The 72,089-nt window shown below is 36.5% G+C and overlaps 4 protein-coding genes across 16 annotated transcripts; 3 read left to right on the top strand and 1 right to left on the bottom strand.

The window, feature by feature from the left end:
* Positions 1-17,290: 17,290 nt before the first annotated feature.
* On the bottom strand, positions 17,291-37,254 carry LOC107787237 (alpha,alpha-trehalose-phosphate synthase [UDP-forming] 1). 13 transcript variants are annotated; one of them, XR_012701467.1, is made up of 22 exons: positions 37,076-37,254; positions 36,841-36,988; positions 35,614-35,995; positions 35,323-35,420; positions 34,694-35,082; positions 33,741-33,855; positions 33,506-33,607; positions 32,949-33,099; positions 31,705-31,793; positions 27,630-27,678; positions 26,922-27,022; positions 25,906-26,093; positions 25,542-25,659; positions 24,131-24,307; positions 23,940-24,062; positions 23,772-23,859; positions 23,534-23,664; positions 23,360-23,458; positions 18,468-18,888; positions 18,324-18,376; positions 17,625-17,727; positions 17,291-17,500 (listed from the first exon to the last, which is right to left on the bottom strand). XR_012701467.1 is itself a non-coding variant. In XM_075235025.1 (20 exons), the coding sequence occupies exons 2-19, from the start codon at positions 36,880-36,882 to the stop codon at positions 18,484-18,486; spliced, it is 2,847 nt and encodes a 948-aa protein (XP_075091126.1). In that variant the 5' UTR covers positions 36,883-36,988; positions 37,076-37,254; the 3' UTR covers positions 17,291-17,500; positions 18,468-18,483. The 13 variants fall into 13 exon arrangements, 5 of the variants coding, with proteins under 5 accessions (XP_075091126.1, XP_075091127.1, XP_075091129.1 ...); XR_012701470.1 differs by having other exon boundaries at positions 37,115-37,236; XR_012701468.1 differs by lacking the exon at positions 17,625-17,727.
* A 10,733-nt stretch (positions 37,255-47,987) lies between these two features.
* On the top strand, positions 47,988-49,349 carry LOC107787238 (uncharacterized). Its single transcript, XM_016608783.2, has 2 exons — positions 47,988-48,554; positions 48,950-49,349. The coding sequence occupies exons 1-2, from the start codon at positions 48,072-48,074 to the stop codon at positions 49,115-49,117; spliced, it is 651 nt and encodes a 216-aa protein (XP_016464269.1). The 5' UTR covers positions 47,988-48,071; the 3' UTR covers positions 49,118-49,349.
* A 10,895-nt stretch (positions 49,350-60,244) lies between these two features.
* Positions 60,245-62,934, top strand: LOC107787239 (GDSL esterase/lipase At5g45670-like). Its single transcript, XM_016608784.2, has 5 exons — positions 60,245-60,579; positions 61,486-61,610; positions 61,717-61,962; positions 62,073-62,328; positions 62,588-62,934. The coding sequence occupies exons 1-5, from the start codon at positions 60,327-60,329 to the stop codon at positions 62,809-62,811; spliced, it is 1,104 nt and encodes a 367-aa protein (XP_016464270.1). The 5' UTR covers positions 60,245-60,326; the 3' UTR covers positions 62,812-62,934.
* A 3,234-nt stretch (positions 62,935-66,168) lies between these two features.
* On the top strand, positions 66,169-68,581 carry LOC107787241 (GDSL esterase/lipase At1g29670). Its single transcript, XM_016608785.2, has 5 exons — positions 66,169-66,503; positions 67,220-67,344; positions 67,445-67,690; positions 67,811-68,066; positions 68,198-68,581. Exons 1-5 carry the CDS (start codon positions 66,245-66,247, stop codon positions 68,419-68,421), a joined length of 1,110 nt encoding a protein of 369 aa, XP_016464271.2. The 5' UTR covers positions 66,169-66,244; the 3' UTR covers positions 68,422-68,581.
* Positions 68,582-72,089: the final 3,508 nt, after the last annotated feature.

Genomic DNA, 72,089 nt, shown 5'->3' with positions numbered 1-72,089 from the left:
ATTTGGTGAGAAACGGAGTTGATTTGACGTGATTCGGACGTCTAGTTGAGAAAATAGAAATTTTAAAGTGTTCTTAAGAATTTTATTTGATTTGGTACTAGACGTCATAGTTCTAGGTGTTATTTTGGCGATTTGATTGTGCGAACAAGTTCGTATGATGTTTATAGACTTGTGTGCATGTTTGGTTTGGAGCCCCAAGGGCTCGGGTGAGTTTCGGATAGGCTATGGAGTGAGATTTGGCTTGGAAAACACTGTTGGGCATCTGATATTAATCCAGGCCTCTGATCTCGCATTTGCGAGATCAGGCATCGCAATTACCACCTCTGAGTGGTTCGCATTTGCGAGCTTCTCATCGCAAATGCGAAGAGAAGTTGGGCCAATAGTTTTCGCATTTGCGAGTTTTCTTTCACATTTGCGAAGGGATTCGGGGAAGGGCAGTGATCGCAAATGCGATCATTTAGTCGCATTTGCGAAGATTCAAGGTTCGCATTTGCGAAGGCAGCTGAGGTGTGAAGGGCTTCACATTTGCAATGTTTCTTTTGCATTTGTGAAGCTCGGGTAGCAAATGCGACACCTGCAGCTAATCAAAATAACTTTTTGACGGGAATTTTCATTCATTTCCCAAATTTTCAAGAACTAAAACACAAGAGGCGATTTTTCCAAAGACCATTTCTTCCCCAAATCATAGGTAAGTGATTTTAAAATGGTTTCTTTCAATCTTTCACTACATTTTACAAGATTCCAACCTAAAATCTAAGGTTTTCATCATAGAATTAGGGGTTTTGGGTAGAAAATAGGTATTTCAGAAATTTGGGGATTTAGACCTCAATTTGAGGTCGGATTTCAAAACTAATTACATATTCGGGCTCGGGGATGAATGGGTAAATGAATTTTTGTCCGAACCTCAGGTTTTGACCAAGCGAGCCCGGTGTCGATTTTTTGACTTTTTGGAGGAAAATTTGGGAAATTTAATTTATGAAATATAATTGATTCCTTTAGCAATATTTGATGTTATTAAGTCATTTTTTAATAGATACGAGTGGTTTGGAGGTGAATTCCAAAGGAAAAGCTGTGATTGAGAATTAAGTGGCCTTCGAAGCAAGGTAAGTGTCGTGTCTAACTTTGGTTTGAGGGAATAGGTATTATGTGTTCATTTGCTACGTGTTTGGTTGTTAAATAAGATGTATAGGTGATGTGACCAGCATCTATGCGTCATTGTCGAGTCATAGCATGCGAGTGAAATTCTATTCTTGTCTATTTTGTAGCCTTAAGTTCTACTATCCATGCTTAGCGGGTTATTTGAAATATTGGGTGACTTATATCTGGTTTCACTGAGATTTGGTAACTCTTGAATATTGATTCAAGGTTGAGGTTACATTGTGCTATTGATTATGGGTAAAATACTGGTTTCTTTATGATACTCCTATCTATCCGTTGTTATTGATTCTGTGATTTGTGAGGAGGAGTGTAAAGCACGAAGGGTGATGCTGTGCATGCATTATTTATTTTGTGAGGAGGAGTGTAAAGCACGAAGGGTGATGCCGTGCATGCATTATTTATATTGTGAGGAAGAGTGTAAAGCACGAAGGGTGATGCCGTGTATATTATGAGAGGTTTAATGCACGAAGGGTGATGCCGTGCCGTTCTATTTATTTATTTGGTGAGGTTGAGAGTAAAAGCACGAAGGGTGATGCCGTGCAGTTTTCCTTGCTATTTTAATTGCTCAATTCGTTTAAGGATTTTTGGTTTAATTATGTCTTTTCATTATTCTCACTCTTTATGTTGTATTCCCCCACTGTATGTTCCCTTCCCATTATTTTCGCGTTATTTCTTTAATTATTGTTGTTGCCACTAGCGTGAATATACTATTCAGGTTATATGTGGGTGTCTTGTCCTAGCCTCGTCACTACTTCGCCGAGGTTAGGCTCGACACTTACCAGTACATGGGGCCGGTTGTACTGATGATGCACTCTGCACTTTCAGTGCAAACTTTGATACTAGCTCAGGTTGATCAAGATTTTGCTATTGGTCCGTTGTCTGGAGACTCAAGGTAGATCTGTCGACGTTCACAGACCTGGAAGTCCCCGTCTACATTTTATGTCACTGTTGTTTTCTTTCATTCAGACAGTTGTATTTCTTTCAGACTATTACTTGTAGTAAATTCTAGAATGCTCGTGAATCGTGACTTCAGATCCGGGTGGTAGTAATTAATACAGTTTTATAAAATTTCACACCTCTTATATTTCATCTTAGTTAATTATTGTTATTTACTGAATAAAAATAAGAAATTGGTTTAACGATTTTCTAACGTTGGCTTGCCTAGCAATTGAAATATTAGGCGCCATTACGGTCCAGTCAGTGGAAAATTTCGGGTCGGGATACCACAAAAGTGGTAGTGTCATCACAGAAGAGAAAGAACACTGGGCTTCGAGTCTTCGCAGATGCGGAGGAAAAGGCTCACCTGTGTGTGCGCAGGAGCGAAAGCAGTGATCGCAAAAGCAGGAATTAATTTGGTTACTGTGGAACGCGGATGCAGAAGGATTTCCGCAGGTGCGTACTCGCACCTGCGCGTGTGAGGTCGCAGAAGAGAAGGTAGTGGAGCCTTGGGCAAACCGTAGAAGCGGAGGTTTTCTCGCACCTGCGAGACCGCAGGCGCGACTAAAATGAGTCGCAAGTGCGAAAGTGTTGGGCAAAGTATTAAGTTCAAGGGTTTCATGATTTTCTTCATTTTGGACATTTCAAGCTCAGTCTTAGGCGATTTTTGAGAGGGATTGCGAAGGGTTTCTTGAGGTAAGTCACTTGTGATTAATTTTGTTCACTAATTATGTTTCCCCATCTAGTTTGTGTGTTTTTAGGTATAATTTTGGGAGTTTGAGGCTAGGGATTTGAAGAGTTTAATTTGGGGATTTGAGTGAGGATTTGGTGTTGGATTTTGGTAAATTCGATAACGTTGGACTCGTGATTGAATGGGATTCCATATTTTATAAATTTTACTAGATTCCGAGACGTGGGCTTAGAGGGGCCGGCTTTTGAGTTGGCTTTTGACCTTTTGATTAAAAACTTATTAATTTCATATAGAATTGATTCATTTAGCTTGTGTTGATTGTATCGAACTATTTGTTGCTAGTTTCAAGGCATTTGGAGGCCGTTTCGCGAGGCAGGGGCTTGTTGGAGTACAGTTTTGCACAGTTTGAGGAAGGGGTGGGCATAATACCGACCGAACTAAAAAAATCGGTCGAACCAAAAATTTTAGTTTATTCAATTTGGTTTTTCGGTTTATTCGGTCAGCTTGCGGTTTCTAGTTTTTAAAAGTTCGGTGATCGGTTTTAACGGTTCGGTTTTCGGTTAAACCAAAAAACTAAAGTTCTTTCACCAACTTTTGGACTCTTAGTCCCTTAGCCTGTTTCTCTTTCTTAGTCTTATAGACCAAAACTAATTCTCAACCTAAAGAAGCCCAATCCATTAGGTGTGTCAGACCTATAGCATGTTACCTTGTCCAAGTTCGACATATCTTTTACAAAAAATATGTACTATAGGAAATTTGAACCATCTCAATAATGGATTTGTATATACTTGTAACAAAGATAAATTAACTACCAGAAATCACATAAATACATAAAGCTAAAGGTCTATCACGTAATATCAATAAAAAGAGAAACACAAAATGACAACAAGTAACAATTCCAATCTCAAACTTATCAAATAAATCTTACTTGTTACTTTTCAAATGAGTGAAAAATTCGAATCATGCCAGATTAATGTATGTTAAGACAAAAATTTAAACTAGGAAGATTTTGACTTTTTATAGTTTAGCTTTAAATATTTTTGCACCAATGCAAGCTTAACGCAAGATACTGCTAATACTATTTTCTTTTCTGTTTTTGTAATGTAGAATGATTTTCTTGCATAAAGATTCTTATCTTTTTTGTATATTAGACGGGATTTCATATTTCTTTTGTCTTTTTCTGTCAACAAGAAATCTATTTTTGTTATTTCGTAATATTTTTGCCATGGCCTGAAATCGAAAAATCGAACCGATTAAACCGAACCGAACTTCTACAAAACCGAACCGGACCGACCGACGCACACCCCTAGTTTGAGGCAAGTAAAACTTCTAACCTTAGTTTTGAGAGTATAATTCCCTGAATTACGAGTTATATGATTGGTATGGAGGTGAAGCACATGCTAGATGACAGGCGTATGGACGTGCACCGTAGAAATTATGACTTAATTATTCCTATGGAGTTGCATAATCAAATAATCATGTCAATACCGACATACCCTATCATACTTAGGCTATGTGACGATATTTCTAGGACCTATAGAGGTCGTATACTGTTGAATTACTTTTTTAAAATTACAATTGTGAACTCAGTCACATCTATTATTTGCATATCATATCTAAGTCTCTATTGCCATCCATTGATACAACATATCATTATGACGGGCTAATTTTCATGACATTGTAAGCCCGAGAGACTAGAAAGATTAATGGCTGAGTGAGGTCGAGGTCCTGATTGTGAGTGATAATTAAGGGGTCGGGATGCACACCACAATATGTTTTTATTTATTTATGCCTGGACCTGGATTATTATAGCGCTTGGGCTAAAGGAGCCCCTTCGGAGTCCACATACCCTCAGTGAGCGCAGTGGATATTATATTTAGGATGGAGTTCCCTGGGCATGGAGTTGCCCTATATATTGACATTTGGGATGGAGTTTCCCTATATATTCACATTTGGGATGGAGTTCCCTGCTGTGAACTAGCTGAAAATTATATATCTGAGTTATTTCCTGTATCACATTTATTATATTGTTATGAGTTGTTATTGGCTATTGGTGTTGGACTCTGATCTTTTTCCCAGCTCATCACTACTTTTAACCTAAGGTTAGGTTTGTTACTTATTGAGTACATGGGATCGGTTGTACTCATACTACACTTCTGCACCTTGTGTGCAGATGTTAGATGCTGATGTAGCTGCGTACGGCGGGAGTTGGATCTTAAGATGTACCTGTGTTCCAGTCATAGCTGCCTCTTCATCGTGGTAGCTTTAGTATTTCAGATTTGTTCATGTTTATTTCAAATAAATGGTGTATTTTATTTTAAACCAGCCTTGTAAACCCAATATCTTAGAAGCTCATGATTTGTACTACCAGTCCTTGAGAAATTTTTCGTATAAAAGTAGTTGTATTATCATTTCTTCTCTTAATAAATCTCATTAAATTGTATAGTATTAATTGGCTTACCTAGTGGGTTAGGTTAGGTGTCATTACGGCTAGTTGGATTTTGGGTCGTGACAAGTTGGTATCAGAACCCTAGGTTCACAGGTTCTACAAGTCATGAGCAAGTGCCTAGTAGAGTCTTGCAGATCGGTAAGATGAAGTCCATACCTATCTTCGAGAGGCTACAAGGCAATTAGGATAAACTCTCCATCTTTTGTTCCGTATCGTGCGGCATTGATTCAGCTTGAAGTGTAACTCTTTTGAATTCCTTCCACACATTCGTGTGCGCATGTGAGTGCTCGGTATCAACTGTGGATCGACGGCTTGTGATTCTATGGATGATGTGCGAGATATGATTTTTGTGTGGTGATGATGGGCTAGTATGGAGGACTTGAGGCCAAGTTTTGACTATAGCTTAATCTTGGGGGTTTCGTTGTGTGAGCACGTGCTTTTGGACTTATATGTCTGGTAGTGTCCCTATGAGTGGAATTTATGGCTCGATGAGTGGATGGATGGCTGTGATGTGATGGTGGAATGTGTTCAGGTTGTTTGAATGTGACGATAAGGGTTTTCTTGAGATGTGAAAAGGACTATTGGGTGCTCGATTTCTGTCTTGATGCGACGTATAGCCTTGGGATATGAGAGTGTTGAAAGATTTTTCATGTTATTTAATTATGGAACGAAGTATATTTTCATGTATTGTTAATGAGTTCAGACTTGGGAAGATTAAGTAATTGCGTAGTAGTTGTGGTTGCGAAAGAGTATAGAGAGATGTCAGTTTAAGGCTAAGTAGGTGGGTTATAACTTGTGAGGTAATCTACGGGTGTGTGATCCTCATAATGTTGTGTGGAGAGTTTCTTTTCTACCAGTGGGGTATATGTGTTTAGATTTGAATTTGAATTTGGTTGAGAAAGTCAACTTGACCGTCACGTGGATGTACGCGAGCTTAGTAGATGATTTGAGGTACTATATTGTTTGTGTTATATGAGCTTATGAAGGATTTAGTTGAATCTCCCTGTGGCATTATGGTAGTAATAGAGTATGGGTATTGAAAGTTATAGAGTATTTTGATCTATGGCTTTGAGCCAAGTGGGGGAGTTTACTATCACCAATTTGATTGTGTGGTTATGTGTTGTACTAGTTTCGGTTTGAGGCATACTTATGAATCATATATGACTTGTAGAGGTGGAGATCAAGGATGACTCGAGTAAAAGAATTTTTAGATACGGGTTATGTTACACTTTATGGGTATATGGAAATCATGGAATGAGTTGAGTTATTATTCGTGACGGATGTAGTGTAACGACCCGGCCGGTCGTTTTGATAATTTAAGTCCCGTTTGGCGGCATAAGGGCCTGAGCAGCTTCGTATTATGTATATTGACTTGCATGCGTGGTTGAATTTAGTTACCGGATGATTCTGAGTGATTTGGGACACTTAGTCCCTAAAACGGAAGCTTAAACCTTAGGATTTTGACCGTAGTCGGAACTGTGTGAAGACGACTCCAGAATTGCGTTTCGTCGGTTCCGTTAGCTCCGTTGGACGATTTTGGACTTTGGGGCATGTCTATATTGTGTTTTGGAGGTCCGCAGGTGCGCACACGCCGGTGCAACCCTTTGATCGCATAAGCAGACTCTGAGTTTTTAAGTGGAATCCGCACCTGCGATGGGAATTCCGCATATGCGATTCTTGGCCCGCAAGTGCGAAATCGCTGGGCAGAAAAAGGGCTAAGTGCGAGGGTTTGATTTCATTCTCTATTTTTGGACCTAGTGAGCTCGGATTGAGGCAAAATTTTGAGGGATTTTCATAGAAAGCTTGTGGGTAACGATTCTTAACTCTTTTACCATTATATCTCATTAATCTATAGTTGATTCCACCCTTTAATTAAGGATTTGAGATGGAAATTGGGTAAAAATGGTAGAAACTTCCTAGACTAAGTTTTTGAGATTTGGAAGGCGATTTGAGGTCGGATTTGAGAAATTCTTGTATGGTTAGGCTCGTGAGTGAATGGGTGTTCGTATTTTGTGACTTTTACCCGATTCCGATACGTGGGCCCGGGGAGACTTTTTGGGGCGATTTTCTAAATTCTTGCTTTTGCTTTGATTTCATTAATTAGATTAGTTTCTTATAGTTGTATTTATGGTATATAATTGATTTTGGCTAGATTTGGGCCATTTGGAGTCAGATATTCGTGGAAAAGCATCGTTACCGATTGATTGAGCTTGGTTCGAGGTAAGTATCTTGCCTAACCTTGTGTGGGGAAACTACCCCTTAGGATTTGAGTCTTCTATGCTAATTGTAGTCCGTATACGCGAGGTGACGAGTACGTGCTCAGACTTATTTGTGGAAAATTGGCCTTTTAGGGTTCTTAGGCCCTTGTATTCACTGAAGATGCAGTTGTTCTTGTTATGATTACGCTTCTTAATTACTAGTTTCACCTCTACCTGCTTAATTAGAATTAATTGCTTCATGATTCACTCTTATTGCTTATTTGATTTATATGTGCCTTAACTGAAATTGTTACATTTCTATTGCCATGTTATCCTTTCCCTAACTACTTATCTTTATTTGAAATTATTGTTATCTCTTCTGTAATTGTTTAGCCTTAATTGAGGTTATGGTTGTCTTTCCGCTGCTTCTTCTTAGCTGAATTTGTTGTATCTCTTTCCTAATTTCCCAACCTTAAAAGAAGTTAGATATTCTATATTTTAGTTGACTTGTCCTTATTTGGAATTATTCGACTTGTGTTAGCTCCCTCGTTGTCGAACTGTATATTGTGGACCATTGTTACATATTATTTCCTTTCTTGTTAAGCTATTCTTATTATGACTAGTGTTCCCGATTGTGGCTACTCTTTATGAATTAGTTTCCTCCGTTTCTTTGAGTTCTAGAATGTCTGAGTTGACTTATTTGTCGTACCCTTATATTATTATCATTGTCGTTGTTGTAGTTGTTGTTGTGATGCACGAGGTTTCTGCCGTGCGGTTGTTGTTATTGTGATGCACAAGGTTTCTTCCGTGCGATTATTGTTATGGGGTTGCACGAGGTTTCTGACGTGCTATTATTACTATTGATATTTGCACATGCGGCGTGACAAGGCGGGATATATATACGTGGGTTGCGCATGTGGCGAGACATGGTGGGAATATTATTATGCACGTGTGGGGAGACAAGGCGGTTATTTATTTTACTATTGCACACGTGGCGAGACAAGGTGGGTTGTGTCAGGGATTGATTTGTGATGACTTGTGATGGCCTGGGGGCAATCTTGTTGTTGATACTTGTGTAGTGGTACACTTACCTGTGTGAGATTTATCTTGTGAAAAGTTGTGTGAAAACATTCTACGTGCTGTCCATTTCTTTTCCTGTATTTACTAGCTGGCATGAACTATGTTAGGACACCTGCACAAGCATGCATGTAGTTGAGCACTCTTATCGGTTAAGAAATTTTCTTGATATTGTTGGGTATAGATGAACACCCGTGTTTACTTGCCTTTTATGTGGGAATGGCTCTATTTGGCACGTGAGTCGTCAGTGCGGTTATGAGGTGTAAAGAGGGCACAGGATGCCAAGTGTTAGGGTTCAGGTATTGGAACCCGTGAGTTGTGAATAGTATGAGGTTCGGTACCTTGTGGATTTTATTGACTAAAACCCGGTGTGAAAGCTGTCGCATTGTTGAGTTGTTACTTGTCATTTCTTTATCTGTGATTATCAGACTTAGGCTGTGTTTCCATTCATTCTTCTATGTCATTATTATGGTGTTTCGCTGATAGTTGTTTTCCTTCCTTATTGCAATTACCGTATTAATTTCCACTTCGCGTAGTCTTTATGTAGATATCATGCTCTGTTGTTTCTATACTTATACTTGTTTAGGTTATTTAGTCCAGTAGGTGTCTTGACTGTTCCTCGTCACTACTCCACTAAGGTTAGTCTAGATACGTGTTGGGTACTGTCGTGGTGTACTCATACTACACTTCTGCACATTTTTGTGCAGATCCAGGTATTTTGAATTCAGTTGATCATTAGCTAGCTGTGCGGACTATTGTTGTGGGGATTCAAGGTAAACCTGTTGCTGCGTTTGCAGGCTTCGGAGTCACCTTCTAATTTGTATTTATACTGTTACTTTATTTCAAACAGTTGTATTTAAAAAATTATAGCAAACTCTGTAGAGTTTATGACTTGTACTACCGGTTTTGGGAATTGTAAGTTTTATAGAGATTTTCATAACAAAAATTGTTAGATGTAATTTAATTATTGTTGTTATTCAGTAAATGTTAAGCTTACCTAGTCCTTAAGACTAGGTGCCATCACGATAACCAACGGAGGGAAAATTGGATCGTGACAAGTTGGTATCAGAGCTCTACGTGCATAGGTGCTACGAGTCATAAGCAAGTTTAGTAGAGTCTTGCAGATCGGAACGGCACTACGGAACTATTAGGACAGTTTCACTTCCTCCATTCCTATCGTGCGAGTTCATTGGTCTCGAAGTTGAACTTTTATGATTTCATTCTCTCACAGATGGTGAGGACACGAGCTGCAGTTGCTGATAACGTTACCCCCGGAGCAGATGTCGCTAGGGGCAGAGGCAAAGGCCGACGAGGAGCACGTGTCACAGCTAGGGCACCTACCAGAGCAGCAGTTGAGGAGCCGCCAATAGTTTCAGTTGGGGGGCAGGTACCGAAGGCGCCTGCCGTTACCCCCGGACTTCAGGAGACCTTAGCACATTTCCTTAGCATGTTTGGTATATTGGTACAGGCGGGGTTGATTCTGGTTGTACCAGCTATTTCACAGACCGAGGGAGGAGCTCAGACTCCCACCGCCCACAGTCCAGAGCAACGAGTTCATGTTGGTCAGGTTCCAGGTGTCATGGCGACACAGCCTGTGGTCCCAGTTCAGCCCGTGGTTAGGGCAGCAGCATCTGAGGAAGAACAACTTATACATGAGAGGTATAAAAAGTACCATCCTCCTACCTTCAGTGGATTGGCGATAGATGATACCCAGGATTTTTTGGAAGAGTGTCACCGCATTCTTTGTACTATGGGTATTGTGGAGATGAGCGGGGTTGCTTTTACTACGTTCCAGCTAAAGGGAGCGGCTTATTAGTGGTGGCGGGCGTATGAGTTGGGTAGCCTTGCCGAGTCAACTTCACTTACATGGGTTCAGTTTTCAGAGATGTTCCTGAGAGAGTTTGTACCTCAGTCCCTTCGAGATGCATAGCGCGCGGAGTTTGAACAGTTGCGCCAGGGCATTATGTCAGTGTTAGAGTATGCCGTTAGATTCAGTGATTTGGCCAGACATGCACCTTCTTTGGTCACTACAGTTAGAGAGCGTGTCCGTAGATTCATTGAGGGGCTCAGGCATGATATTAGTTTTAGGATGGCTCGGGAGTTAGAGTCGAATATTTCTTTTCAGCAAGTAGTAGGGATCGCTCACCGAGTAGAGGGCATGTAGGATCAAGAGAGAGAAGACAGGCGGGGCCATGAGAGAGAGGACATACGAGGTCAGGAGAGAGATGACAGGGAGACGAGGAGGCCTCGTAGACCGGAGAGATCTGCTGCTCCTTATTTTGGAGGCAGGGTACGACATGGTAGAGGTTTTGTTGGTCAGCCAGTTCAGTTTTCACTTTAGGCTTCGCACAGTGTTTCAGGTGCTCATGGGTCTCAGAGTACCCGTACCACACAGTTCCCACAGCCATATCAGCAGAGAGGTTGCTTCGAGTGTGGAGATACCAGCCACAGGGTGAGAGATTGTCCTAGACTCTAGATAGGTGTGTCGCAACGGAGTATTCAGGCGAGTAGAGGGCGCCCAAGAGGGGAAGGCCCGGCCTGTTGATGTGTTTCATATAGTAGGCTTGAGACCATTGCACCAAATGATGTAATACAGGTATGCTTTTGATTTGTTACAGAGGGGCACCATTCGTATTTTGATTCGGTTCTGCTTATCGGGGCGAATTCCTCTATTTATTGTCCCCACCTATGGGGGAGTTCATGACCTAGTATTATATTTATGTGTTTGCCCCTGTTGGGAGATTCTATGAGTGATATCTATGTCTATCGTTGTTTTAATTCATTATTGAAAGTTACGAGACTAGAAGTGAATTCATGTTGTCTATTATGGCAGGTTTGATGTGATTCCTAGGTAATTTAGTTACAATTTGTGATTTGATACTCTACCGGGGTGAGAGTTTAGTAAGTGTTGTGATTTTATGGGTAGAATTGAGTTAGTGGAAGATTTCAATTGGTATGAAGTGTATTCGGCTTGTGATTCAGAGTTGAGGGTGAGACCCTCGGGATTCCATGTGATTTAATATGTTTGAGCTGGGCTACGTACCGCGGTGGAGGTTATATCAGGATGTGATCCTTGTGATTTGTTCATATACTTTGGTTTTTTCCTTTTAAATTGATTCGTAGGATGGTACTGATAGAGAGTTGTGCATGTCGGGCTTGTTTGATATTTCTCTTATGTTTTTTCTCTTTACATAATCAGTCATTTTTGTCTTGTGCTTATTTGAGTTTTAGCTTACGAGGTGTGTGTCCGGTGGCGTTAGATGTGACTTGTTGATCCGGGTGTATAGTTATGAGGTCTTCTTGCTTCTTGCATCATTGTCAGCGTTGTGGAGGTTTGAAATGGGTGTCTAATGGATATGAGGCTAATTGTCGGTGCTGATTTTGATTACGGGCAGCTATTGTGATCAAAAATATTATTATGGGCCTATGTGTGGTGTATCATATTGGGTGGTCGTACCTTGTAGGTGTAGGCATGAGTTGTTATAGCTGGTTGAAACTAATACTGTGTATGGATTTAGAAGCGAGTCTTTTGGAGATGAACGAAAGGTGAGAATTTCGACTCTAAGGCTTATCGGTGTTGGTAGAAAGGGTGAATTACAAGTGAGATGGTGTCGTCAGGTTTATGTGGATTGGGGTGACATGGGGTCACCCGCGGGTGTATGTTGGATATGTGCTTTCAGTGATTTGAAGACATCGAGATGATTATTGGCATGTTCGAGGACGAACATTTGTTTTAAGAGGGGAAGGATGTAACGACCCGGCCAGTCGTTTTGATAATTTAGGTCTCGTTTAGTGGCATAAGACCCTGAGCAGATTCGTATTATGTATATTGACTTGTGTGCGTGGTTGAATTCAGTTACCGGATAATTCGGAGTGATTTGGGACACTTTGTCCCTAAAACGGAAGCTTAAAACTTAGGATTTTGACCGTAGTCAGAATTATGTGAAGACGACTCCGGAATGGAGTTTCGTCGGTTCCGTTAGCTCCGTTGGATGATTTTGGGCTTAGGGGCATGTCCAGATTGTGTTTTGGAGGTCTGTAACTCATTTAGGCTTGAAATGACGAAAGTCGAATTTTGACCGGTAATGAACTTTTTTATATCGGGGTCGGAATCCGATTCCGGAAGTTGGAACATGTCCGTAATGTAACAGATATTTTGATTGATACACCAGCGGTAATACTTTTTCGACAAATACAACTTCAAAATCATATCAGTTCAAAGTTCATTTACATGTAAAAGAAAGGCCGCTAATCTATTTTTAATTTTAATTTTTTTATTAATTATTGGACGTTGATCTTTATTATTTCTTTTCATCTTCTTCCTTCGTATCATTGCTATTTTTTCTTAATTAAACTCCTACTTGAATTTTCACTATCATATCAATTTTGACAAGAAAAGTGAATTATTTCTCTTTACTCTATACCAACTTGAGATAGTATTCTTGCTACTGCAGCATAAAAAAATAGTCCATATGTTAGAAATATTTATTATAAAAAAACTTAATTGACTTGTCTTCTTTTGATTAAAGTATTCTCAACCTGTTAATATACTAAAATTTCTTTAAATAACATTTTGGCCTTCTGAGAGATAGATTGAATGTATTGACATGAAAACCTAGCAAAAATATTTTGTAGTATCAAAAAGTATATCATACATCGCCATCACAAACTTCAAGCCTTAAACAATATTTAAAACATTATAAATAAACAAATTAATATTTTTCCCGTGAAAAGGGCGAAGACTTTTTTATGCATCCGTCTCCCTTCGTGTAGCTTTTGTAAACTCTCGAAAACTTAGCAGCATTGGACCTAATCTTTGGACGACATTTGAACTTCCTTCTAAATTATCAGACTTCTTATGTTTCTGAAGATATTTTTCTTTGAAATTGATAATTGTCTAGTTTTTTTGTTCAGTAACAGTTTCCATCTTTCTTTCTTATGCTAAATGATTTGACAAAACCATATTTTTTACTATAATCAGATAAACCCATAAACTCGAGACTACATCTGCCTCTTGAGTATAATGAGAATGCGAGAAGAAAGAGCATAAATTGCTAGGCAACTTGCTTTGAATCATTACTAATAGAATAGACGGTGAAGTTATTTTCTTGGGAAAAAGATCTAACTAATGCACGATACATATATAAATGTTATGTGATGATATTTTTTCATCTTTGAATTAATATATTTTTCGGAATAACGAAAAATTAAGATGATGAGACGCTAATGTTATCAGTATAATTAAAAGTATAATTAAAAGAAGCAAGGGAGTACCGCTAATTGAGAAATGACTGTCGGGTTTGTAACTACATGCCAATCAGCCTTCTAAATTATCCCATGTAATTATTGCTGATGATGACCCAAAAGAGATAATTGTGCCTTATAATTTTTCATCCCATGATGACAAGAACTTTGAAATAGAACATCTCAAAGATTCAAACACACAGAGAACATAGAAACTGTTCGGAACAATAATAACCTATTATGAAGGTATGCGTCCCTTCAAACAAATTTGTTACTTTAATTTAATTTTCTTCTAAGTAGTTGTTGGCCAGCTTTTTAGGACAGAAAATTTTCGGGACATTAGTATTTGTTCCGAAGGATTACATCCCTTCAAATAAATTTGCTGCTTTTATTTAATTTTTTATAAGCGGAGTAATTAGATTTTTAAAAAGGATAAATATATTTGACTTTTAACTTTAAGGGTTTATGCTTTTAATATAATATATATATATATATTAGGTCTTGTAAATTGGAAAATGAAGGAAGACGATGGATTAAGCCGTAGAGGGGAAAGAGCGAAAAGGCTATCTTATCCTCTACTCAAGAAGGGGATAAGTTTCAAGTAGTGCATGCTAGTGTTATTTTTGCTTTAAGCATGGTGGGTTAATTATAGATTAGATGTGTACAAGTTGAACCGAATATCGATTATAAAAAAAACGACATCTTTGTTGGTCTACCTTTTTTCTTGTACTAAATGTAGAGGCCAGATTTTATCCATTTTCTAAACCTTGGCACTAGCTATAGGATCAAACTCAAAAGGAACTCATTTGTTAGCCAATAGCTTCTCCTGCTCAAAATCTTGGCATCTCAACTTCAATTTTTTTTTTTGGGGGGGGGAGGGGGCGGGGGGGTGCAATTACATGTGAGATCCCCTTGGATAACTAGAAAAGACATCATTAACAAATGGAGGGGTCTATTCTTGAACTTGGGCATGCTAGCTAGCGAGGTCACCTTGACACCAGTTTGCACCAGCATATGCAACTTTCCATCTAACTTGCCCTTATAACATTGACCTTAACTTGTTTTGTTTCTTCTAAGTACTTTATGAACTTGGAGTAACATTCCTTTTGACACGTTCATTCATTTGCGAAAAAAGAAGAAGCAATATACGCAGTATCCGAAAAGTTACTCCAAAATACCTAATTAAGAAAATGAACCCAAGAAATGTTAGGTAATTCCTTTCCAAGAATGTGACCTATTTTTTGTAATATTAATTTGACCTTATGGTAGTAGATACCTGATAGGTGCATGCGCACAACTTTAATTTGCTCGGATACGAGCGTCGATCGTTTAAAAAAATAAAAAAAGAGAAAGAAGAGGGAAACTTTTGTAGGTTCCCCACCCTAAAAGAAGCAAAGCTACGAAATTGGGCATGGGTAAGTGGTATATGAAGAAACTCGAATGGAACTCACAACTCTTCACTACTCCATATATGTAATTTACAAGGTGGAAGTAGCTTTAAAAAAGGACCACTAAACCAATTAGGCGTGCAGAACTGAATTTCAAACTCACATTCTAATTTTGTGTCTTCTTCTGCTTCAAAAGTTTTGCATAATTGGATCGAATTGCCCATATATATCCCCTTGACAATTCAACTTCAACGCCCTAAAGAATATCTCTATAACATCCATAGCTTTTGCTCTCGTTATTTTGGCGTTTTTTAGAAAGCAGAAAGTCCCATTTCTTTCTTCTTCTTTATTTCTTTTTTATTTTGAGCAAATTGTGTACGACTTTGACTTCAGACTAAATCTATCCCTCCTAAAAGAGAATATTTTCTGGGATAGATAGATTGTTTGAAAGTGATATAGTGCCTGTTTGCATTACACGGATAAATATGCCGATTTCAGAGAAGTAAGAGGTCTGATATAATGTGAATTTTGATTTCATATCTTTGTGGGAAAAGTAGAAACAATAATCTTTTTGATTTATAAAAAGATTATGCCATATTTACCAGATCCATTAGAGAAAAGCGTTAGCAATTTCAAGCTTTGTATCTTATCTTATTTAATTTGATGATGCATTTGTATCTTATCTTATTTAATTTGATGATGCATGCACATGGTGCAAGTAAAAAAAAATTATAATGGTAGTCTCAGGGTCAATTTGTGCTCGATTATTTTATAGGTATTATTTTTGTCATTGTTAGAATTTGAACTCTATTTTTTCTTTCTAATGGTTTTTACTAATTTGGTTGAAGTGGTGCAACCAATTATTATTATCCTCAAACATGTGTGCTTCATTACATTTACACGATGTTGGTTTTAAAGCTAAGCAGTGGATTTCCAGAACGGGAGGTTGAAATGCAAAATTGAGTGAATGGTTAGGAAGACATATAGATAGATACACAAATGATTAGTACTTGAGAGCAAGATGATATTATTGGTGTTTTACGTACATACAAATAATCGAGAAGTACTCTTCATGATTCTGATCCAGAGTATATTCATATCCATTGCGTAGGTAAATAACTATCAAGAACGATGATTTATGTATGCTTTCTTGAAAATAAGATAAAACATTTTATTTTGTAAAAATAATTTGTCTGGGGGAAATGGGAAGAAGGGCAGAAAGGAATCAAAATGAAGAATCACATACTGTTATGGACAAAATGTGTACTCTAAAAGGATGTATTTAAGAATTAGTCAGTGAAATGTCCTGACTCCTGAATTATCCTGAAATTAAGATTTTTAGTTTAAAATTTTAAGACAAAAATAAATCCCTAAATAACATCCCTGAGAATGGCTGTATGTGCACTTGTCCCATAACAAATCTTGATGATTCTGATTGAAGCTTGAAAAGTGGAAGGAAATAGAAATTTAAATCTAGAGAAAAAAAGGGTACATTCTCCAAATTTGTTAATCATGCCAAGGCAAATATTGAAACTCAATTTGAAGGGAAAAAACATTTATTTGTAAGATTGGCTTTTCGCGATTGGTTTCCAGATTAGGTGACTTTGAGGATATAATGATAATTGAGAAATGGTTCGACTATATATATCACACTAATTGAGGGGATTAGCAATTCCACAGGCAAAGTGAGATTGCTAATTCCCTTTTCATCCCTTTTAAATTTTGTACGCTACTGAATAGAATCTACTCCCTCCAATCGATATCATGTCTTTTAAATTTTGTACTCTTCTCACGAAACATTTAACAGCCTTAATCACAAGGTATTTGTTTAAACTTTTATACTCAAATTTCATCCGGGTCAATTGATTTTGTGGCTCTTTACAAACTTATTTTTAGTTTTATGACCCTACCTCTTTCTTTTCTTTTTTTTTACGTATGGGAGATTCACTTTTACACGTAAGAGATCTGTCATTTACAGATAAGAGATCTAAAAAGGTTATTTTTTTTATTTTAAAATTATAAAGAGGCATGATGTACAAATAGCCCATATAAATTTACAACGTATATATGTTATATAAACACAAATGTATATTATCTAAAGGAACTGAAAAGGCAATGAAAATTATGGATGAAGAAAACACATCTAAAGGAAATGAAAAGGCAAGGCATATGGTTCTATAAAATCCAACCAAAAGGATACCGTTTACAAGCCAATCCCAAGGGTCCTGTGGACATTATTTCTACTAAATTTTCTTTCAGGGGAATTTCTTCTATTTATATGCTTAACTCTTGGAAAGTACAAGCATGTTTCCTCAGCTGTGAATGAACGCGATCGTACTATCCCTCCCCGAGTGTCTGTCTGCATGTAAAAACAGTGCAGCATCAGCAGTCACACTTTCCACAGCTTGAAAGGAGGTTTAGCATATCCAATAAGCTAAGATCAAAAGACCGGATAAGTAAATAGTGCCAACATGTTCCATTACTTTTAACATGTAGACAACATAAGCTAAACTCAGCAAGAACGGTCTAGAAACACCGTGGTGCAGTATTATTTTGCCGTATCAGCAGATCTGATGTGGTCTGTACCTAAAAAAAGAAGATAGATACTCAAGTTTATGACTGACCTGTATCCTATTACATGATACAGAATATTTTTCTTTATTCAGATAACATTATCTCAAATTAGTCAACTTACTGTACCTACATGCAGGTTAGGAATAAGATCTTGACAGTACTGTCATATATCAATATGATAAATAAATAGTTTAAAACTAATTTTAAAATGTCAAAATATGAATGAATCAATCGACTGTACTTTAATCCCAAATTAGCTTGGTTCGGCTATATGAATCCTCTATATCTGTTCCACTACTAAAAGGATGTTACATCAAGATAATAATCAGTAGCTTTAGATTGTTAAACTTAATTGTTCTCCAAAAGTCCTCCAATTAGGGAAAGTGATGCACTAAGTCATGACAGACAAAAAAAGTAGGTCAACTAATATGGAAGGATCAACAATCTCACAGTTACATGAAGTAACATAACAACCAAAAAGAAAATGGGCATGTTTGCAGTTTCATTATCTGTCCTATCCCGCTTTATGCAAAGGTTGTGTTAGAAATTGTATTTCTTGAAGATAAGATTTGCTGCTGGAGTATAAAAACAGAGAAAGAAAGGCCAACCCTCGAGCTCAACTTGGTAAGGCTTGTAGTGGCTGTAGTCTTGGTAACTTTTCCTAATGGATAAGTTTAACAATATACTAAATTAGCCCAAGATGTTTGGTCACAAGGTACACATTACCTGAAATGAGTAAAATATGAATGTACCTCAAATAATAGACTTCTATTTGTACGAAGAAGCAGCTCTGTAAGATGAACAGTAGGCCAGCTCTTTCAGTAGGGACACAACATCAGCTGATGAACCAAGAAGGTATCTGGAAGTAGAGCACTTTCTACCAACTGCACAAGAGAAGTAGTTATCAGCCTTGAGGTCAAGAACCGATGACCCTTCATGAACTGTCATTCTATCACGCATCATGGACCACCAATTTCCATTTTCATTACTGCCAGCTTTCTTGTCTAAGGTTGAGGCTTGCTGGGAAACTTTGTAACTAACTGCCCAATGCCCACTTTTACCAGCTGAATGATTTGAAGTATTTCTATTGAGATGGTTAGCTATCTTGGTTCTTGTAGTTGCTGCTTGTCCAAGAGGAAGCTCTGGCTCAAAAAATGAATAAATATCTTCATCCTGAAAGAAGTTTATTCCAAGCTAAGTGTTCAAGGAAAAGAAATACACAAGAAAGAAAACAACGAGTTGTACCTAAATGAATGATTGATACATAACAATTTTTCATGAGCAATATTCAAAGATGGAGGCAAAATGAAGCTACTAGCAGTGAGGTTCTGTGAAGCTCTTCACAAAGCTGCTGGGCAGAGCGGGTGGGAATAGAGGGTCTTTCAAGCTCCTCGCCAATGAGCAGTTGAAAAAACTTAAAACCAAAAGTCGCCTAGATTCTAGAGTCCCTGGGAGAGGAACATCCAGGAGTATAAGAGCAATGTTATTAAAAGCCATCTCATTGTCTCTTGAATCGATGAAGAGATGTGAAGCAAGAGGTTATCGCTTCATGGGTGAGGCCATAGGCTTCATAGAAGTTTGTGCTTCAAACAATGACGCACAAATAGATTCCACCGAAAAGCAGACAGTTGTTTGAATCACAATTTCAGGGAATTGGATTAATATCAGCACTTTTTTTATCACGGTAGTGAGGGCGCCAACTTGAGCGCACCTCGACTATTCCACCAGAACCAGGTGCCTGCTATCTCCCACTAGCATTGATACCAGGCAACTCTCATATCGGCATTATTGTATGTTGGATATTGAATTAATTGCAATTTGAATTATAGTCGTTAATCAATATATGTTTAGTAAATTTTAATGTCATAAATTGTGCACTTCAAAGAAGCGCGCACTTCACTTCTGAAGGACTGAGAAACAGCAAACTACTACAGCAGACAGACAAACAGGTTGATGATGTAACTGAAGGCAAACGAGGCCCCCAAAAGGCCACAACAGGCTCGGAAAAATCTGCAGCCATTAGAGGGGTCCGGAGAGAAGTCTGTGGGGTACCATATGCTATCTTGCTCAAACTCGGGTGCGGGTATTTGATACAGGTGAGGATCTATAGGTCGGATTCTTCATCACATTAATTTAGGATTCGAGGGTATGGATTCAAGTGCAAATACGGGTACTAGAATACGGCCAATAAATGTAAATTACGACATATAAAGTATATATCTCGATTAATTAAACTTACTGAACTAAACTAAATTCAATTCTTTATAATCACTTAATATTTTATTCATAAGATATCTTTAATATTTTATTCATAAGATATCTTTAATATTTTATTCATAAGATATCTCGCGTAATAGCAAAGCATTCTCTTACTTTGTATAACTATATATATAACTACCATCTCTTCTCATGGAAGACTGAGTAGATATACCCAGACAACATGAGGGAAGGCAATGGAGAAAGTCAAAGAGGCATACAACAACAACCCAGTAAAATTCCACTAATGGGGTCTTTAGAAGGGTAGTGTGTACGAAGACCTTACCCCTACCCCGAAGGAGTAGAGAGACTATTTCCGAAAAACCCTCGGCTCAAGAAAACAAAAAGACAAAAGGACAAAAGGAGACAATATTAGTATCACCACAGCAATCATAGGAAAAATAAGAACACCATGAAATCCAGAAGAAAGATGCAAAGCAAAAGCGATAGCTAGTAAATAGGTCCTTCACCGAAAAGCGAAATAGTAAGACACAACATTGCCACTAGCTATCTTAAACAAAAACCCTACCTGGCTAGTCCCACAATGGTACGAAGTAAGGCAAGACTCAACTACCTTCTAACCTACAACCCTAATACTCGACTTCCACATCTTCCTATCAAGTGTCATGTCCTCGGAAATCTGGAACCTCGCCATATCCTGCCTGATCACCTCTCTCCAATATTTCTTAGGCCGCCCTCTACCTCTTCTCGTGCCCTCCACAACCAGTCGCTCACACCTACGTACCGGAGCATCTGGGCTTCTCCTCTGAACATGTCCGAACCATCTAAGTCTCGCTTACCGCATCTTGTCATCAATGGGAGCCACGTGCACCTTCTCCCCAATATCATCATTTCTAATCTTATCTATCCTAGTGTGCCCGCACATCCAACTCAACGTCCTCATTTCTGCTACTTTCATCTTCTGGATATGTGAGTTCTTAAAGGGCCAACACTTAGCCCCATACATCATGGCCGGTCTAACCACCGCTTTATAGAACTTACCTTTGAGTATCGGTGGCACTCTCTTGTCACACAGGACTCCAGATGCTAACCTCCACTTCATCCATCCTACCCCAATACGGTGTGCGACATCCTCGTCGATCTTCCCTCCCCCCTGAATAACTGAACCAAGGTACTTGAAGCTGCCTCTACTCGGGATGACCTGTGATTCAAGCCTCACATCCACGCCCACTTCCACCGGCTCAGCGCTGAACTTACACTCCAGGTATTCCGTCTTCATCCTGCTCAGCTTGAAACCCTTAGACTCAAGAGCATGTCTCCAAACCTCCAGCCTCTCGTTAACACCGGCTCGCGACTCATCAATCAGAACTATGTCATCGGCGAATAGCATGCACCATGGCACCTCCCCTTGAATATGGTGTGTCAACGCGTCCATCACCAGGGCGAATAAGAACGGACTGAGCGCAGAACCTTGGTGTAACCCCATTACAACCGGAAAATGCTCAGAGTCGCCTCCTACTATTCTAACTCGAGTCTTAGCCCCATCATGCATGTCCTTAATCGCCATAATGTAGGGGACCGACACACCTTTTGCCTCCAGGCATCTCCAGAGAACTTCTCTAGGTACCTTGTCATACGCTTTCTCTAGGTCAATAAACACCATGTGCAGATCCTTCTTCTTCCTCTCTGTACAGTTCCACCAACCTCCTAACAAGGTGTATAGCTTCTGTAGTCGAACGATCCGGCATGAACCCGAACTGGTTGTCGGATACAGACACTGTCATCCTCATCCTCGCTTCAACCACCCGCTCCCACACGTTCATGGTATGACTCAGTAATTTGATACCCCTATAATTGTTACAACTCTGGATATCACCTTTGTTCTTATATAATGGAACCACCGTACTCCACCTCCACTCATCCGGCATCCTCTTCGCCTTAAAAATAACATTAAACAACCTAGTCAACCACTCCAAACCTGCTCTCCCCATACACTTCCAAAATTCCACCGGAATCTCGTCTGGCTCGGTCGCTCTGCCCCTGCTCATCTTACGCATAGCTCCCACTACCTCCTCAACCTCGATACGCCTGCAGTACACAAAGTCACCGTGACTCTCGGAATGCTCCAATTCGCCTAGCACAATATCCCGATCCCCTTCTTCATTCAGAAGGTTATGAAAGTAAGTCTGTCATCTCCTCTTAATCTGGGCATCTTCCATCAATACTCTACCATCTTCGTCCTTGATGCATCTCACTTGGTCCAAATCCCGAGACTTTCTCTCAACTTGGCCAGCCGGAATAACTTCTTCTCTCCGCCTTTTTTCCCTAGTTCCTCGTACATACGACCATAAGCCGCAGTCTTAGCCTCCGTGACAGCCAGCTTAGCCTCCTTCCTAGCTACCTTATACCTCTCAATGCACGCTCTCCTCTCCTCCTCTCCTATGCTCCCCACTAACTTCAGGTACGCTGCCTTCTTCGCTTCCACTTTACCTTGGACCACTTCATTCCACCACCAGTCTCCTTTGTGCCCACCAGAGACGCCCGTCGAGACCACTAACACCTCTCTCGCAGCCTCCCTAATACAGTCTGATGTCGCTGACCACATAGTGCTCGCGTCACTACTGCTCCACCACGCTCCCATAGCCGACAACTGCCCCTCCAACTCTTGGGCTTTATCCTTAGTTAAGGATCCCCACCTGATTCTCGGTCTTCCTCGAGCAGACCTTTTCCTCCTCTTTAACATAATACCAACGTCCATCACCAAGAGCCTATGCTGCGTCGCGAGTATCTCACCCGGAATCACCTTGCAATCCTTGCACAACCCTCTATCACACCTCCTGAGGAGGAGATAGTCAATCTGAGTTTTCGCCACTACATTTTGAAAAGTAACCAAATGCCCCTCCCTCTTTGGAAAGCTAGAGTTCGCAATCACCAACCCAAAAGCCTTAGCGAAGTCCAACAGCGATGTACCTCCTCCGTTCCTCTCCCCAAAACCGAAGCCTCCATGCACCTCGCCATAACCACCTGCGGTCGACCCAATATGCCCATTGAAATCCCCTCCTATGAATAGCTTCTCAGCAGGCGGAACCTGGCGCACAATCTCATCTAACCCCTCCCAGAAGCGCCGTTTAACCTCTTCATCTAGGCCCACATGCGGCGCATAGGCATAGTGTGCACTAAATATCAGCAAGGACTCAACAATCTTTGTTAAGATGCAATCTGCCACAAAATCCAACCACAAAACCATGCCAAGTTATATGTTGCGCAGAGTTTTTAGGTCAAAAGGGAGTTCCTACACTGCAATTTAAAAGCTTAAGTGTTCAGACTGGTCAAGTATATATGCTGTTAGCCATAACTTTCATCCAAATAGAGCATTTAACAGTTAATTCAGCATTTTGTCAACCATAACATAAAAAAGATTACACACCTTTGGCAGAAAGTGCCCTATGCATAAAACATAATCGATTGGTGCCTTCACATCATTGTTATGCACTATTTCTCCCAAAATACGATCAATTGCTGCCCCCTGTACCAGAATAAGCTGCATAAGAAAATAATCAATTTAACACAAAATGAACATTCTAGGAATGCCAGCACAGACCTTAGTAACACCAACTGCTCGAACCTCAACAGATCGACTACCCTGGACTACATCTACAGAAGCATTTGAAATTGGGCCTGTCCACAAATGTTGCAAGAGATCTTTTGATTGAAGTCTTCCAAACTCGATATCTGCATGCTCAGAACCCAATAACAGAATGAGTAGTCCAAAACGACAAATAAACATAAGGGTATTTATTTGATTAAAGATGGACCTAAATTGGGCATAGACTAATGACCTGTATATTTATAGTTCCAAACAAGTGAGGTCTCACGAAGCTCAAAATGAGAACGAGGGGTCCTCTCAGTGAAATACTCAAATACATGCTGAAACAAATGAAGATAGACTATGATTTCAAAAACTTCACAAATTTGAGACAATTCAAGTTCAAAATACAGTGTTTCACCTTCACGCTGTCAGCCCAATCCATATTTAGATTTTCAGGCATCGTAGTCATCCAATTCCCCTCTGTTTGTCGCAAAAACATTCCATGTTCAGCAGCCAACCACATCCTATATTCTCCAAAATTCTGTAAATGAAGTCAGTCAACAAATATAAATGCTGATAGAAAGACGTTAACTTATGTAAGTAGGACACCTCATCAAGAACATTCCGGTCACTTCCACTGAGGACAACTACTGTCGTTTTTGGGTCATTACAGAGCTTTCTTAAAGGTTCTTTTAAATCTGGATGCAACTTAAGCTCCATTTCTTTTAGTTGATCAATCCTTCTTCCCTGGGCGTCCACTGGCTCTGTTAATGTGGCATTGAAACCCTGAATTACAGAGAATGATTGTCAAAACCAAGTATTCCATATTTAGGGAACTGCAAAGCAGCTTATCCCCTGTCTTCGTCATTCATATGTTCAAAACTTTTGGAACTATAATGAGAAGGAGCATTCAAAACACATACTAAATGAGACAAATAGCTTAGCGCAAGCAAAAATACACAGTAAATTGGACATTTAGTTTGACTAATGCTCTACGATACAGTCCCTCTCCACTTCCAACAGGCCCAATAGACTATCTATAAATTAACAAATGGAATAGTAGAGAATAAGTGGAGCAGTGAAGGAAAAATAACTATTTTACCAATAAATATCATGACTAAAGCTAGATAGAACTTTTCGTTCTCATTTGGGCAAGTTCCAAGGAAGCTTTTCTTGGAAGAAAAAAATGTGACTTTGAGAAAACGGCAACATCAGAACTACCTTGTCCTCAGCTAATAATATAAGTAGGTGAGACATCGTAACAGAGAAAAAAATATAAGTATCCTAGTGCAGAAACTCCTTAAATGTGCATAACCTTATGCAACAGCATCACATGTACCCTACAAGGATAGTTTCTTAAGACGACATCATCCCTTTGATATTACAAACATTTGTTCGACAAAAAACAGCAAAAGTTTATCATGAGACATATTTTGATAAAAGCCAGTTCAGCACTTTATGTTCAAATATGTCAGGCAGTAATGAGCAACACAACAGACTGCAGTCCCAGCATTGATTGGGATCCTATAGTAGTAAGGTGAGGTTAAGTAAACATGTGCAGCAGTAATGAAGAAATGACAGGATATAGATACATCAGTATCTGGTCAAAACAGCTATATGTTCAGTCTTTCCATATCCTTTATCAAATTCGTGAACCAAAAGTCAAATAAATGGTTTGAGAAGGCAAAGGAAATAACATCCTGAGCAAAGCAAGCCCTAGAAATCCGTATAGGAGCTACGACAATTGCTTCAGCCTGAGCTGTTTTAAATGCACGCTTTTAAAACATTATCTGCCTTTATGAACAACTAACTGTACAAACTTCATCTTTCAATAGAATGTAGAATTCACCAGCAGTGTCATACTGCACCGGTTTCCTGGATTTTGATCCTTTTGAGTTGACACCAAGTACTAAGACCATAATAATATATATAAAAATTATAATCAACGGGTGGAATTAGGATTTTACAAAAAAAAATGCATATAATATTTTTGCATTTTGGGGAAAGGAAAAAGGACTACCAATATAAGCAATCGATTATTTGATCGCAAGTAGCGCTCGATAGCCAATTTGGTTGGTAGCTGAGGTGGAATTTGTCTAGTCCTCAGTTGAGCTTCAACAACTGTATCATTGAGTTCGCTGCATAGAAGAAGAAAAAGTAGTAGCATCAGATTGCACTAGGATTGACATTGGGCAAAACTGATTAAAAGAGTGTCTGAGCAAACTGTTTGTCTTGTGACCGCTTAATTGATATTGTTATTGATTTAGACTTCAAAAAACGTGAAAAGTACATAATGTAGAGCATAAAGGGGGGTCCTTTATTATCAAAATACAAATGTGACAAGTTTAAACCATAAGAGCTACTCTGACACATTAAGGATATACCTTACAAATGTTTCAGCCCATTCCTGGGAAGTGTGAGTAGTGACATGCATGAAGTTATGGTGATGTCGTTTTTCTCTTTCATGGGCGGACATTGTTAGAGCATAAACAATAGAGGACGCAAGTTCAGTAACATTCCACGGGTTCACCAAAATAGCCCCAGCACCAAGAGACTGTGCTGCACCTGCAAACTGTAATTAAGGAAATATTATGCAAGAATACAACAATATGCCTCGGTCCCAAACAAGTTGAGTCAGCTATATGAATCCTCGCTGACCACGTTACTCCATTTAAGTCATCTCATGCCAATGTTATGCAAGAATATGCCACTCATATCATTTGTATAGCACGTCTACATGTGCAGTAGCAATCTGATGTTTAGTAAACAGTATTTATAGGGAGGAAGAGTTTATCTAAGGATATGATGCCACTTTCCATCCTGAATCACATTCCAAAGGGCTTCTGAATTCTAGAAGCCAATGTAAACTTGCATACAGAAGTTGAAGTAGAAATAAAAGCAACAAAATAGACACTATCATATATCCCTTTTTGCATGTTGAGGTATTCATTACCAACACCAGACAAGGCCTTTGCAATACTATATCTCTATCTTCTTAGGCAAAACATTAAGATTTCCATTGGAGCTTCTTTGCTACTAAGACCATGGTTGAGAAGGTGAACATAGTGAATAGCTCAATCCCAAAAACAAGCTCAATCATACAAAGAGACTACAATCATACTTAACCTATATGGGATGTTAACAACCCTCACCCCTTCCCCCCATGCTCAAGGCTGGCCGTCTGGAGCGTGGAGCAACATAATGTGTGTGACCCAACATTAGGTAGCCCAACATCGAGGATGAGCCTAGTTCTGATGCCATGTTGAGAAAATAACCTAGCTCCTATATCAACCCGAAAATCTAGCTCAAATGGTGAGAATAGGTCATATGCATACCGATCCAGGATTCCAAAAATGTTATTAGTGAAATCAAATCCATAGATAAAAAGAGAACTGCCTACCTCACTTAGAATTAGGACTCCTTTCTTGGATGCTTGGCAGGCCACAAACTCATAGCTGACAAGATTCATTCCATCCCTCAGGGATGTAACTAGAGCAACAACTAAACAAAATCCAAGAAACAGAAAAACAAGTGACAAAAGGAGCAAAAAGTGTATTCGGGAAAACTTTAGGCATTTTGAAACTTACGAGTGTTATCAGAATCATCATAAAATTGGTGGTATGAATTAAAAAAGAAATAAAATGTTAAAAAATAAATTATTATGTGCTGCAAACAAGAAAGATGCCACTTGTCCTTTCAAGTTTCTAAAGAGTAAGTTTTTTTGGCCGCCCATCTAGCATCTTTTTTGCCCTCAACATATACTATCATACATGGACATAGCCAAAAATCTAAAAACTAAATAAACAGTAGTATTAGTACATTCATATGTCAGTTCAGGACATCATCCTAGGACTGATAAGTAATTTGCACTCTTATAAAAGTTTTGGCACAGACGGCTGCAAGTTTTGCTTTCTTTTCTTCAGATATTGAGCAGGCAACCCCTTGGGAATGTGTTGCTGTTTTCCTTTTTTCCCTTCCCTATATCTGTCCCTCTCTATCAGAAGATTTCAACTATGTTTTCCACCTTCTAACCATATTAAAGTTATTTCCAGTATAATTTATAGGAAGATAAGAGGCAGTTTACTTGTAAGGGAACAAGAATGAGTACCAGTGACAGCATAAATTGCGCACAGTGCATTAAAATCAAGAGAGCGGTCCTGTAAATATAAAGAGAATATCATTAGAATCTTCACAGGGCTATGGCAATCGCTCATAAAGCAAAAAGGAACGATGAGAAGAAGTGGCAGAAAAAGCTGAAATGAGAATAAGAAATACCAAATGCCACCAGCCAGAATCATGAACTCGTTCTCAAACTCAAATATTCACCCTTCAGTTTATTTTAGTGTAAAGTGGAAGATCCGTGTTTTATATCTAGTTGGCTTGATTCTTGGGGACATAACATCACATGTAGTCAATGCTTCTGTAACCTAACACCATCTTGGTATATCTATAAACTTTAGTTGACTTACCCCCCACAAAAATATAAAATAAAAAAGCACCCTCTAGGAGTGAAAAAAATTCCAATAGGAACCATCCCTTTTCAAAAACATTTCCTCTTATTATCAGCCACTTCATTAAACACTGTTGTATTCAAGCAACAAAAGTTAAACTTGAAACTTAGTGCTGATACAATTGACTCAATTCCATGATGTTTAACTGACCATCAATCTCAGACTGTAGACCTATAATTAATGTTTTCTACTCTCAGAAAAAAGTAATTGACAAATCCCATCAATGAAATGAAAGCTTTCTTGGGAAAATGACACCACATGAAATCTATTCAGAGGATATGCAATTCCAGTAGAAAAGATAAAGAAAAAGATTTTCCCGGTTCAGAGGATTTGCAATTCAAGTAGAACAGATGAAGAAAGATAAAGATTTTCCCGGATCAAGAGCAATATATTTTCTAATTATATATGATTAAAACCAAAGAAAAAACACGGAAGAACCAGACCTTCAGTATAACGACGTGACCTTTTTGATTAAGATGTAAGTAAGTATTAAAAGCAAGCAAAAGAGAATGTCATTCAGAGAAGATAAGATTGATGGAACCCTTCACGCAGAAATGCTACACCAACAAAATAATTCGGCTTATTTTATGTTACTGGTTAGTGTTATAGACTTTGTCAAAGTATTGGGTTTTATCCCTTCCGATAAGTAGAGTGATGTCAAAGTGTTGGGCTTTCCTCTGCCACGAAGTAGTAAAATTAGAAGTGAAATGTTTTTTTTTCAATCCATTTCAGAAATTAGGTTTGCATTAATTGACCTGATGCCTCAAAGTAGTAGTATTTGAAGCACGGAAACTATACTTTAAGGATTTGACTATGCAGCATTACCTGATAGAGTTTGGATGAGTCTATTTATCCAGCAGAAAGCTGTAGCAATACAAGGTTTCCTGACATAAACTAGCTGCTTAATCTCTAACAACAGCCCAAACACTGTGTGTATTAAATTACCAAGAGTTAAGTGTTAAAGGTAAGTAATTCCTTAGTTTGTCCTTACTTTCCCATCCAGCCCAACTACAATTCGGAAGACGACAAATTGGTATACTCATAGCCATTCCTATATGCCAAGAAATTTTTATATAAGACTTTTTCGGGAATTACTTGAATGACATCTCAAGAGTTAATACAGTATCCTTTTGTATTTGTCGCAATATTTCTTTCACCTGTAGTACAATAAATATCTAAAACTGCCAAGTGCGTGTCCTCATGCTCAAGGTTCAACTGAGTTTCTGTATTGACATAAAAATCAGAAGAAGTCTGATCTACCATGAAGATGAGAAATTTTCAAGGAGTAATTACTCTCAGAATTGCTTTGAACATCCTAGTAGGTTATATCAAAAGGATACCTAGAATCATTAATTAAAAAATGACATCAGAAAAAATGAGCGCTCCAACTTTAAGAAGAATTCTGAAGTAATCTAGTATCTGTGCCCCACCTTTAATAGAAGCTGGGGAAAAAAGGCAGAGTCAGGAAACACCCATAAATGTCCAATCCAAAGAGGAAATGATAACAGAAGTCTTTCCATGAATAAAGAACATTTTATAACGGGATCCCTTTGGAAGAAATGTTTTTCGCATAAGGCACAAAGTAAAAGGACAAAGATTTTCTTGAGTATCTACAGATATGGACTACCCAAATTATAGCATAATATCAAGACACCATAGAACAAACAAAGAAACATAACTGATGAATCATCCACTGATCTGTTATTTGGGTACACTAATCGAGAAGATAAATAATATGCAAGTTTTTAATCATAATGAAAGGCCTTAACATTTTAGCAAAGATAGGATTCACATTGAGATTCCTTTATGTCGCATAACATTGAGTACTATTGAGAGTCGTTTGTGTTGTAGCATCAAAACTTTTTGATATTTGGTCCATTTCTTCTATAATTATGCATGTTATGAGTTACGAATGACGAAGATCTTCATTATGACTTTTATATTTCAGTTATGATAGTTTCCTTATAAGTAAAATTGCCATGGTGCGTACTACCTCACATTCCCAACTCCACTTTTATTTTATTAAAACAGTGGTGTTCGGGCCATCGTGTGCACTCCTCGAATATGGCATCGGCTACCTGCTACCTCCACATGCACAAGCACCAGTTAACTCTACCAACCGAGACTTAGGCAGACACGAAGAAATCACCTAACGTGTTTTGTCTGCTGGGATTTGAACTCTAGCCTTCCATTGTTTTCAACCCTCGGTGCTGTCCAACTCTACATTTTACCCTAAACAGATGTGAATATCCATGCTAAGCAGGTGTATTTATACCATAGTACCTTGAGAAATTCTTATCTGTGTCTGCAATCGTAAAGTTTTAAGGAGTGAACTTACAGGCCGAGATGAAGCATAAATAAGTTGAAGTGTGAATTTAGAGACTTAATGAAAATAAGAGTAAAGGAAAAACAATTTTAACCAAATGTTGAGTTTAATGCGCTTTTAATATATGCCCGTTTGGCACTTCACACCTTGTTTTTATCTTTTTATGATTTGGTACCTAACTTCATACTATTAAATGTATAAGATGCAAACTGCTGGCTCAAAATTAGATTCTGAGTCATGTGTCAATCCAGCAAACAAAAAGGAAATAATTATCATAATTAGACATGGGTAAGGAAAGGGGCAGGAGGGTTGGATTGACAAAAGAGAATAGAAGGAAAGTAAATGAGTTAGGGGTATGGCGAGGATCCAAATTCAGCACCAGGTTAAGAGGTGGCAAGGGGTGAAGGGGAGGAGATCCGCTGCAAGGAAACCAGTCTCCCCCTTTATACTTGTAAGAAAACACTCAACATTTTGGGCAAGAGATGAGTTTCTCAACTGTAACGTTTCAGCATCAAATTGTAAAATTAACAAATTTTGCTGCAAAGTAACAAATGTTGAATACTTCACCCTGTAAAATGCTTCTAACTCTACAATACTCCTTCAAAGACATAGGTATTAATGTCACCATTACATCAGAGGATTCAAAAAGGTACTCCTAAGACCTTTATTGTTATATCTTCTTTATTTATTTATTTTGATAGAGGGGAACCTTGGAGCAACGATAAACTTATCTTTCATGTGACCTATAGGTCACATGTTTGAGTCGTGGAATCCGCCACTGATTAGACTGCCCACATCACACACCCCTTGGCGTGCAGCCCTTCCGTGGACCCTGCGTGAACGCGGGATGCTTCGTGCATCGGGCTGTCATTTTTTCTGTTTTTTTCTTTTTGTAAGTCCTTATCGTTTGATCATTATGATCTAGTGTTAAAATGGGGAATGGGAGACAGTGAACATTTTTGTAAAGGAAAAATGACAAAAAACAACTTGGGGAATAACCAATAACCTGTTAATCTTACTTTAAAACTCAAGCAACTGAGAAGACCCACTTGAAACAGAATGAACAATATCATACCGATTCAACATTTTAAGAAACTGCACGACATCCAGAAATTACAGCATTCCTAAAATTTAAAAAACTTAAAATGGAAAAAAATAATTCTCAAAATACAGAAGAATCAATCATTGAAAATAAAAAACAAAACAAGTTGCACCAACTTAGGACTTTACAAAAGTATCAACAAAATCAAATTGCAAAGCATTAGAGCCTAGCATGATTAAAACAGTAATACATATCCATTAATATCAACAATTAAATTCATACTATAAAGTAACAAGAGACAGACCAAATGATGGATCGGGACAGCTGTTAGAGTTCCAAATCTTCCATTGATGCGTCCCACAATTTCATGTACTTGGCACGTAAGCTTTTGATCTGCTCAACAGGTTTAATAAGGAAATCCCATGATAATTATCAAAATGTTTAACAAATAACAAGGCTTTCTTGGCAATAATATACCTTACTACCCATATGCGGATTTTATTTTCAATTTTACAAAGTTAGTCTAAAAATCAGAAGTTTTGAGTCATCTTTCTCAATGATAATTTGACGATAGCATATATATAATGCACAATAATTTTAGAAATTACACTAACAATTAACGATTCAATACAAAAAAAATCTTGAAAGATCATTAATTACTGTGCTTTACTGCTTTATAGATATGAATTTTTCTACTTGGTGCAAAATCTTTTCTTCTTTTTTTTGAGGAGGATATAAACGAATCTTTTTTTTTAAAATCAGAATCCACTCTTTCCAACTTCGGAACTCAGAAAATGATAGGCCTACCCCTTGATCCTTCTGCAATTAAGTACCAAAATTGGTTCATTTGATTCGCCAGCAGGATTCAAACTCTTGATGTACCTCGCCCTCAACATTACTCCTGTTTACAGATCTTCTCTTCCATTCAGTCCACTCGAATTTGCACTGTCAGTCTTTGAACATTCGGAAGATTTCTCACAGGCAAAAAACAAGGGACTTTTCCATAGAAGATAAAAGTACTGACTTATATTTCTTAATGCCGTTAAACTAGGGTTAATTACTGCATAAGCAGTGTCTTTTTGCCCTATTCAAAAGATGTCAGATCAGAAGACAGAGTCACCTGAGATGAAAACAGAAAGTGAGTGAGCTAAGAAGAGGCTATTAGAAGCTGACAAGGTTCACGATCTCGAGCGAGGAGGAAAAGGGAGAATGGAGAAGATAAGAGAGACATCGGAGAGATACAAGCTTAGAGAAGAATACCAGAAAGATGCAATGTTGCAGATAGGATTATCGGAATTTTAGAGAGGAGGAGCTTTTATCTGTAGAAGTTTTTAAGGATCTTCTATTGCAGTTAACAAATTCGAATTCATTAAGTTCGCGTATCACAATCCAAGAACATCGTCATTTTTCCTTTCTTTTTCTTTCCAGATGTTCTTGACAACTAGCAGTATTTTTGTTCACAAAATCTACAAGACATGATTCAGTAGTAGATGCAGATTATATGCTGTAATTAAACAACAGAAATAAACTTGATGACAAGGAACATACACTCGGGGACATCTGTCCTGGTTGGCACTGCAATTTGTAGCAAAACTACCTTGTCGCGCCAGTCTGGGTTCTCTTCGAGGAATTTCTCAAATGCCAATATTTTTTGGGGAATTCCCTTAATCATATCCAGACGGTCTACGCCCAGCATTACCTGTAAATTAACAAATTGCCAATCAAAAATCAGTAAATAAAGTTTATTTAGGTTTCCATCTTTGCTTCTCTTCAATTTTCTTCCTTTATTCTCAGTCATCCCATCTATTATATAGATGGTCATCTCACTTTTTAAAAACAAGTTGTAATACTGTGTAATCAAGGTCTAAGGCAACTCTTCTTGTGATAATGACTGAGATGGGATAATATATCTGTTTTCACCTTTTTTTCTATATTCCAATTTTTTGGTGTTTTTACGAGGAAGCATACATCAAACTGTTGCACTGAGGATGACAGAAAATTTGAGGAGTGAAATAATTAAGGCATTCCATATTTCGAGCTATACTGATTGAATGCTGTAAAAAAATCTGCATCATGGTGATCTAAGATTTTATTCTGGAACGAACCTTTCTGCCAGCAAATCTTTCTTGCAGTTCTTTGATATGGTGCTTGACTGGAGAAAGCTCAAGAGCTCTAATGAACCGATCAGAATCTATCCCGATAGGGAACTGTTCATCCAAAGGATCCAGTCAATATATCATCCATAACCTTTTGCAAAAGTAGAAACTTGACTTAAGTTGCAAATGATGAAAAAAGAAAAAATATAAAACATTTAAAGCTATCAATAAATGCTTCATATACCGCAGCAACACGCGTCAGCTTTCCTTGGTCCTCCACTCCTTCAGGTGTGCCCTCAAGCCCAAGAATGCGAGTGCAAGCACTAACAAAATGCCTTGCATAATCGTAAGTGTGGAAGCTGTAGACAAAATCAAAAAATCCAAAACCGGAGTCAGCTGAAAGCTCTTAACATAAAGGACAATCTAAATCCTCTTGCTGCAAAATTATGAAGTACAGAAAATTTTCATAGTTCAGAAAATAGTCATGGATTCAAAATAAGCTGAACTTCGTGATGTTAATGAGGCACTTATCCCCTTACTAAATTTACTGATGGTATTTGAAAACACAAGCAGTTTGTTTCCCTGGTGGTATGCTTCTCAAACCCTAATTTATCCATCACCATCACAACAATAAGAATTTTCTCATTCTAAACCTCTTGAGGCAAGAAAAAGAAAAAAAAAGTAAAAAAGTAAAAGGGAGAGTTTGATTTTCTTTAAAAAGTCCTTCATTATCATTACCTTGTTGCTTCTTTAATTAACCAGAATTTGCTCACAATATGTTAAACACTCCTTCCCAATAATAGGCATCAACCAAATTGGACACAAATGGTATCAAACCTTTATTCCTTCTTCTGAATACTACTTTAAGATAGTCTTTAGGAGAAGGGTTGGTTAGTGCTTACACTAATCTAGACCGTCCACAGACGATCTTGTTACGCATTGCATCCTTAAGAGTTAAAACTGCTTTACATTCTTTTCCCCCAGATTCATTTAAGGTATAATATCTCGTGGTGAAACAGCACGAGAACATTAGTTGGTACAATCGGTAAGCGTCTCTTATGCTCTTTCTAGGTAGCCTTGTCCACTCCGTTACACCGATCTTGAACAATACCATAATTCAAAAGTGATAGTTGTTTGCAATACCTAAGCAATTTGTGACAATATTTGAATTATTGAAAATAGAGATAAGTGACTGACCCAACTAAATCAGCAGCAAGAACTGCTCTTAACAGCTCTGATCGAGATGGCAATGTCCTATGAATTTCGGATGAAGGAAAAGGTGTGTGAAGAAACCAACCAACTTTCATTTTACTATTATACTCTTTAAGGCATTTTGGTAGAAACATCAGGTGGTAATCATGGCACCAGACGACATCACCCTCTTGATAATGCTCATTGATGACATCAGCAAACATCTGGTTTGCCTTCTTGTATGCAGCAAACTGGGACTGGAAGCTACGGGTGGTTGCAAGACGGTCTTCTTGCGGAAGTGGGAGATAATGGAAAAGAGGCCATAGAATGTTATTACAATAGCCGTTGTAATATTGGTGAACAGTTTCTTGATCAAGAAAAACTGGAATGCACCTCTGCAGTCATGTAAACAATAAAGCACATAAAAATCCAACCTTTTTATGGTAGTTGTTATACAGATATTAAATTTGATAGCATGCATCAAGGTAAAATCTTTTAGATGAAGTTCAGTATTTTATGACATGTTGATGTGGCAACAACATATAATAGGCGGTATACAGAAGTAGAGGCTCTACACATATCACTTTGTTGACAAGTATATATCAAGAATTTAAATTGGGACCTATTTTACAAACCTTTTCAGCTAGAGCTTCAGTAAGTGATCTCTGACCAATTTCATCAGATACATTCACCCCAGCCCACCCGATCCAATTTGCTTCAAACTCATTGACACCTTTAACAAAATAAGAAGACATCAGTTAGCACACATACAAGATGATAAGAACCTCACTGAAGCTCAAATGTAGTAGATAATTTAAGAAGATAAGGAAATGAACAATGCCTGCAGAGAAAAAGAAAGAAAGGTATCAAGAGCAAAATGTGCTAGTCATTTTTCGTGTATATAGAGCATTATTTTTTTGGCTTACCCAGCAGCGCTCGAACTAAACCCCCTACACTAACTTCTAGAGCCCATGAATCTTCGCCTTTCCTAACAGCAGAAACAGGCAACCGATTTGCCACAACCAACAATCTTTGCTTTTGTGGTCGTCCATCTAGCCTCTCAGAGCCATCAGAAAGGGTTTTTGCTGCTACAAGTCCTTCAATAAGCTCTTCATCTCGGGTTCTCTTATCGCCATCTGATAGACAGAGTTCAATTCCATTTACAGAAACATCTGAGTCTCTGTAGCCATCTCTTATGCCTTCATTTGCATATAGAGACCTGCTGGATTTTCGTAGTTCCCTTTCTCTTAAAAGCCTTTCCAATCTAGATGGAACACCATTATACTTGATTCCAGGCGTTTGTAGGATCTGTGTTTGAATTGAATTAGTATAAGTCATGAATCATATGATGCATTTATTTATTCACAAAGCAGATTATCTTCGCAAAAATTTAAAAATCATAACACTTCAGTCAAATGATACAATTATGAAAACATAACTTTTCCTGTCAGTTAAAAGAATGGACAAATTTCATATTCACCAAAAAGGACAATGTGAACAGTTATAGCGTCTGCGTCTCTTCCTTAAAAGTGACAATCTGAAACACATCCAATTAACTGTGAGGAAACTAATACTATAAGTTATGAGCTTTTTGGTTAATTTACCATTGCCCTGATGGAATACAAAGGTAGACCAAAAATGGGAAAAGGAGTTTTCACACAAGAACCAATCTTTAACAAACATTGAAGTTAATAATAAAGGGAAAAAATAAAAAAAACATCAACCAGAAAGACGGGGATGAAGAAGTAAAGCAGAAACTTTTAACTGAATTTCATGAGAGGAACATTTTACCTAGAATTAGCTGTTCCAAGGAAAAAAACATAGAACTACTCTATACATTAATTTGTTGCATTTAGTAGTGAAATAGTGAATGCATGTTCCCGCAATATTAACTCATAACGTGGCCTTAGATAACGAACAACAACATATCTATCACAGTTTCCCAAAACCCAATTCCTATTTTAAGTATATAATAAGAGAGAAACCAAAAAAGGAACAACAAAATCAATATCCATTTTACACAAAGAAATAGCACAAAAAGTAAAATTCAAGAACCAGCAACCAAGAGCACCCCCAATAAAACTCAATGCACAACCAAAAGATCTCAGCAAGTGTTAAAAAAAAAAAGGAATTTTTTTCAAGAATTAAAGTACCAAATTGTTCTGAGGAATGCGGGTATCTTCAATCGACTCCATCTTCAGCACCGACAATTACAACAACAAGAAAGACCCAAATGAGGAATTGGGATATTGAATTTGAAGTGGAAAGACAGTCCATATAGAGACATACCAAAGCTGCAAGCTGTCACAATTTTTGTATGTATTATGTAGAGAAGAGAGAAAAAAATCTGTAATCTGTAAATAGAGAAAGGAAAATGGAGAAACGAACAAGTCTAAGGGATTTTTGCAAATTTCATAAAATCCAAACCCTTTTGAGGAGAGAGTGTAATAGAGAAAGTTTTGCAGGAACACGGGTTTGGTTTTCTCGCCATGCAGATTGCAGCAGCTGTTCAAGGTTTCCCTTATGGCCCCTTTTGGCACCAAGCCAACACATGTTTCTTTTTTTTCAAATTATTGTTTTTTTAATGAGTAAATAAATAAATTACTACTCTCCAACTCTCAACTAACCTTTTTTTGCCCCCTAAAGTTCCAAAATTGAGCATTAATGACTCAGCAGCTGTATCGAAATTCTTTCTTTCTTTTTTTTTGTCTGTTGAGATTTCCAAGTCCTTTTTGTGACTTGGTGGTATTTCACTTCGGTTTTAAATTATACTCCCTCGATTCCAGTTTAGATGCGTTCCGAAAAGAATGGTCTTTTTTTAAATTTGAAAATAATTTAATTTAAATTTTTAATTTTATCTTCAATGACAAGTTTTTATATCCACATAAATACTCTGGCATATTTAACACTCACACAAATATTATGACTTGTTTAGGATCACATGTTCTAAAAGTTTTCGTTTCTTTCTTAAATTTCGTGACCATTTAAATAAGTTCACATAAATTGAAAGGGAAAGATTATGCTCCGTAAAAGGCTTTTCTTTATTAACAATATTATTTATTTGATTATATAAATATTTTTTACACCTCTAGACATAGATTATAAACTCGTATATTTCACTAGCATCCTATCAAAGCTCACTGTCTTAATAAAATTACATATTGCATTGGATTATTTGGTGCTAATTTATTTTAACCATTTGTCTGGGAAAAGAAAGAGAAAATAGAGGTAAAAATACGAAATGTCTTTTGCTTGTCTTGTCACTTGTGTAGTTATTACGGGAAAGAACAAGAAAAGGTGAATAAAATTATGTGGAGGAAGAAGTTCGTAGCATCCAACAAAAAGAATTCGAATACCAAAAAAATTAATCAATATTTCTCACAAAGCAAAAAAAAAAAGGAAAGGAATATTCTCCTTTTATTTAGTTTCTTTTCTCAATAAAAGGGTTAGAGTTTGTGGCTTAGTGAATTTTACTTGGCCATGCTTGTTTCTTGTTTTGTTATTGGATAAGTCTCCAATGAATATATACTTTGAATGGGCTCATTTTTCTTATCTTTTTCCTTAAATATCTGCTGCTACTATTTTTGGACTATTACATAGGATAGTAAAACTAACCCAAACTCATTTGACTTGCCCAATCCGTCCAAATTTTAATGGGTTTGGGCTAGAACGATTTTGAAAATGGATTTTTTTAGGATAGCTTAAGTTAACCCATTAAAACTCATCAGCCCAAATAGACCGATGATGATGCCCAACCTTGACCCATGAAAATGTTCAATCTTAGGAGTCGTTTGGTAGGGTGTATACAAATATTGTTGAATAAGGTGTATTAGTAATGAAAAGATTAATAATGCATGGGTTAGTAATGCAAACATTAGTTATGCAGAAATTATTTCTTATCCAGTGTGGTGTATTAAAAATTAAAATGCAATGCATAATTTTTAAGAAAATTAGTTGTTTACAAAAATGCCCTTCATATTCTTTAGCTTTAAAGAACTTTAAGGATAATTTTATCTTTACCCATGCTAATGCATGCATTAATAGCATTGGTATTGCTAATACCATAGTTTGCTATGTATTAGTTATACATAGGATAATACCAAATAGGTTGTATAACTAATACTTGCATTAGTAATACATAGGTTGAAAATGTGTACAACCCAAGGGATTAGTAGCACCAAAAGCTAATGCATGCATTATTTTCTCTATGGAAAAGGTTCAAACATGCCCCTGAACTATTGAAAATAGAGCAACTATGCCCTCCGTTTGTATTTGGGTACAAAATTGCCCTTGCCGTTAATAAAGTGGTTCACTTTTGCCCCTCCTCACTAACATACTCCACACCAAGGACAATTTTATACCCAAATACAAACAGAGGGCATAATTGCTCTAGTTTCAATAGTTCAGTGGCATATTTGACCTTTTTTGTATAAAATAATATTTTTTTGCTGAGTTGAAAATCCATGTTGGAGAAAAAGTCTTCTTTGTAAAAAAAAAAAAAAAAAAAAAAAAGGAAAAGGAATGTCTTGCCATATCCTTTACGTAGTAATTACTACAATGACGAGAAATCTCACCGGAAAATCCCTCCGGCCAGCTAAGGGAAAGGAATGTCTTGCCATATCTCTGATGTGGGTATTTGGGGACAAAATTGTGCCCTCCTTTTGTACCCAAATGCAAACAGATGGCATAATTACTCTATTTTTAATAGTTTAGGGGCATATTTTGACCTTTTCAACTTAGCAAAAAAGTATTATTTTATACGAAAAAGGGTTAAATATGCCCCTGAACTATTGAAAATAGAGCAATTATGCCCTCCATTTGTATTTGGGTGCAAAATTGTCCTTGATGTGGAGTTTGTTAGTGGGGAGGGGCAAAAGTGAACCACTTTATTAACGGCAAGGACAATTTTGTACCCAATACAAACGGAGGGTATAATTGCTCTATTTTCAATAGTTTAGGGGCATATTTGACCATTTTCCGCTTTCTCTAATACATCGTACCAAACAACCCCTTGGAGTTATTTTTTTAAAAAAAATCCATATTTAGTTGGATTAAATATTTGAACAAATATTTTATTTATGAATTCGTTTTTCTCCAATTGGAGGAAAATATTTTCTCTATCAAGAAAAGAAAAAATATTGTTTAAAACTCTTTTTCAACTTTACCTATTACCCCACCTAACCATCACTCCCACCTACCCACCACCCGACCCCACGAAAATATTATTTAGACTACTTTCTTTTCATGATGCAGAAAAGATTTTTTTTTTTTCATTTCAACAAAATTAGTTTTTCTTTCGTGAAGTAGAAAAAATATTTTCTTTTATTTTAATAAAATGAGTACTTTATTGTAATAATAGTATTACAAGAGTAAAATGAAGAATTAGAAAGAACGGAATAAAAATATAAGACAAAATCAACTTTGTTTTACTGGTAAGTGTTGCTGTGTTGGGGATAGTTATAACTTATAAGCTCAGAAGGCATTTGAAATTGTTTTAGATTTGGGAAACAAAATGGCATGTTTAGATTTTATTTTCTTGGATTTTGTTGTTTTCTAAAACCCGTAAAATAATTATTTTTTAAAAATTAATAAGTTTAAGCTTATCTCGCACATAGAATGGTTGTGCATGGATAAGAATAAATATGTTTTGCACCCGATAATTATGAGATTACTTGAGTAAATAATAATATATTACTATCTCTAAAAATTATGAAAAACTTCTTGGTACTAAAACACTATATCTTATATACATATACATATACATATACATATACATATACATATACATATACATATATATATATATATATATATATATATATATATATATATATATATATATATATATATATATATATATATATCAACAAAAATTAGTACGAAAATACTGGAATGATTTTGAAGCATTTATCTAGAATCTAGATGCTTCAAGAAATATTGATATTTGATTGTTTTATTTAAATAAATTTAATTCCCAACTAATTGGTTATGTAAACATAGAATATTTGTGTGATGCACATAAAGTTCGATTCTCAAATATATTATTTATTTACATGTGGGGGAATACTTATTATTTGGTCAACAAAATAAATCATAACTGCTATTTTTTAAATCATGCAAAGTTAATAACAACTTATGAAGCAAGCCAAGAGTACGTTTCATAAGATCAACGAAAAAGGTCCAAATATATTTTTGTACTATACGAAATTGAGCACATTTGCCTTTCGTTAATACTTTAGTTCAAATATGCCCTTACCATCACATAGTTGGTCCATATATGCCCTTAGAGTTATACAGTTGGCTCATATATGCCCTTTTCGAAACGGAATCCACTCAAACTAATTAGCTCTTTCGTTAATTGTATTAAAGTGTATTACAAACACTATTTTCTTTTTATTAGTATTTTTTTTCTCTACCTTTCTCTTTTCTTTCTTCTTTTTCTTTTCTTCTCTTTTCTTTTCCTTTTTCTTTCTCCCTTATCCGTTTCCTCCATTACTGATGTCTTCTCCATTTTCGTCACCAATTTCACTTGACAAAACTCATGAATTCCAATTACTAAGAAAATTTTCCCATAAGGTAATCAAGTTCCAATTTCACTGGCCCTCTAAATAAACGAAATTAAATTGTTCCAAAAATTATGGTTTAAACTTTAAAATAATAAAAACATCTCAACCTTTAACAATACTCAAAAGACCAAAATATTTAAATTATTTTCAGAAAGATAATTTAATGACTAAAAGCCTAGAGTTCAAGTTGTAGTGTTATAAATTTGAGTTGTTAGTCTTTTTTCATCTTTTTTCAACTGGACGTTTTTTTTTTTTATTAACTATGTAAATTAGGGGTGTACATGAAATGGGTTGGTTCGGTTTTATGGGAGAATTTTCTTAGTAATTAGAATTCATGAGTTTTGTCAAGTGAAATTGGTGACGAAAATGGAGAAGACATCAATAATGGAAGAAACGGATAAGGGAGAAAGAAAAAGGGGAAAAAAAAAGAGAAGAAAAGAAAAAAGAAGAAAGAAAAGAAAAAGGCAAAGAAAAAAAAATACTTATAAAAAAGAAATAGTGTTTCTAATACATTTTAATACAATTAAAGAAAGAGTTAATTAGTTTGGGTGAATTCCGTTTCGAAAAGGGCATATACGAGCCAATTGTGTAACTCTAAGGGCATATATGGACCAACTATGTGACGGTAAGGACATATTTGAGCTAAAGTATTAACGAAAGGCAAATGTGCTCAATTTCGTATAGTACAAGGGCATATTTGGACATTTGCCCTAAGATCAATCACGTCTTAATGTATAAAAAAGAAGTATGATCTTTTTTAAAAAGGAAACTACAACCAATTATATAAAGATAATGGCGTTTGCATAACTCAATTGCAATAATATCTTATCAATTTGTCAATAATTAAAAATAGAGTAATTACTAATGTATATCTTTCAATTTTTTTAAATGTATTAACGTGACATTGAAATTAATGATATATATTCAATAGAAAGTATCAAAAAAATATCTATTAATTTATATTATACTTAGTATGTGTCATTTTGAATGTAATAAGTCAAGCATTTGTCAATAAATTAAAACTATGTTTAACATAAATCTTTTTTGAATATTGAAAATAATTTTGATGTGTTATGAAAATAATTATATTGTAAATGCTCATTTATTACTCCGCTATAGATAATCTTCCTGAAAAAGATTATCCATTTAGTACTCTGTTGAAGTTTATCTACAAGCAGCTGATGCAGACAGGTTGCAAGCAGCTCAATGAAATGATTTGCAACAGCTTCTTGTTAAACAGGCAGGTTGCAAGCAGCTCATGCAGACAACTTACAAGCAGCTAAAGAAAAGCCTTGCAGCTGCTTCCTGAAAAGCCTCGCAACTGCTTCCTTTCTTCTATAAATAGAGGAGTTTTCAGTTCATTATGTACATAAGTTTGAAGTTTGAATAATATATCAGTTTCTCTCTATACTTGTCTTTACTTTACAGTTTTTATTTTATAACACGTTATCAGCACGAGACTCTGCCATCTCGAGAAAATACTTTGAAAGTATCAGAGGTACGAACTTTCTTTTTCTAAATAATGTCAAATCTTTCTAAACTTGAGTTTGTAGCCCTGGATATATCGGGCAAAAGCTACATGTCTTGGGTGCTTGATACTGAAATTCATCTTGATGCGATGGGTCTGGCAGACACCATCAAAGATAAAAATTAGGTATCAAACCAAGACCGTGCCAAAGCAATGATATTCCTACGCCATCACCTTGATGAGGGCCTGAAAATGGAATATCTTACTGTTAAAGATCCAGTCATACTGTGGAATAATTTGAAAGATAGATATGACCACCTGAAGATGGTCGTTCTTCAAAAGGCACGTTATGATTGGACTCATCTAAGGCTACAAGATTTTAAATCTATCAGTGAGTATAATTCAGCTATGTTCAGAATTATTTCCCAATTGAAACTATGTGGTGATAATATTAATGATCATGATATATTGGAGAAAACTTTCACCACTTTTCATGTCTCGAATATGCTCCTGCAGCAGTAATATCGAGAGATGGGATTTAAAAAGTATTCTGAACTTATTTCACATCTTCTTGTAGCCGAGCAACATAATGGGTTATTAATGAAAAACCATGAAAGTCGACCTACTGGTTCTTGTCCATTCCCTGAAGTGAATAAGACGAACTTCCACCAAGCTAAGCATAGAAGAGGACGTGGCCCCAGTAGTGGTCATGGCCGTGGTCGGGGAGGAAACTCTAATCGTGGTAATAACAATGCACCAAAGAACCATCCTCACCACCAACAGTGGAAAAGTAAGGAACAAAAGCATGAAGCGGTGCAAGCAACAAAGCCAAAAAATGCATGTTATATATGTGGAGGAAAAGGGCATTGGTCACGTACATGTTGTACACCAAAGCACCTGGTTGAGCTGTATCAAGCCTCCCTGAAGAAGACAGAGAAAAATGCTGAAGCAAATTTTATTTCTGAAGATAATTTAGACTTCATGCATTTGGATGTAGCTGATTATTTTGCACTCCCAGAAGGAGAAACAAGTCATGTGATCGGTAGTGAATCTGTAGAAATATAAATATTTTAATTTTTATTATTTGTAGTAAATACTGTGGTTATGTAATTATTGTACACAAATAAAAGTTATGCTTTGAAAATGATGTTTACTATCATATTTATTTTGTTTATGTCATTTTGAAGAATATGGATAATCTTCAAATTATGTTTGGATCAAAGACCAATCATGAAGATATTTGTGTAATTGATAGTAGAACAACTCATACCATATTCAAAGATCAGAAATACTTTTCTTATTTGCATAAGGAAAAAGCAAATGTTTCTACAATTTCTGGTAATATAAGTTTGATTGAAGCCTCCGGAATAGCTATTGTATTTTTGTCTAAGAGAAAAAAACTTATTTTAGACAATGCATTATTCTCCTCCAAGTCCCGAAGAAACTTGTTGAGTTTTATAGATATCCGCCATAATGGGTATCATGTTGAGACAATAGATTAAATGAACGTGAAATATCTTTCTGGCGATGCACACTGCTGTAGCCAAAATCTGCAGTACTAGCTTCAGTCAATCGATCATAAAATTTTGTATAAATATCTGAATGATAAATGATTTATTATTCTGGAAACTAGAATCAAAGGGCTACAACTTTCATGTTTTGAAAATATTCAGATTCCTTATAAATTTCAAGATATAAGCTTCCAAAGTCAGCTTTGCGATTGCACCGGTTGTTGTCCAAAAATAGCTTCTGCAGCAGAAATATTCCAGCAGTTCCTTTTTGTCCGAAATCCATTCCGTTAACCTTCCGAAATCCACCCGAAGCCCTGGGGACCTTAACCAAATATACCAACATGTCCCAAAATACAATATGAACTTAGTTGAGGCTTCAAACCATGCCAAACAACGCCGAAATTACGAATCGCGCATCGAATCGAATTATGAGTTTTCAAATCTTTCAACTTCTATATTGTGCGCCGAAACATATCAAATCAATTCCGATTGACCTCAAATTTTGCACACAAGTCATAAATGACATAATGGATTTATGAAAATTTTCAGAATCGGATTTCGACCCCGATATCAAAAAGTCAACCCATCGGTCAAACTTCTCAAAAATTCAACTTTCGGCATTTCAAGCCTAATTCCACTACGGGCTTCCAAATAAAATTCCGATCACGCTCCTAAGTCCAAAATCACCATACGGAGCTTTTGGAATCATCAAAATTCTATTTCGGGGTCATTTACACATAATTCGATATCCGGTCACTATTTGAACTTAAACTTTAAATGTTTTATCAAAATTCCATATCTCGGGCTAAGGACCTCGGAATTTGATTTCGGGCATACGGCTAAGTCCTAAATAACGATACGGACCTACCAGAACTGTCAAAACACTTATCCGAGTCCGTTTGCTCAAAATATTGACCAAAGTCAACTCAGTTGAGTTTTAAAGCTCTAATTCATATTTTAATCCATTTTTCACCTGAAAACTTTTCCGAAATTTTTTTACAAACTGCACACTCAAGTCGAGTAATGGTAAATAGTGCTTAGATCACATAATTAATCATTAAATTTAAAGATGACATTTTGGGTCATCACACTGGATCAATAATGATGAGGCGAATTACTGAAAATTCGAGTGGGCATCCATTAAAGAATCTGAAGATTCTTACAAATGATGAATTTTCTTGTGAGGCTTGTTATCAAGGAAAAATGATCACTAGATCATCACCAACGAAGGTTGGCATTGAATCCCCTGCCTTTTTAGAACGTATACATGGGGATATATGTGGACCTATTCACTCACCAAGTGGGTTGTTTAGATATTTTATGGTCTTAATAGATGCATCTTCAAGATGGTCTCATGTTTGCCTACTATCATCTCGCAACCCGGCGTTTGCAAAATTATTAGCCCAAATAATTCGATTAAGGGCACAATTCTCAAATTATCCTATAAAGGCTATTCGCCTTGATAATGCTGGAGAATTCTCATCTCAAGCTTTTGATAATTACTGTCTATCAGTTGAAATAAAAGTTGAACATCCTGTAGCTTATGTTCATACTCAAAATAGCCTTGCAGAGTCATTTATTAAACGACTGCAATTGATAGCAAGACCACTACTTATGAAAATAATATTGCCCACTACTGGTGATGGGCCTTGCGAAATGTCATGGCATCCATAATTGTTATGGCCTTGCGAAATGTTATGGCATCCATAACTGGTGAATATGTTTCTTCATAATCGACTCCAGGTCGTTGTGAGAATCCTTGTGTGACAAGGCGAGCCTTATATCTTTCAACTTCATTTTGGTCATTCCTTTTTCGCACAAAAACCCATTTATAACCAACTGGTTTTACACCAGCAGGTGTTTGGACTACTGGTCCAAAGACCTCTCTTTTAGCAAGTGCGTTCAATTGCGATTGAATTGATTCGAAATCTCGGAAAATGTATTCAATCAGATTACAAAGATCTTTGTACGGTTTAAAGTAATCTGGGCGCATGCGGTATAATCGTCTTAGTGAATATTTACTGAAAGAGGGTTACATAAATGATGTTATTTGTCCATGTATTTTTATAAAGAAAATGACATCAGAATTTGTTATACTTGTTGTTTATGTTGATGACATAAATTTTGTTGGAACTCCAGAAGAGCTCCAAAAGGCAATTGAATATCTTAAGAAAGAATTTGAGATGAAAGATCTTGGAAAAACAAAACTTTGTCTTGTATTACAAATTGAACATTTAGCAAACGAGATCTTTATGCATCAATCTGCCTATACAGAAAGGGTCTTAAAACGTTTTTACATGGACAAAGCGCACCCATTGAGTACACCAATGGTTGTTCGATCACTTGAAGTGAATAAGGACCCGTTCCAACCTCCAGAAGAGGATGAGGAACTTCTTGGTCCTGAAACACCCTATCTCAGTGCAATTGGTGCACTTATGTATCTTGCTATTGCTACAAGGCCTGACATAGCATTTTCTGTTAATTTACTAGCAAGATATAGGTCTTCTCCTACTCGGAGACATTGGAATGAGATTAAGCATATTTTGCGATTTTTAAAGGGAACTCTTGATATGAGTTTGTTTTATGCTAACAAAGGTAGTGCGGATCTTGTTGGTTATGCAGATGCATGTTATTTATCTAATCTCCATAAAGCTCAATCTCAAACTGGGTACGTGTTTACATGTTGAGGTACTATCATATCATGGCGCTCCACAAAGTAGTCAATTGTTGCTACTTCTTCAAATCATGCTAAGATAATAGCTATTCATGAAGCAAGTAGGGAATGCGTATGGTTGAGATCGGTGATTCATTTTATTCAAGAAAAAATTGGTTTGGAGTGTGATAAAAGATCCACAATTTTATACGAAGACAATGCTGCATGCATAGCCCAATTGAAGGGAGGATTTATAAAAGGAGATAGAACGAAGCACATTTCATCAAAATTATTCTACACACACGATCTTCAGAAAAATGGTGACATTGATGTGCAGCAAATCCGTTCAAGTGACAATCCGGCAGATTTATTCACTAAATCTTTGCCAACTTTAACTTTTGAGAAGATAGTATATAAGATTGGAATGCAGAGACTCAAATATATGAAACAAGGTTTTCATCAGGGGGAGTAAAATTCGCGATGTACTCTTTTTTCCTTACTAAGATTTTTTCCCACAGGGTTTTCCTTATAAGGTTTTTAATGAGGCAGCTAGAAATGCGTATTACTAAATATATGTACTCTTTTTCCTTCACTAAGATTTTTCCCACTGGATTTTTTCTAGTAAGGTTTTAACGAGGCACAATACCTTTTAATGAACATCCAAGGGGGAGTGTTATGAAAATAATTATATTGTGGATGTTCATTTATTACTCCGCTATAGATAATCTTCCTGAAGAAGATTATCCATTTAGTACTCTGTTGAAGTTTATCTACAAGAAGCTGATGCAGACAGGTTACAAGCACCTCAATGAAATGATTTGCATCAGTTTCTTGTTAAATAGGCAGGTTGCAAGCAGCTCATGCAGACAACTTACAAGCAGCTAAAGAAAAGCCTTGTAGCTACTTCCTGAAAAGCCTCGCAACTACTTCCTTTCTTCTATATAAATAGATTAGTTTTCAGTTCATTATATACATAAGTTTGAAGTTTGAATAATATATCAGTTTCTCTCTATACTTGTCTTTACTTTACGGTTTTTATTTTATAACATGATTGTTTAATTTTATATTATCATATTCACCTTATATAAAAGAAAATGTCCATGTACTCCTTTTAAAACCCTCCTAAAACCTCAATTGTTTTCTTCACTGTCCGGCAAGTTAGCCACCGCCATTCCCGGTGGTTCCAATGCGCAGAACCGGCGTAACTCCCCCAATCTCTCTCCTCTTACTCTTCTTCCTCCTTCTCTCTAACCCACTCCCTGGTTCCTCCTTTTCTTTCCCCTTTTCTAACTACCGCACCCTCTTCTCTGTCTCTCATTCCCTTTTCTCCCGCGTCGCCAACCTCCGGGAATCCCGCGGAGACTCCGCTGGCGCTGCCCGAGCTCGATCCATTGCCATAAAACTGGAGAATGGTTTGGGTATTGGGTTCTGGAAAGTCATCTGGAACGTGGGTTGGGACTATGCGAGAAATTATGCTTGGAGAGATACGACGTCGTTTGATATGTTCGGTGCTTTGTCGGAGTTGAATGAAATTCTGCGTGGTCTTAGTGATTTTTCGAGTGTCAGTTCAGATAGGGAAAGGGTTAACTGGATGAATCGGAATTATGAGAATCTTTTTAGAGTTTCCAAATCCCTTTTCGGTAGATTTCGGAAGATGTTTCGACAATCCGTAAGTTTTATTTTAATATTTTGTGGCAAATTTGATGCTTATGCTATAACTTCAGTTTAGGATTGTATTACCCCCGTCCCAATATATGTGATGTGTTTGACTTGATATGAAGTTTAAGGAAAAAAGAACGACTTTCCAAATTTGTGGATTAAACTTTAAATCAACTCATAGATATTTGTGTGACACAACATTTTGAAGTATAAAGTCAATTTATTTCTTAATATAGAAATGTGTCATTTATTTTTTGGATAAAGAAAAAAAAGGAAAGAACGTCACATAAATTGGGATAGAGGGAGTACTAGATATTGAATTGCCAATGCTATTGATTAAACTAAAAATGAAGTGACGGTCCATTGTACTTGGTCTAAGTTTGTCTCTTTTTATTTTGAATTCAGGGTCCGTTGAAGGAAGTCATGGAGACACTTCAGAAGGAAGTAGTAGATGGCGATTTGCTTAAGGACTGCCTTGAATTGGGCGCTAATGATTTGAAGGGCCTGATCATGGTTTTCAAGGATATTTCTTCGAAATATACCTCTACTTCCTCTACCAGGACAGACCTGTGACTTAGTGAAGTTTGGAACCAAGGTATTATGGTTAACTCTGTAACTAGTTTTGTCGCTTTCCAGTGCAGTACCAACATGGCAACATAAGCGTTAAAGATCAATGTAGAAGAAGCTCAACGTTCTTTTTCAAGCTGTATTTATGTGACTTGTTAAGAACCAAAACTATCTTCTGCATATTTTTGTTAGTGTAAAAGTGGCTGATTTGTGTTCAATGAAAAGAGAGTTTCTGAAAGGAACTCAAAGAAAAATGCTATTAGTGTGGTGGGACTCCTCAAGTAGAAGCTGCGTGACATGGGCTGTCGCTATAGCCATTACTACTTACTAGTAGTATATTTGGTTCTGTAGATTTTGATTTCATTTTTTTGGGTGTGGGGTGTGGGGATGGGGGTGGACATCATGTCGATCTTATTGAGAGTTGATCTGAAGCCACTTCTCCAAAGTTGGAAACAGTGTACAATCAGAACTGTCTGGCTTTAATATTGGTAATCACATTGAATTTTGTTTTATTACGATATTATCTTCCTTTTCCTCTTTGTCCCTTGTGCAGTCCTCTCTGACCTTAATGACAATTAGCTAGTAAATGTTAAGTCATTCGTAACCAAAAGTGCTATTTCCCTTGCATTTGTCCAAATTGAAGTATCAGTTGGTGATTGACACAGGAGCTTCTGTAAGTGTTTCGGCCGGGGGGAGCAACTCTGGGACAAACTTTTAACATGCTCGGGGAGCCTGTTGTAATTTAGGGCCTGTAGTTTTCTTTCCAGGCAGGGCAATCTGAGTTTTCCTTGCCTTAGACTCGGCGGAAGGTTCTTGTGTTGGATAATGCAGCGGTGTGCATGTCCACATGGTGTTCATCATGACCTACTTTCTAAAGGCTTTTATATTGTGAAAGAAAATGCAAATTATGGTTGTTTTGCCTTAGTGTTATTCTATCAAACGTTAATCTATTCTACTAGCATTTGCTGCATGTCTCACCATAGAGCAAGATATACTGGCATGGAATTCGTGATAGATGATCATCCTCACTTCCTCAGGACAAGGGAAGGCAAAAGAGAATGTTGTTTTTAGCTTAATGTTATTCTATCAAGTGTTAACCTGCTCTACTAGCATTTGCTGCATGCCTAGCAAGTATTAGGCAAGATTACATAGTTTACTTAACTATTGCATACATCTGACTTCTGAGTAGCTTGAATTTAAATTCTGGAGTTGCCCAAGCATCTCATCAGATGGTCAGCCACATTGATGCATTTAGTTTCATTCTTGTTATCTGATTGGAAAACTAAAGCTCGTGGACTAGTAGAGCCCTATAATGGAAAAGGGACTTTGAACTACTGAAGGAATTTGCAAAAGAATCTATGTGAAGTATTGAGAACTGATGGTCCTGTACATTTAATGCCAAGTTTCCTTTTTGGATATTTGATTGTTTGCAGAGGGTCTGAAGTTTAAGGATTTAAACTTGATTAATCCAGATCCTAATGAAGGTTGAAAGATTAAAAAAGAAGTTTGATGACGGCTAGAAAAATTCAAGAACAAAAAGTGGTAAAAATTAAGTCCATTGAGTTTATGAGGCTATTAGCTGAAGATGCAACACGAAGAAAAGGACCTAAGAACTCAAGAAAAAGGTATCTTAAACGAAGGGGGAATTTGCATCTATACCCAGTTTTTGGGTCACATTTTAACCTATACCCGTTTTGCAAAAAAAATTACAAGCGTACCCACTTTTCGGGTAACTTCAGGTATACGGGCCTGAAGTAGCAAAAATTTATGTCTGAAGTTTGAACTTCAGAATGTTTTGCCTGAAGTGTAGCCTTATCAAAGCAAAACTTCAGATATTTTTGCTGACTTCCAAAGGCAATCGCGCAAATTTCAGTTCATAGTACAATGGAAAACTTCAGTTTAATAATTGCTGAACTTGAGCAATTTTGGCTGAAGTTTTTGTTTTGTAATTGCTGAACTTCAGCATTCTAGGAGCTGAAGTTTGTTTAGTATCTGCTGAACTTCAGTATTTTAGGAGCTGAAGTTTGTTTAGTATTTGCTGAACTTCAGCTCCTAGAGGATGCACTTCAGTGCTTGGGTCCTTTTGGGTAATATTCCAAGCAGTCAACTTGAGCTTCACGTCGTCCATCCTCAGGAAGGAAGGCATCAGTGGGTTCATCAAAACTTTGCCATAGTGGCTTCCCTGACAAATCATCAATTAAACCATGTTTCCTGAATCCAAGAGCTTCGCTTTATGTGAAGAATAATAATATGAATAATAATATTATCTAGAGGAAAGAATAATATCATCCGAAGAAGAAGGATGAGGAGAAAAAGGCTTGAATTTGTTTAAAAAGTGGGTATAGGTTAAATTGGGGCGACCAAATAGACCCCGTGCAATTTTTACTATTTTTACTAAACGAAGAGAACTAAGAAAAAGGCCCAGAAGACATGTCCACTCAGGGGAGATTTGCACAAATAGAATCGTCTAAGTACGTTTTGCCAAGTAGGTTAATAGAGCATATCTTATTCAAAGTTCTTATGTTGGGGGGTGGGGGGATTATGCGGGGCGGGCATAACTTTGAACAAGCGCGGGGAACAAGCTATGTCCCAACCGCTTATTCTTATATCTGTAAAAACATTATAAAACTGGGGACAAAATTTAAACACCAGCCCTTAATGTATCCTATTTCTGCAAAAGTTTGACCTAGTTATGGGGCTCACTGAAATTTTTTGAAGCTTTGAGATCTTAAAGCTAGCAATTTGTAAAGGTACCTGATATAACTGAAATGGATTGAAGAACTAAAACTAGTGTGTTTATCTGAAGGTCCAATATCTTAAAATTAGTGAATACGGGAACTCAATCCTAAAATCAACTACATTCTTGTGAATTTTAAGTGTGGAGGACAAGGGATTTACTAGCTCATCCTTTTACTGCACTTTTGTTAAGAGTTAATTTAGAAATCTAAAGATCCATTCTGGATTAAATTGTGGAGAATTTTTCAAGTATAAAGGAAGTAACTTCACTTTTAAAGTAGAAGTAAAAAAATTCTATAAAATAAATTTGATAAGCTATTCACGTAAGAAAATGTACCACATACCTTTTTTTTTTTTTCACTTTTCAGCTGTGCCAAAAACTATTTATATTCGGTAGCCGAAAAAGTATATAAAATTTGAATAATTTTTATATATAACATACTAAATATATAAATATACAAAAAGTATACAAAATATATATATATATTTTCGGCTATTATTTTAAGAGCGGCTATTACTCGTATTCTATCTTGGTGTAAGTCCGTTGAGCTTATGAGAATTTCTTGGTATAAGAAAATTTGATAAGTTTGTACTTGTCAAGTTAAGGTAACTGAATTCTACTGTGATAAAAGAAAAATGAACCACTTCTTTCCCAATTCAATCCCAGATGAAGATGTCTGTTATTATCTCAATTACATTTTCCATGTTAAAACAAGAAAATAAAGTAAAATGTTTTAAGACCCAGAAAACGAATTCCATTGCTTCTTGTTGTTTAAAAAGTCGTTAAATTTGTCTCTGGCTTCTCTCTAACATCTCTGATGTTGTCTATTGAAGAACAACCACCCTGAACTTTACCGGTACACCATAGACGGGAGCTCAAGTTTTTGTGAAAATGATAAATAAAAAATTTACTGAGATATTCCAGCAAATAATCTTGCTAAATGCAGTAAAGGTGAAATTACAAACGTTTTCAGTAGATAGGATTCATTCAAAGAGATTATTCCAGTGAAATTATTTTCTGAATATAAAGATGGCTATGAATACGTTACGACGAGCTAATAGCTAATTGAAGTAGGTGCTTGCTTTAAGCAAAACGTTTATTCTTATCATCATCGGTTTAATAATGGACAAGTCTATTACTCCATTAGTTTGACTTTGGAAGGTCGTACAGATGTATACCATGTGCATTATCATAAATGACTTCTTTAAAATCAGAACTACCTAGCTTGTGACATGACTTCAACCCCTGATTATCATATACTTAGAGTGCCATTTTCAGCAAAGAATCAACGCTTTACCTCCCTAATGTATCACTAGTACTGTATTTACTTGCATTAATCAACATTAGTCGACAAATGAGTTTCAGATATCGAATAATTAAATTTTAAAGAAAGTGTGGCGCACTTCCGTTGAATGGTTCATTTCCCTCCCTTATTCAAGTTCCACTAGCACACAAATCCATTTAAAGAAGAAAAAACAAAATTAAAAGGAAGATATGCAAAGAATTTCAAGAAATTAAGAAATTAACTTGAGCAGTATTTATCTAATCTAACATGCTGTGCTAGTTCTTTGCTGCATGGAACTTGTATCTCGAATCCTAAAGATCCATTTCCCATTCAACCTATCGTAGCGCTGAAGAACCATTGCCTAACCCGTTTTGATCGATCCGAAGTTTGCTATAATACCAAGAATTATCACATTCCCTCACCGATCATGCGTGTTAGGAATAAACCCCCTACAGAAATAATATTCACAGTAATAAAAGCGGAATAATAACGTAGCATCGAGATACGGTAATTTACAAGAATAAAAGAGTGACAACGACACCAAATTTTTTACGTGAAAAACCCTTTTGAATAAGGAAAAAACCACGGCCCCAAGACGAGCAACTAATATCACTATAGCAAAGAATTTTACACTTTGTAGGTCCGAGTAAAATACTCCAAAGACCACTACAACACTCAAAATAAATAATCCTCTTTTGATATTCCCACCTCACTACAATATCGCTAACTCTCTATTTTTCTCACAAACTATTTTCTTATACCTTGTCTGTGAAACCTCTTTCTTTCTTTCTTTCTTTCTTTCTTTCTTTGTTGGTGTGTAGAAATGAGAGCCGAAGCTCTCCTTATATAGCGTAAGCCTCACTCTCTAAAGCCTACTATATTTAACAATTTGCACATACTTTTTCTTCTTTTTCTTCAATGTTGACAATTCAACAAAGTTGGCTACCAAACCAAAGAAATTCAACAAAGTTGGCTACCAAACCAAAGAAATTCTCAGCCAAATATTTTCCTTAGGCACATGCCTATTACTTTGGCCTTTGAATGAGATGGACCTCATCAATCTCCCCCTCCAGTCTCATTCATCTAGAGGAGGTAACACTGTCTTCTAGTTTGAGTGCATCCCGACAAGTTCTTTGCATAGCTCGAACTTGTCTCTTGATACCACCTTGGTCAACATATCAGTAGGATTTTCACTCGTGTGAATCTTTTTTACCTGTAAAGATTCGTTCTCCACCTGCTCATGAATCCAATGATATCTCACTTCTATATGCTTTGTTCTTGCATGATACATGGAGTTCTTGCTCAAGTGTATTGCACTTTGACTGTCACAATAGACGACATACTCCTTTTGATACAATTCCAGCTCTTAAAAAAACCGCTTGGGCCATACCATCTCCTTGCCAGCTTCTGTAGCGGCAATAATACTCTGCTTCAGTTGTTGAAAGTACAACACACTTCTACAATTTAGACTGCCATGATATAGATCCCCCTAAAAAAGTAAATAGATATCCAGTAGTGAATTTTCTATTATCAATAGCACCGACCATATCAACATCTGCGTATCCCTTCAAGATTGGATCGGATCCTCCAAAACACAAGCAATCTCCTACAATACCTCTTAGATACACGAGTATCCACCTGACTGCTTCCCAATGTTCCTTTCCAGGACTTTCAAGGAATCTGCTAACAAAACCAACTGCATGAGCAATATCAGGTATGGTGCATACCATTGCATACATCAAGTTTCCGACTGCTGAAGAATAAGGAACTCTAGCCATGTTCCCTTTTGCCTCCACTATTGTAGGACATATCTTCTTGCTCGACTTCAAATGGCCAGCAAGAGGTGTGATGACTAGCTTAGCATTCTTCATGTTGAAGCATTCCAGTACACGTTCAATGTACTTCTCCTGATACAACCACAACTTTCTACTTGTTCGCTCTCGAACTATCTTCATACCCATAATTTGTTGTACTGGGCCCAAGTCCTTCATATCAAATGACTTGGACAAATCTCCCTTCAACTTTGCGATCAACCTCTTGTCTTTTCCTACAATTAATATGTCGTCCACATACAACAACAATATAATAAAGTTATTCTCAGAAAATCTTTTGAAGTATACACATGGATCAGAATAGGTCTTTATGTATGTTTGACTTTTCATGAATGAGTCAAACTTTATGTACCATTTCCTTGGTACCTGCTTCAATCCATAAAGACTCTTATTCAATTTGCACACCATGCGTTTCTTTCCAGCTACTTCAAATCCTTCTGGATGCTCCATATAAATCTCCTCTTCCAAATTTCCATGAAGAAATACAGTTTTCACATCCAACTACTCCACTTCAAGATCTAGGCTAGCTGCTAAACTCAAAATTGTTCGAATAGAAGTCATTTTGACAACATGTGAGAAAATTTGTCAAAATCAATACCTTTCTTCTGTTCGAAGCCTTTTACTACCAATCGAGCTTTGTATATGACCAACTTGCCATTTTCATCTTTCTTGAGTTTAAAGACCCATTTTCAATTTAGTGGTCTTTTTTCCTTTGGAAGTTCAACCAGCTTGTACGTGCCATTTTTCTGTAGAGATTTCATCTCCTCTTACATGACTTTCATCACTAGTTCTTTTCTGGATGAGACAATACCTCCTTAAGACTTTCTGGCTCCCCTTCATCATTGATGAGGACATACTCTGTGGAAGGGTACTTGCATGACTCTACCCCTAGCCTCTCTGATCTCCTCAGAGGTTGAGGTTGTTCTTCTTCCTGAGTGGGGCACTCCACTTGCTCGACATCATCATCAAGTTGCTCCCCCTGCTTAATAACCTCACTAGGTTGCTCCCCCTACTCGGCAACCTCGTCGATCCTACTTTCTGCACTTGTAGGATGGTTAGAAGTAGAATGAATAGTAACAAGGTTAGGAATTATACCATTCTTGGCCTTCTCTAGTATATCATCAGTAGTTCCAACTTCACTTTCTCGGAAGACTACATCTCTGCTTCTGATGACCTTCTTCTTTACAGGATCCCACAATCTATATCCGAACTCTTTATCTCCATATTCGATGAATATGCAGGGAACATATTTATCATCCAACTCTGTTCTCTGCTCCTTTGGTACATGTGCAAAAGCTCTACAACCGAATATCTTCAGATACGAGTAGGACACCTCCTTGTTGGTCCAAACTCTCTCTAGGATGTCAAACACCAACGGAACTGATGGGCTCCTATTAATCAGGTAACAGGCTGTCTGAATTGCTTCACCCCAGAATGACTTAGGCATTTTAGCCATTCTGAGCATGCTTCTCACCTTCTCCATAATAGTGCGGTTCATCCTTCCGGCTATGCCATTTTGTTATGGGGTTCCAGGAACTATCTTTTCATGTATGATCCCATGGCTCGAACAATACTCTTCAAATTCCCTTGAAGTGTACTCACCTCCATTGTCACTTCTGAGACGCTTTAGCTTTTGGCATGTCTCCCTTTTCACCATAGCATGAAACTTCTGGAAAACATGAAACACCTGATCTTTAGTTTTCAAAATATAAATCCATAATTTTCGTGAAGCATCATCAATAAAAGTAACAAAATATTTGTTACCACCCATAGATTCAATTTCCATTGAACCACAAACATCAGAATATACCAAATCAAGTATATTCAATTTTTTTTCCAGATGATGTCTGAAATGAGACTCTATTCTACTTACCAAATAAACTGTAGTCACAAGGTTTTACCATTGTACCTTTGGCATAGGAAATGAGTGATTTCCTGACAAGAATCTGCAATCCCTTCTCGCTTATATAACCCATCCTTTTGTGCAACAAATCTGCAGAAATCTCATCTTGTGCCGCGTTCAATTCACCTTGCCATATTTTGCATTTGTCCTGTAAAACGTGCCACGAGAAACTCCCTTTGCAATCACCAATGATTCCTCGGTGAGTCTCCACTTTTGATTTGCAAAATAATTTACGTATCCATCTCGGTCTAAAGCAATTCCCGAGATTAAGTTTATCCACAAATCAGGTACATGTTACACGTCCTTTAGAACCAATGTGCATCCGACATTGGTCTTGATACAAATGTCACCGATCCCCGCAATCTTTGAGTAACTTGTGTTACCCATCCTCACAGTGCCGACATCACCTGCTACATATCTACAAAAAAGATCTCTTACCGGTGTGGCATGGTAATATGTTATTGTATCAACCACCCATTCCGACTCTAGACCTGACAAGTGCTTGCATTCCTCATCCTCATTTATAAAGAGGACAACATTATCATTGTTTTGCACCATGGCGGCTGTGTTGTCGTCATTCTTATGGCCACTGCTTTCACCTTTGCCTTTCCTTGGATTTGGGCAATCTCTTTTGAAGTGACCTGGTTGATCACAATTGTAGCAATTTTTGACTTTTGATTTGGATCGGTTCTTAGACTTCCCACGAGCTCTGGATCTACCATAGTTGTACGAACTCCTTTGATAACTCATGTATCTACCTTCTGTGATGAGAGCATGTCCTTGATTTTCAAGCTTATTTCTCATCTTCTCATTGAGTAGAAGGGCCGGTGTGATATCTTTCAACTCAATGATAGTCTTACCGTGTAGGATGGCTGTTGCCAAATTATCGTACGAAGATGGTAATGAGTTCAATAGCAAGATGGCTTTATCTTCTTCCTCGATTTTCACTCTGAGATTGGCGAGCTGTGTGATTAGTCCGTTAAACACATTTAAATGTGATAAAAAATTCGTACCTTCACCCATGGGTAGGGCGTATAGCTGCTTCTTCAGGTACAATTTATTTGTCAGCATTTTGGACATGTATATGCTTTCCAACCTTGTCCAAATACCACGCGTGGTGTCTTCATCAATGATGTTATTTATCACATCATCTGATAAGTGCAACCTGATTGCACTAGCAGCCCTTTCATCCAAGTCAGTCCAATCCTCAACTTTTATGGTATCAGGCTTTTAGGCATCAGCATCTAGTACCTTGTGTAATCCTTGTTGGATGAGCAGATCTCTCATCCTTCTTTGCCATGTTGAGAAACCGTTATCTCCGTTAAATTTTGCTACCTCGTACTTTACTCCGAACATTTTTATTTTTCACCGAGTAAAGTACTACCGACAGTGAATAGTATTTTTGTGAACGACCAGAATCTGTGCTCTGATACCAGTTATTGGGAATAAACCCCCTATAGAAATAATCCTCTTTTGATATTCCCACCTCACTACAATATCGCTCACTCTCTATTTTTCTCACAGACTATTTTCTTATACCTTGTCTGTGAAACCTCACTCTTTCTTTATTTCTTTCTTTCTTTCTTTGTTGGTGTGTAGAAATGAGAGTCGAAACTCTATTTTTATAGCCGAAGCCTCACTCTATAAAGCCTACTATATTTGACAGTTTGCACACAATTTTTCTTCTTTTTCTTCAATGTTGACAATTCAACAAAGTTGGCTACCAAACCAAAGAAATTCAATAAAATTGGCTACCAAACCAAAGAAATTCAACAAAGTTGGTTACCAAACCAAAGAAATTCAACAAAGTTGGCTACCAAACCAAAGAAATTCTCAGCCAAATATTTTCCTTAGGCACATGCCTATTACTTTGGCTTTTGAATGAGATAGACCCCGTCAAGGCGATCACCAGGAAATACTAAGGTGTTTATATCTAATTTAGCAACTTAATAATAACATTAAAAAGGTTAAAGTGAAAATACAACGGTTAACCATAGTTAACCGATAAAGGAGTAAACACGTCTTGCACTAATTTATTTGGTGTAACATTGGATGCAAGTCTGTTTTACCCTTGATCCAACCCCACTAAAACGAGAAAAAAAGAAAAGAAGAAAAGCCTTCTCAAGATATATAAGACATGTCGGCAAGTAGATCGATATGCAATAAATTTCAGCATTCTAATTTCACCATCTTCAAAAACCATGAGACTGGTAATTTTCCGTGCATTGAATACCCTAGGGTCCCTATATCTTCATAACTTCCCTTCATAAAATCCCAACACTCATTCATTTCTCCACTCCCCCTCCATGTTAGCTTGCTGTTTCTGTCTGATCACTAAGTCGTTCTGAGCATTAGTTTGACCTTTTCCAAAGGAATTTAATGTTACTAATGCTTCGTACAGCTTTCTCTAGCTAGCTTGAATAATAACGATGTATATCATTTACGAACAACTTGATCGCAAAAATATATTAGTAATAGTTACTCATCAACTTTCACATAGCAGGCAAGTCACTTGTTATTCTTGTGTAACTGTCGTGTGACATGGTGAGTGATTGATTGCGGCTAGACGCAATGGGTTCAATAAATTCTACCGTGTCAAACTCGTTGTGTTTAGCTCAAACTATATAGTATACGTGTGCGTGTGAAAGAGTGACTCAGTGGGAGGGGAAGTAGTTGACACTTGACAGAGAGTAATAATCAGAACTCAATTTTGGGTTCACCACTGATTGCTTGTCCATAATCTTGTCCATAATGATGATTTTTTTTCCAGACATGGTCATTTTAAGTAATGTTTGCAATTGCTGGCATGGGCTGAGCCGAGGGCGGAAGGGAACCTCGTTCGACAGAAAATTACACTATATATAGGCAAAAATTATATATATATTAGATGTTGAATTTCCTCGTTCTTTTAATGGACGCTGATAAACTATGTAACACATAAAGTGAAACAGTAGAAAGAGAATGAAAGAGCGCTGGCAGCAGTGCAATAAAGGAGTTGATATTTTACAATCATTGAGAAAATGATTTCTGTAGCAGCTAATTAACTACTACCATGGAATTCACAGTTCATTTCTCCCAATATAAAACTGATTGGTTCTCTTCCTTGATCAGAAATTGAAGTCCCATGCACATGCACATCAGTTTCAGAGACATTGGAAATCTGTGAAATTAACTAAAAGGAAATATGCAAATGACACTACTGTATATAGTCACACTGTGGAATCTCACTGCTCATCACACTTTCTCCGCCGCGTGAAATTAAATGCATCCAACTAACCTCTTAATTACTGACTTTCCATAAATTAAAGTCTTCCCAGTACTCTTTAGTCTTTTTGTCTCTCACTCATTGACCTCAACCCATATATATATACTAGACACTGATTTGAAGCTTCTCTCATCCCTGTCTCAAAGACTCTTTATTTTCTTATTCTACTTTCTTTTTCTTACGTAGGATTATAATGGGTAGGGAAGTGATGAAATGGATGATGGTGTATGTGGTGTTTCTGGGATTGAATTTGGGGGAATATTATGGGGCAAAAGGAGATCCCCAAGTGCCTTGTTATTTTATATTTGGTGATTCATTAGTAGATAATGGAAATAACAACAATATTCAGTCATTGGCTAGGGCTAATTACTTGCCTTATGGTATAGATTACCCTGGTGGTCCAACTGGGAGGTTTTCCAATGGAAAAACTACAGTTGATGTTATTGGTAAGTATCTCTCTTGGTTTTCTCTGTGTTTGTTTTCCCCTGAAATGCATCATTTTCAATTTTAGGGATGGTAAGATTTTTGTTAAATAGAAGTAATGTAGTAACTTATTTCAACTTAGAATTTTCAAATAGCTAATGTATTTATGGTACCAAAACGAGTCTGCAGGTAGCTTATTCCTAGTTATTAACTTACTTAAGTAAACTATATATGCACTCTCTCTCTCTCTCTCTCTGTGGATTAAGCGTCTATGCTGTCAACCCTATGGAGGATATACGACTTCTCTCAAATTAATTAATAATAATATTGTTATGGTTTCTGTTTCATTCTAAAGCTAAAAGCAAATTTCATGTAACGAATATAAAATTCATAAATCCTCATTGATATGCTGGTTGATCAATTATTCCTTATTGACTGATGGATTTATTTCTTTGGAAAGGCTTGTATTTGTCTCTCATAAAAAAGGAAACTCTTTGTGATAGACTTAATATACCACTTGCTCCTTCCGTTTGTAGAAAAGATTCCTATGTTACCTTTGTTATTTTTATACAAGCATTAGCACGCACCTTTCATTTTCTACACTAATTTATCCCACAATGTGATAATATGTGTGTCTGCTAATTTATTACACTAATAAATTTCTGTGAAGCCGTGTAGGAGTAGGATGTTAATTATGATGCTATCCGCCTATCACAATCTTAATTCTACCTAACATCTAAAGATAGAATATAAGGCATAATTCTACCTTTTCCGTTCAAAAAGAAGGAAAAAGAAAAGGCAACGGAGGGTTGAAAATAAGGAGTAACATAAAAGCCTCAGCTTTCCTTTCCACAATTTGTTTCTTTCTTTAACTTTTACAGAATAAACCAAATATTCTTACTATATAAACATTGTATTTAACTTTACAGCTGAGCTTTTGGGGTTCGAGGATTATATTCCACCCTATGCAGCTGCAAGGGGTGAAGACATACTCAGAGGGGTCAATTATGCATCTGCAGCTGCTGGAATTAGAGAAGAAACTGGCCAGCAATTGGTAATTCTTCATTTCCTTTGATTTTCTTGGGTTTTTATACATTGATAAGACATTTATCTTTTCTTATTTTCACATTTCTGAAGTTCTGTTTACATAATCTTTATAGGGAGCGAGGATTAGCTTTGCTGCGCAGGTAAATAATTACAGGAATACAGTGCAACAAGTGGTGCAAATACTAGGAGATGAAGCTTCAGCTGCAAATTATTTGAGCAAGTGCATATACTCAGTTGGACTGGGCAGCAACGATTATCTCAATAATTATTTCATGCCCCTTTATTACTCCACTAGCAGACAATTCAATCCTGAGCAATATGCTGATGTTCTTATTCAACAGTACACTCAACAATTGAAGGTAAGTTTACCTATTTAAGTTAATTCTTTATTTATTTTCGACAAATTAACTCACACCATCCACACAAGTCAACTCTAATTGTGCTTTCGCGTATTTGTGTATTGCTTCAGACTTTGTATGACTATGGAGCAAGGAAGTTTGTCTTAATTGGAGTGGGGCAAATTGGTTGTAGCCCAAATTCTCTGGCACAAAACAGTCCTGATGGCAAAACCTGTGCACAAAATATAAATGTTGCAAACCAGCTATTCAACAGTAGGCTAAGGGGTATTGTGGATGATTTCAACAGCAATACACCAGATGCAAAATTCATCTACATTAATGCTTATGACATCTTCCAAGATTTAATTGACAATCCCTCAGCATTTGGTAATGATTTCTTCTTCTCAATAATTATGTGTGTATGTTGAGGACATAATTAAATAAATAAAAGTGAATTCTCTCATACAACTTAAGCTTTTAGATGAAATGATTACACATTTCGTGTACGTTAAAACAACCTATGCCTCATGAGATTTTGACTAAATAAAAACTTTTCGTACATAAATGTTACCTAATTATTAGGCATCAATTTTTTAATTTTTTTGGGAAATCAGCTAAGACATTTGACTTTTAATTATTTTTTCAGGATTTAGAGTGACAAATGCTGGATGTTGTGGAGTAGGAAGGAACAATGGGCAAATAACATGCCTTCCTCTACAAAATCCATGCCCAAATAGAGATGAATATCTATTCTGGGATGCATTCCATCCAGGTGAAGCTGCAAATGTAATTGTTGGGAGGAGATCATACAGAGCTGAAAGACCATCAGATTCTTATCCTTTTGATATTCAGCGCTTAGCTCAACTCTGAAGATAAGAAATGAGGCTAAATCAAATCACTCATCCTCTTCTATAATATTCTCGTGGAATTTTCTATTGTAATTGTCATATATAATGTACTATGAGTTATAAATTAATTTTATTATTTGAGAAATGTTGTAGCTTTGTCCTACATGTGATCAGTTCAACGACTTGCTTCTTAATTTTATTTTTTTTTCCTTTTTTAGTTTCAAATAGTGCGTGTAGATTTTCCCATTAAACGGTGTATTCGATAGCATTTAATAAATTATAGTAGAACAATGTCGTTTTAGTTTTAACTTACTTCATTTACTTACAGGAAGTGTCCTTCAAGCAAAATATATAACGTATTATGTAACTATACGTAGTCTCGAGTGTAAAAAGTAAAAACTGCAATATGTCAAATAGAAGCCCCTAATTGTCTTTCCCATCAACATTTGCTCAAAGTGGCTTCGAGATCAACACCTTCTGGGAATCCACTGTTAAACATTCTTTAGTTTAGCATGAAGAGAAACTATACTTCAGTCTATGGATGTGAGACTCAATCAAGTACGTACGTAATTGGCACCATTTGGAGAAAATGACGAAAATGGACACTTAGATATATTCTTGAGCAGTTTTGAGCTTTTAAGTTTATCCAAAGTGCGAACATTTGCCCGTATTCAAATATTTAATAAACTATGATTGTCAAATGTAATGAAAATTGTGAAAAAGAAAATTTTAACTAGAAATATTAGGAAAGTTCCTGCAGATTCTAGAAAATATAACACCAAAAAACACTAGAATAGACAAAAAATAATAAAAATTACATGATAAAAAATTGCACCAGATACTTGACATAAACAAAAAATAGATCCGCCATGCAAGTTTGAAGGGAATGTGATGAGTGGCCAATGCTTGCAATGCGAGAAGGGTATGACAATCTGGGCGCTCTCACTATTCCTTTAAAAAATAGACAACAAATAAAAATAAAAAGTGCAAAAAAATGAACCTCCAAATATGAGTTCTGTTAAAATAACCTCCCCCCCCCCCCCAAAAAAAAATTTATGTCAAATCTAATTGCCGGAGTTTATTAAGTATTTGACATAGATCAAAGTACTAATTGTGGCAAGCTTAAAAGACCAAAATTGCTCAAAGTATATCTAAGGGACTATTTTAGACCTACCCTAGCGCCTAAACAAAAGGAACCCTTTTGTAATTTTCTCTTTTAATTACCTTCGCTCTAATGAAACTTTTGACCAATTTGTCCCCGACTTAATTATAGGACTTTTTTTTTTGCTTGCTTCAAAATTGCAACATTGTCTTTCCTAATGGAGGCATTTGTGCTCTTGTCATGTTGTTGATAACGTATGTCAATATACTTGTACTACAATATTAAGAATTGCTTGACCGATAATACGTGGACCCTCCCTATTTGACGACCATTAATTGATATAATTTCCTAACTTGCAATCTCTAATTCACAGTAGTAACATTGCTTTCCAAAATCCAAACTAGGTATCACTTATCCAACCTTTAAGCTTTCAAATTCTTGTGTGTATGATTGTACCACTTTGATCTTGGACTTTCTAAAGCTATCCAACGCACCCTCATCAGCTGAATCCAAGATCCAACTGCATATATAAAGAGCTTGCACAAAATTGACTTCCAGATTGAACTTTGATCGTGACATGAGGATTTATATTGCTAAAGTTAAGATATATAATTTTTAATACTGCTAGTAAATCATATTGTAAACAGAGTACCAAATAAATAAAAGTTGACAAAGTCAACAAATTATTATGGTTCGAGTTAAATAGAAATTAAAGGTCATAAAAGCTCAACTAAACTTATAAGAACAAGCCTGATTGGTACTTAATAATTTGACTACCAAGGACATGATCTTTCTATTAAAGTTCCACTTGAATTAGGATTCACTTTCTGTTTGGGTTTCTAAAGTTCCAATTGATGAATTAGGATCCACTTTCTGTTTGAATTTTTTAGACAACGAACCCATCCCTAAATTATTTTATTCTTTAAAAACCAATTATTATAAAATCAACTCCGCAACCAAATTCAAGGTGGCCAAATGGTCAACGATATAATGATCCCATAACTTTCTGTATCCTACTTTCCTCTTCAAAACCATGTGGCTAGTAAGAATATCCACTATTCAATTTCTATCCACACTATCATCACTTCTCCTCATAAATACAAGAACTCCTTATCCCCGTTTATGTAATTCGTAGATTTTGTTCACCATATATATATGACTAAGTCTTCCCAAAACTTTGCATTAATGGCATTGGCTCCTATGGCTAGCTAGCTCTTAGCTAGCATGGCTATTGATATGGACTGTTCTTCTACTGAAACTTGCTATCTTCTTTATCTTCTGGGTCTGGGCCATTACTCACATGCATGGTTCTTTTTTATTTTGGCTAATGTGTAAAGTCAAACCAAATATTTGAGACAATTGTAGAAGACTTGGATCATTTCATGATTTGCTCATGACAGCTGATTAAGACTTTGCAATATGCATTTTGGCGCTTTAAATTGCAAAATTAATTTATATGCTTGCCTAGTAGTTGGGAGGTTGTGAATTTAATTTTTTCTGAATATTAAATATGAAGATAAAATAATGTAAAATTGAATTTATATATGCATGTGGTAACTAGCTATATCATCAATGTGTTATGTGAAGTTTAATTCTTACCACATCCTTTTCTTCCCCATGCCTCTCCACCACCCCCTTCCTCGCCAAATTAAATACTAGTAAAGAAGATATCCAAAATTGCTTAGAGTATATTTTTTCCTCTAAACTCAAACTTAATAAGCTAAGTTTGTTTGCTCTTCTATATTTAAACTGATTTTAACAACACCCAACTATTCAGGAAAACAATGCACCGATTCAACTGAACTGCAAGATTCAGAATAAGCTTTATCAAAAAGTACATGCTTATTAGTAGACCATTAATCATTTAAGGTGTTAATGAATAATAACACGGTCCCTATATCATTAATATACAATGATCGAGATGATGATGACAAATTTGTAGCTTAGTACCACTGACTAATTAAGTACACAGCTCATTAATTGTACATGCATGAACAAGGAACTTTGTTCATAGTGTATATATGAAGTATACTTAGCTAGCTCCATGCAAAGAGTGAAAATTTAGAGTGTGACATTAGCTAAAAAGAGAAAAAGTGAGAGGCCGGCTAATCACTGTGGAAAATCTACTAGTACTAATAATATCCGCGTGAATTTAATGCAATCTAACCAACTTCTCATCTGTAAAAATTACATAAATTTAGATGAATAGTTTTCGGTGGTCTATTCCCACTCGTTTGTCTCTCTATGTTTGACTTTCAACATCTATATATTCTCATTCATTTTCCAAACTTTTCATCCCACATCTCATTATTATCGCTTCTAGCTAGCTAAAGATAAGGGTTTCACAATTAGAATGGGTACCGGGGAGTTGAGGAGATGGATATTGGTGGTGCAATACGTGGTGGTTTTAGGGTTGATCAGCTTGGGAAATTATGGAGCAAATGCACAACAAGTGCCTTGTTATTTTATATTTGGTGATTCTTTAGTAGATAATGGGAATAACAACAATATTCAGTCATTGGCTAGGGCTAACTACTTACCTTATGGTATTGATTTCCCTGGTGGTCCTACGGGGAGATTTTCCAATGGAAAAACTACAGTTGATGTCATTGGTAAGATCCCATCTCTTTTTTTTCTTGTACGTGTGATATAGTGCAGATTCAACAGTACTTTGCTTTGCGTGTGTGTGACAAAATCTCTAGTTTGGATTGGCATGAAGTTAATAACAACACAATTTAAGCTCGGAAAACCTCTTACAAAATGAGTCTATAGGATCCAAATCTATGCAATTATGTCTGTTTTATAACAACATATGATTCAATTTTTTTATTACTATTTTTAATGTCGCTGACTCCTTTTATATAATAGGACAAATATTCAAGTGTTATCTTCATCTACGTCTGAAGCACCTTTGTCCCTCTCTAGTTTCAAAAAGATTCTGATAGCTATAGTTGTCATTTTATTCTTCAATTAACATAAATCAAAATCACGATATTTATTGTTTATTTGTGGCACTTTATCGCCTTAATAAATTTGGCTGCATGCCTGGAAACGTCGACAATAAGTATTCCTGTCCTGAAAGTACTACTAAGTCCTAACTCCAACTAAAAACATTCTTTCTTTAAAATCTTTCAGCTACCTAAAAAGAGAGTATATAATGTAAGAGCAACCAAATTGTATAACAGTGGTGATTCATATGATAGTAATTGGGAAAACAAAAAGGAAAAGAAAGAAACTACGTATATATTTTGCTGTAAATTTTTCTCTTTAGAGCTTTTGCTAGGAAAAAGTTGTGATTAACTTACTGTGATATGTCTTAAATTTACAGCGGAACAACTGGGCTTCAATGGTTATATTCCACCCTATGCAACTGCTAGGGGTAGAGACATTCTCGGAGGTGTCAATTACGCTTCTGCAGCTGCTGGAATTAGAGATGAAACTGGCAGACAACTGGTACTTTTTATTCTTAAAATTTGTGATGCTTTTCAATTTTTCTTTTCGTCCATTTTTTTTATTCAGTTTGAAAATTGTTGTTTTTATGAAATTTTTATAGGGAGGAAGGATAAGCTTTTCTGGACAAGTGAATAATTACAGAAACACAGTGCAACAAGTAGTGCAAATACTAGGAAATGAAAATGCAGCAGCAGATTATTTGAGCAAGTGCATATACTCTGTTGGATTGGGCAGCAATGACTATCTCAACAATTATTTCATGCCTCTTTATTACCCCACTAGCAGACAGTTCACTCCTGAACAATATGCTAGCGTTCTTATTCAACAATACACCCAGCAACTAAAGGTAAGTATATTTATTTACTCCCCCTTTCTGAACAAATAATATAAAAAAACATAAAGTAGAAAGAAAAAAGGGACTCTTGACATTAATAGTATTTGATAATTGTATGTTTTGTGGTCATAGATTTTATACAATAATGGAGCAAGGAAGTTTGCCTTGATTGGAGTGGGCCAAATAGGGTGCAGCCCAAATGCATTGGCCCAGAACAGCCCAGATGGGAGAACCTGTGTACAAAGAATCAATGTAGCAAACCAATTATTCAACAATAAACTAAAGGCACTTGTTGATAACTTGAATAGAAATACACCAGATGCAAAATTCATCTACATTGATGCTTATGGGATTTTCCAAGACTTAATTGATAACCCCTTTGCCTTTGGTAAGCTTTCTCATCTAAGTTTAATTTAAGAACTAAACTCACATTACATGACTAATTAGAAAATGATTCACTTTCATGGAATTATAAATATTTCTTTATAAATTAATCTAATCTGAGTCTATTAATTTCAGGACTTAGTGTGACAAATGCTGGATGTTGTGGGGTAGGAAGGAATAATGGCCAGATTACATGTCTTCCTTTCCAAAGACCATGCAGAAATAGAAATCAATATTTATTTTGGGATGCATTTCATCCAACTGAAGCTGCAAATATAGTAGTTGGGAGGAGATCATATAGAGCTCAAAAGCCATCTGATGCATACCCTTTTGATATTAGTCGCCTAGCCCAACTTTAAAGATAGATCGAGATGACAAATCCAGTGTCCTCTTCATTTCAAATTAAATTTTCTTGTGGAATTCTCACCATTTATTACATGTAATCGGAAGTGTTTAATCGTTTACTGAAATGTTGTATTTCCATCTTCCACTTTCAATGAGAATTTTATTACTATAAGTTAATCATGTGTTGAAATTACATAATTAAGTTTGAAAAGTACTTGTTATGCATTGATCGAGCTAGTAGTCTTGTGGCATAAAGGGTATTTAGTAAAGGTATTTTCATATATGAGCCGTCAGCCATATTACAGGGTGTCTGTCTAGTGTAATTCCCCTATAACTTAAGTCTTTCTTTCAAACCCTTTGCCGAGGTTAGGCAAACAACTATGGTGATGGTTTGTTGCCTCAAAAGCGTATTTTTTATGGTGTTTAGTATGTATTGATCATTTGAGGCCGCAATTAAGGATTTAGTACCTCTTCATTCATAATTTAGGCTTTGATGTATGAGATGTTCAGTATTAATGGGCTAATTTTTAGTTGAAATTGACCTATGCCTGCTTGTGAATTGAGGCTATCACTTATGGGGCGCCGAAGGATCTTTGTTGCTTCTTCATGCTTTGTGCTTAATTTGGTTGTAGTATTATAAATAAAGCTGTTAACCAGACGGAAAAAAAAAACAGTACGTCCGGTTACTGGGGCGGGGTGGATAGTGGGCGGGCTGGATAGTGGGCGGGCTTATCGGGCTGCTAGCGGGTTGAGAATTTTCGGGTTAAATTGGGCCCGTCCGGATTCGGGCTTATCGGGTCCGGACTGGGTTGAGTTATTTTTTTTTAAGTGTATTATATTTTCCTTATTCAATGTAATTGATACTTAAGTGTTTGCAAACTTTAGTTAAAGAAATAAGTATTTTAAGACATAAAACTAAACTTTTAAAGTTTAAAGTTTTAAATTTGAAATTTAAAATTGAAAGTAAGTAGCTACAAAAAATTATTTAATAAGACCAATATATAAGGATCAAATTCCGAAAGCTTTCGTTTCATATTTTCATTGAATAATAAATAATACTTTAAATTAATTAACAAGTTCTATTTTGATTTTTTTATTTTTGAACTTGCAAATTAAAAGTTTACAACAATTATAAAAAATAAGAAAGAGTACATCACATGCTTTGCATCATTTTTGTAAGTTCATCCATATCAACATGAGGTTCTTGGTTTCCGGTATTGCTTGAATCGGAACCATAAACTATTATATCTCCAATTTCCTGGTCCTCCATTTCATCTACCTCTTCACGCCCTTGATTTTGATGTTCTGATCTTATCCAATCTCTGAAGCACACTAGGACATCCAAAGCGTTGCTACCCAATGAATGACAGGTATCTCCTAGTTGCTGCCTTGCTTGGCTAAATGCGCTCTCTGATGCAACTCTTGAAATCGGCACATTTAGCGCGTCTCGAGCCATGGGCGGAAGAACATGAAATTGATTTGAGTTTCTCCTCCACCAACCCACCGATAGCAATTCTTTTGTGCGGGGCTCTGGTGACTTTGCAAGTAGAATTGGAGTTCATCAATATTCCTGCTACTGGTTTGTTGATGCTATCCTAGTGTAGACCAAATTAAATAATCTTCAACGCCATCATTATCCTCCAAAGCACCCGATGCAGATGTAGAAACCGAACTTGAAGGAATATTTGCATCTATAGCAGAAGAAGCATCAACAATGTCAGCATAATAATTATATAAAGTTTGTAAATATTTGTGTAGATCAGAAATACAAGTTTCAACATAAGGGGTTTCAGTTTGTCCAATATCCATATATACATATAAAGCAGTGATTAATTGGCGACAAGTGGCCATTTTGATAGAAGGGTTTAAAATAGCACCAATTAGGCAAATGGCATGTAACAGTCAAATAATTATTTCCATTAACAACATGATCAATATTAGAAGTAAGAGAAACATTACAAGAAAGACTAGCGAACAAATAACGGATATATGTCTGATATTGTCCAAAAAGTCTAAAGATATCAGCTCTACAAGTACTTCTAGGAATACCTTTAAATAAAGGGTTATAAATTCTTTGAATATAAGTAACAAGATACGGTGAGGCAGCAAAACTAAAAGGTAAACAACCTAAAATAATCATTTTAGCTAATTCTTCCCGATCTTTTACTATATCGTATTTGCCCATTAAACTGCCAGTACCCGGGTTAAGTTTTTTTTGGCCAGATTCTTCATCAACATCCCATGCAATAGGGTGGTTATCTACCATGTGCCTACGAAGTTGACCCGTTCCCCCTTGCTTACCTCTGGTCTCATGTTTATAAACTTCCTTACAAATAGTACATCTTACATAATTTTTATCTTCTTCTAGTCTTTCAAAAAATTGCCAATACTTACTTCTTAATCTTCGATTCTTCTTAAAAGGGAGGGGAGGCCTACATGTATTACCACGACCGTCACCCCTAGTATTTTGACTAGCAGTACCAGGTGTAGGTGGTGGTGTTTCAAGATTATCAGGTGATTGAATATTATCTAAATTATCATCTATACCATAATCTTCTTGAAGTTGCTCATAATCTACATTTAAATTTTCAGGTGAACTTTCAAAAATATGTGTAAAACTACTAGAAGAACCAGTACCACCTCTTGATCTTTTAAAAAATACTCTTACTAGTGTGGGCACCTAATTTTTTACCATACTTAAATTTTTAACCACTTTTTAGTATGTAAATTTTCTTTAAGTTTAATCTACATATTTTAGCTTTTGTTTCACCTTTTTTTTTTTTATATGTTTTACTTAAGAAAATTAAAAATAATAAAAAAAGAGTCACATTGTCAGTATAAGTTTTACCTTCATTTATAAAGAAAGAAAAGTTCTCAAAAAAATATAGTTTTATTTAGTTTAGTGCAATTTTTAAGATTAGATACTTTCAACAAATGAATATTGAGTATGTAGTAATTGTACTTTACTATTTTTGATTTAGTAGGAGTAGACTTTATTTTAATTATTTATTATCAAGAAAAGAAAATATTACAAAAAAAAAAAAGAACCAATCAGAGATGGCTAAGTTACAAAAGATTTCCTCACAATGGCATTACCAATTTAATTTTCGTGCCTCACGTGCTTTCAAAATACTTCATTCACGGATTTCTTCTTTTATTGCATTTGAAAGAGAGAAATATTCCTTCCAAGAAATTTCCACTCACCTGCTCACATATTCTGTAATTCATCTCACCCTTATATATTTTTCACTCACTCACACAATTAAGCTGCCCATATTTGAGCAGAGAAACAGACGAGAAAAAAAAAATACAATAGCACAGCCTCCCTCTCCACGAGAAATCAACCATCAAAGCTTCACCATCTTTCCTCAACTCAAAAAGCTCCGCTAAACAGCCCCATCTCCACCGCCAAACCAGCAGCCTCTGTAAGCATTTAAATTTTATTAGATTTAAACTAATACAATTACTTGGACTATATTTTAAATTCAAGATATGTTAGTCCAAATAAATATTATGGGATAATATAATTGAATTAATTATATAAGTCCAATATATATAAATTAAATAAATAAGTCTTAATCCATTGGGTTAGCCCATTTAATTGAGTTAAAGTGATGAACCCACTTCATTAAGCCCAAGATGTCATCTTCCTAGAGGCCCAATTCGGTGCCACGTGTCATAT

This window comes from Nicotiana tabacum, chromosome 17 (assembly GCF_000715075.1).
Source record: "Nicotiana tabacum cultivar K326 chromosome 17, ASM71507v2, whole genome shotgun sequence".
Taxonomy (NCBI): Eukaryota; Viridiplantae; Streptophyta; class Magnoliopsida; order Solanales; family Solanaceae; genus Nicotiana; species Nicotiana tabacum.
This window is presented reverse-complemented; position numbering and strand designations above follow the sequence as displayed.

Bases quoted from the DNA above. Each gene is read 5' to 3' on its own strand.
- LOC107787237 (XM_075235025.1), bottom strand. From the start codon at position 36,882: ATGGAGTCGATTGAAGATACCCGCATTCCTCAGAACAATTTG. The intron at 33,856-34,693 runs GTCAGTCACTTA...TTTTGTCTACAG, and splicing joins CTTGCTGCTGATTTAGTTGG to CTTCCACACTTACGATTATG. The intron at 24,308-25,541 runs GTAGTCCTTTTT...TCTGTAATTCAG, and splicing joins ATAATCGATTGCTTATATTG to GGTTTCAATGCCACATTAAC.
- LOC107787238 (XM_016608783.2), top strand. From the start codon at position 48,072: ATGCGCAGAACCGGCGTAACTCCCCCAATCTCTCTCCTCTTACTCTTC. The intron at 48,555-48,949 runs GTAAGTTTTATT...TTTTGAATTCAG, and splicing joins GGAAGATGTTTCGACAATCC to GGTCCGTTGAAGGAAGTCAT.
- LOC107787239 (XM_016608784.2), top strand. From the start codon at position 60,327: ATGGGTAGGGAAGTGATGAAATGGATGATGGTGTATGTGGTGTTTCTG. The intron at 61,611-61,716 runs GTAATTCTTCAT...TAATCTTTATAG, and splicing joins AAGAAACTGGCCAGCAATTG to GGAGCGAGGATTAGCTTTGC. The intron at 61,963-62,072 runs GTAAGTTTACCT...GTATTGCTTCAG, and splicing joins AGTACACTCAACAATTGAAG to ACTTTGTATGACTATGGAGC.
- LOC107787241 (XM_016608785.2), top strand. From the start codon at position 66,245: ATGGGTACCGGGGAGTTGAGGAGATGGATATTGGTGGTGCAATACGTG. The intron at 67,345-67,444 runs GTACTTTTTATT...AAATTTTTATAG, and splicing joins ATGAAACTGGCAGACAACTG to GGAGGAAGGATAAGCTTTTC. The intron at 68,067-68,197 runs GTAAGCTTTCTC...TATTAATTTCAG, and splicing joins TGATAACCCCTTTGCCTTTG to GACTTAGTGTGACAAATGCT.